We start from the raw sequence: 64909 nt of genomic DNA, 5'->3' as shown, positions 1-64909 counted from the left end.
CAGTAATCTGTCAACAGTGACATTTGTTGATTAAGATAGACCTATACATTTGATACAAGTGATCTTTTAAGGATTAAGGAGTTCCATACGCACAGCAAGTGTCATTCAAACTCGTCTATGATAGAAAAAATATAACTTTGAAATAATTCTTCTAACGTTCCACATTAAACAAATATACTCTCTCAATCAGTCAGATTAAACCCCGTTTATTGGGTTTATGATCATCTGTTACAAAACGATATTCTGTCACACAAATAACTTCATACCTTCCTCATGTAATAAATCATGGTTGAAATCTGTAATCAAATTTGTCAGCACCCCAGTCAATCTTTACAAAGCGCTACGATAACAATAAGACTATATTTGCCCGGTATCATATATCATAATACAAAGTACAAAACACTACAAAAGCAGGATAGGGTTAGACGGGGTTATCTTCAAAAAAGGAAAATGCCTTTTATTTAACCATTAGAAGACACTTCAGTCTCCAGATACCAATTTTTTACCGTTAATTATAACATAGGAACGGGACTTATGTACACAACACCATCAATTTTGAAATACCTTTAGAGAGTTGCTTAATTAGTCTGTTTCATATATGATAGTATCTTTTTAAAACAAGATTATTTTCCTTTAATTATTGTAAGATCTAATTAATCTTCTTCCAGCAAAGATTTTGGTATCAGTTACTCTAGTGGCAATTTTAATTTGCCAGTTACTGGTCGCATTTAATTTAAAATTGAAATAGTAATTAATCTCTGGTTTTACTATTCTGTTTATAGTGTTACCAGCTTTGCTGTTTGTTTGTTTGTTTGGGGTTTAAGTCACATCGACACAGTATAGGTCATATGGCGATGTTCCAGCTTTACTGGTGGAGGAAGACCTCAGGTGCCATTCCGTGCATTATTTCTTGCACGAACGGGCACCTGAGTAGAACCACCGACGTTACTAGCTTTGCGCTGGGTTATCTTTGTTGTTGATTCAAGTAAGACAACATGACTTTGCCCTATCAAAAACTCAAACCAACTTTTCCGGTGCCATTTTTTTTTTCAAAAACTTTCCAGAAATTGAAACGAAGTAGTGTTTTCTCAGAAAAGATAATCAATTGAGTCATAGTTTTTTTTTTAATTAATTGTTTCTATTATTTAAAAAGAAAAAGAAAAAAGACAAAAAGACACATTTTTTAGCATACAATGCATTTGTTTTTCTTTGATTTTCAAAATTACGAAGAACACGTAATATATCAACAGTTCTTAAAAGTACAGGAATTCTGAGTCATTTGGCGACAAGGGTATTTATTGTGATCATTTGAAAGAAAATAAAATCATATAAATTTGTTCATATTTCATTCTTTATATCATTCGTAACCTCAAAAACATCTTTTCCCACAAACAAAAATATGATATGGGGCTAAGTAATAGAGATATATGTAATATAATAAGTCTTAAAACTGTTTTTCTATTTTTAAAAATATATTGCCATTTATATCGAAGCCACTATCGGATGTCCCTATTAAAAGTATTACCAACAAATACACACGTTGTAATTCATCTTATAATTTCAACTCATTGTTATATTTCAAGTTGGCTGGTTTTTGACTTCTCCGTTGCAAATCATAATTGCATTGTCAAAAAAGCCCTGTCTACATACACAATCAAAATCACCCACAATTAGCATGGAAATACCGACAAACAACACCAAACTGTATATAATTACTAATTTGCACGCTTTCGGTATTATGGTGTCGATGTCAAAATCCTATGGGAAAGGATTAAAATAAAATGAAAGTCTATACATCCCTTAAAAAGTATTGTGATTTCGTGTTTTCTACCAGACAGATTGTGATCTTTTTGCCCATGATTTTAAATTTCATATTTGATAACAAACAGAAAATCAAAAAGACCCTGATAAAGCTAACTAGAAAGAAACTTGTATTGCATTCTCTTTCTATAATGGCATGAAACGTATGTTTTGCAGTCTTTTCGGGAAATTTGTTTAATGCTTTTAGTGTATTGCTTTGAGTTTTATTGCTTTTTTTGTATTGATAATTAATTCTCCCCGTTCAGAAAACTCGATAAAAGATATGAGACATTATGTTGTGGGAGTGTATGTGCTAGCTAAAACAAATTTTCTGATACAACAGTTCCTTTAAATGTTTTTGAAGCTATATTTTCCCTTCAGCTAACATGCATTTCGTTTACCAGAAACAAATAGTATGCTAGTGAATCTTTGGACAAATTTTGATATTTGTTATTGGGTAAATAGATTCGTACAAATTAATTATTATTATTACATTTACTTGTGCCAATATGAAAGTAAGTCTTGATCTGATAAATTCTACAATGTCTTAAAATGAATACAAAAGTAATTGTAAACTTAGTAAATAACAGAAAAAAAACCCACAGCATTACATTGATAGAGTAAAGGAATGTTTGCAACTTTCATGAAAATTAAAGCAGTATTTTAAACGTTACCTCTCGCCTAGAAATGTATTTTAGAATAAATATGAACGTTTCAGACATTATAATGAATTCCAAAAATGAATAATACACCTTCTACGTGGTTATAGATGAACGCAAAGGAATTATGTATGTTTCTGTTGACGCGATGTATCTTCCATTTTAATAGAACAAAAATCATTTGATATAATTTTAACAAGTAATACTAGTATATTGAGAGGAACGCAGGTGGATCAAGTATATATTCTAAATAGTCAACTTGATGCATTGTTAACAAAGAATTGATCAGATTATATAAATAAAACATTGTCTGATGCAGAAAAAATGAAGTTTGTTAAACAGAGGAACCTTTTTATTATATTTGTTTGTTGCTTTTGTTTTCAGAAGAAATAGTACAAATAAAGTAAATATAAATATAAACACTTTAAAATGCGATCCTAGACTAAGAAACATTTACTCTTCAAGATTTGAAAGTTTTGATCCATTTCATGTTTGGCCAGCATCTTCGTACCATCACCACAGACAAATGGACAAGTAGAACGCTTGAACAAAATTTCAAACACAATCCTATATTTCATTTGATTGTAATTCAATTCAACACTTTCAAATGTTTACCAATCAAACAATCTTGAAATTTTGCGGTTCGTCATTGTTACAAGATATTACAATACAAAAAAGGCGAATAGACGCTCTCGCGAGAGCTGTCAATGAGGAGACAGTTATACGATACCCTTAATTGATCTTCTTATTTTTTTACATCAGTGGCATACAGGACAAACTAGTTATAAAGTGTATTTTTGGGAAAAAAATATTTGTTTCTTAAAATATAATTTTAAGTAAAGAAATGCGTTGAGAGTAGTGGAAAATGATATTTGAAGTTTCACATTAAATGATATTACGAATGTAAGCAGTGTAACTAATTAAACAATACACACATCAAACGTGTGGAAAACGGTCAAGTGTTCAGATACAAGTTGATCATACGTATACGTAGAACATTGTATTATATTTCAAGCGAACCGTTTTTTCTATCATATCGATAACGATATCATATTGAAATTGTTGTCATAACAACGATTATGAAAATAACATTTTTGTGTGTGTATAAAGATAGGGATTTTTTAAGTATTGTAGGAAGAATAGCAGTTAAACTAAGGTTGTTTGGTATGAAGTAATGTTTGAAAATTGCATTACATATCAAGCGTAAAGTAGCATTCGAAGGTTCGAAGATGTTATAATTACTAAAGTTCCATTATTTTTTCTGACAAAAGTACAATGGTTTATTACACGCATCCAATTTGATTGATAATAAAATTGCAACAAATGAGAAAAGGTAATATGGGAACTTTAAAGGTCGTGCAACATTGCAAAACTGAAATTATTGCCCAGCAGCGACAAAGTATGGAAAACATTTTTAAAAAATGTGTATAAACAGTATGAAACCCCAAGGAGAACCAGGTTGCCAAGTCATTTTAGGTACCATTGTACTATTTGTTTTATTTCATTATATAATTATTTATACTAAAATGTGTTAAACTGACATTAATTTGAAATTCCTTTGTAATAAAGGTCTTAATATCATAATTAGTTATTCAATTTTGAATTCTTACACAAATAGGCAATTAAGCAAATACGTTGACTCTATGAATGAAAGATCGACCCTGAAAACCAAATGATTTTTGACTTGCATTATAGCACCCATAAACATCGTATTTGTCAAGGTATATTAGTGACAAGCATAATTATAGCTTTTGGTATAGGAAAACATTTTTATTGGTCACAGATCGAAACTTGGCTAATTATCTCAAACGAGCGGCGTTCTTTTCTATATATTTTGTAACCACCCATTTTAACTCTTCAATAATGTTTCAAATATACTTGAACATTTTGTCATCTCTTTGAATATTTACATAATTCTGTGTACGGGTATCAACCATCTGTTTGCTAAGATGCACGGCAAATAATTTTAAAAAGCTTCAAAAGAATGTGTGAAGAAGTTTCAACTTTTTACAAAGTATAATTGAAATACCTGACACACGTAATTCAGAAAATATCCATCGAACAAGTTTTAACTTTAGTATATTTTGATATTTTGAATCTTAACATTTTTTAGGATTATTGTACTTGATATTTATTCTCTAATCATTGTGGAAAATATGGATACTTAATAAGTTGTAGGACAATTTGTGCAGTCAACATTATACTTTAAGTGAGTAAGTATAAATATAAAAACTTTTTTTGCTGTGAAGTAGTAGCACATACATCCGACTAAATAGCCTTATATCAAATAAAAAAATTCTGTTATAAAACGTATTTGTTATAAGTACATTTGTACTTTTGTCATCATTTAAATCATACATAACAGAATTTCATTTACATTACCATGGCAATTTAAAAACTTTAACATGTTTTAGATATAGTTTTTCCAAGGGATCGAATAAGCTCGATAACAATATGTCAATTGTACATTTTATGTTTAATTAAGTCTGTTTAAAGGCTGCTATGGTAAATATTCGATGCGATCGTCTGCATCGCCATTACATATAATAACAATGATATAACGGAATGGGCGATTTTTACAATCGCAACACAACACTTAATAAATACATAAAGGATCCTTAAAATGATATGACAACATTGCTGACAAGAATTGTGACAATTGCATACTTGGCCTTAAAGATCATTTAAGGAAAAATGAAAATTGAAAGAAATTGAAAGAAATTATACCCATACTAGCCAGATTACATGTTATATGATAATAGTTGAATTATATCTCAATTATATATAAGCGCGCATTGATAAAAAAGTGTGATTTTAAAACTTGGTAAGTTTCCTTACTTTCGATCCCTTTCAAAAAAAATCCATTTTTATTTTAGTTCCGTCCATTGTTTCTCCTTAATGGCAAAATACTTTAGGAAGCACGAAAGTGACACATAGAATGTTCCATGATCATCGCTGAAGACGTATACATACATTTGCTGATGCTTCCAAAATTTTAATAGCATACTATTTATATTTTCTAAATTTAACCCTTGCATTGCTGGGACCAAAAGCGTATGAGCATTTGTCACCAGTATAGAGTCAGGCCAGCCTGCACATCTACATATTTTGTAGTGTGTGTATTTTATCCTTCTCGTCAATCAAATTCATAATTACGTGTATATTATGCATGGCATAATGTGCATAATATTCAAATATGTAACACGCACAATACGAGTCAAAGTTAAGCGGGTGGGTGATGTAAAACTTATTGTGGGTTGTGAAAAAGGCACAGTACTACAGATTGTTTGAATTTGACATACGCGAGAATTTCTTATACTCTAACTGGCCAATGGTCACATGATAATCAAATAATGTTATCACAGAATATTTACACAAATCTTTGCTATAGAATTATGAATCTGGCATATGAATACACGTATATTCGAAATGCATATGATTTGAAAAGTAGTGTTACTTTTATTCAGTGAAAAAGATAATACATGTTTTTGATATCTAGGAAACTGATTGTTATTTATTGCACTTTAAGAGGTTTTCCTGACCTAAAAGAAATTGCAAAGTGTTTCAGAAATGATACTTTTGCTTCTTACTCAAATTTTGTTGTTTGTATGGATTTACATTACGTTCTGTAAAAGATTTGTATCATTGCACTGGAAAGAATAATGGATCTGCTGTAAAACGATAAATATTTACATACATTTATAAACAGGCATTACTTTTAGGAATGAAACTTGGGTTTTACATTGCTGAATTTAATGAAATTGCTCCATACATACTTATATGGCTTGATATATTGTTAATCTGCCCTGCCAGTCATATAAAACCTATATTCTTAAATGAATACTGAATGTTAAATTATGCTCATTTTTTCATTGTCAAGTTCAATTGAACTGGCTGCTTATTTCTAAAGATTGTTTGTCATCATGGTGATTGACCAACAGTTGAAATTGGAAAATGTTTTGGATAAAGTATAAATCTGCCTAAAATATAAAAAAGACTGTCCCACTATTTTTATAAACTGAACGATACAGGTATTTACAGAAGAATTGTTAGGCAATGTGAGTTATTTATCTTTCGTGTGAAGTAAATTATAACATTGAAAGACATTATGGCAAAATGTTACCCTATTTTGACTTTCACTTGGTCTCTTACTATATAGCCTTTGATGGATATAATCTCACTTTAATTAGTGATAACATTAGAGACTTGGATCTAAGACTTGAAACCGTGGTGAATATAGATCAAGTTGAAAAGTTTAATGAAAATAAGTTTCGGGTTAAATAAGATCACGTGTTGTTTTTAATAAAAGCACATGATGAGTTCGATGCAACACTATATATAGCGACAGAGTGAAAGTAAGTACACGTGCCTGCCTCAAAATGTGACAGTGGTTTCTTGTTCCAAAAAGTTTAGTGTTAGTTCACTGACATATAACACTGTTGACATATTGGCATGTTAACCTAAGTCATAATATAATGAATATATGGACACCAAACTTTGATGCCGAGGAATTGTTTCTTGTAATGATTTTTAGTCCTATTTTTTATTCCTATTGGTTTGTTTGTTTAGGCGGCTTAACGGCGACACTGACACATTACTGGTAACATGAGTAGGTACAAGTGAGTTAGTTAATAAAAAACAAGTGTACTTCCTATAAGAAATCGATCAGGGTGTTGGATGGATTCGAAACAAAAAGTTCTCCAAGTGAATTGACTTTCTATAGTGCACAATCTGACTAAAGTACTTCTTACATGTTATGTTATTTAGGAGCTGATTCTAATCAGATTGTTAAGTGCAACACTTCTTTTTGTGGTTCATCTCCATTTACATTTTTACTGCAGTACTATACATGGCAGAGGTACATTAAAAGTACAGACTGATGATATTAATAACTTTTTAATATGTAAATAAACAAGAGGAATGTCTAAAATTAGTCTTCTAGATGGACAAAAAGAAATAACAAACAGATATACCAATAACAGAAGTTAGATTGTTTGCTGAATAAAGTTTGAATCATGTTTGTTTACAAATGTATGTTAATACGTCAAATGTTACGTTTGTTTTAGTGAGTGTGAAATCGTGGATTAATTATAGCTGATTTTAGGAAAATCCTAGAGTAATTACCAAAGACTTTCATAACGTTATTAAAAATTAGTGATTTATGGTAACTTTATAATTGTATGCCAGTTCCTTACACAAGGTCCAAAACAATCGAAATTCTGATTGTATGCAAGTTACTTTGATGACGTTAAAAACGGTGCGTGTTCTGTTTCCAAGCTTGCCTGGTTGCATGCTTTTTTGACTATAATTTCACTTAGAAAGGATGTTCAGTTTTCTTGGTTCGCGTTTGCTACTGCTGCAAGTGACTGCAAAGCCTTAACTACCACTTGATGGTCTATTTTATGCGTGTGTCATTTTAGACAGGAAGCTTCTGTGGAGTACCTCACATTTCATGGGCTGTATTTCCCCTACTCGTCCTCGTTCTCCTTCATCTTCACCCACCATGATTGTTCTTCGTCTTCTTCTTCAGGTATGTGCATGTGCGTCACTCACAATGGCTGTTCCGTATTTTCTTCAGATATGCATGATCGTATGCCGGTAAATTCTATGACGTCATTAACATTTGATGTACTCTATTTCAGGTATGCCTGATTGTATGCCGGTAACTTCTATGACATCACTCACCCTGGAGGCTATAGCAGGAAGAGAAGAAGACGCAGTTGTCGTCGATTATATTCTTAAAGGTAACAGTGAACAACAGCCTAATACATAACATGACTGTAATATAGAGCTATATGTTTTGGAAGAGCGAACTCTCTTCATTTTATCATCACTTTATAAATATTTTGTTCGTTAAAAGGACAACATAAGATAAATTAAAAAAGACGCAACTTATGTGGATGGCTGATTTGATGGCATCTTTGGTATATATTGTACTTTTATATTATTTGGTAAATATGTCAAATAAGATAAATAATGAGATAATGTATCAATCAATGCTTTGGTGAGAAATTATTAACCTATACCGCTGCTGAAGTAACAAGTCTTTGCCACCAGTATAGATCCAGGGCTGTATTCTGCGTCTTTGCCTTACGCAGAATGCACATGCGAGAAATGCAACATCCGTTACAATGTAAAATTGTATTATAAAAGGTCTATATTTTGTTATATTGGCTGATAAATTTCAAATTTTCACTTTTTTCTCGATTTAAAATGGACAGTTCGGAAATATATACTGGACGTGTCCATTTAAGAAAGTTAGCAGGTTTAAGATTATTGAGTTCAAATGAAATACAATTGATAAACTTTTTGGAATAACCGCTGTCACTAACAATATTTGTATTGTTTTGCTGCTGTTTCTTTTGGTTGTTGTTGTTATTATTATTGTTGTTTTTTGCATAAAAGAGTTAGGAATATAATTACTGTCGACCAAACGTTTGGTATTCGTAACAATCTATGGATCATCTAGCATGTATAATGCAGTGAGTAAAAAAAAATGTTTAATTGGCGTTTCATAATGTTTCGAAAAGGTAATTAACGAAATTTTAATAACAGTGACACGAACTGTTGCTTAATCATAATAACGTATTATATAATCATAAAAAAACTGTTACGCGGAAAGTTATAAGAAAATATATGAACATCAAGGAATAATTAAGATCGTCGATACTTGGTATCACTGTCACAATAATAATAATAATATTGATGATGATAATAATGAAAATAATAATAATAATAATAATCTTTTTTAAAGAAGGTATCACATGAAGATACACCATCGTAAAACACAAATTATAACAGATTGAATGTACAGTATAACCTCTACATAGCGACCCTCTTCACGGCAATTACCTCTTCACAACAACAGAAATATGTCTTCCCAAAGTAAACATTTATAATAAATTTAACCTCTCTAGAGCAACCACCTCTCATAAACAAACTAAACCTTTGTCTCTCACAGGATGATGCTATACAGAAATTATACTGTACACGTGCTTCCAAATTATCTAATGTTTGTCCGTATCTTCATAGAAAAGGTTTAAGCAATACTTATGACGACGATGCATATTTTTTTCTCTTTTGTAATTTGTCGTCTGCATGCCCGTGTAATTTGTTATTAATACATATTGGCATATAATAGGGTGCAGCTCGCGTGGTAATATAAGAGATGGTATCTCTGTAATACCAAAGATCTAAATGAGCAGTTTGCATGTTAGTCTAGGTTTTATGCATTAAAAAAAACATAATTACGATTTCACCTTTTCATTTTCTGTTCTTGTAGTTCATTAGAAAATTGAATATTTTCTTCCAGATTTATATGCTAAGCGCGGCCTCTTAACACTTGTATTTATCATAATAAGGCTCCAATCTCCCACGAAGTGACCTCCCTTTACATGATTGGCCGTGGCGTAACCGGTGCGCGGAGTCAAAGGGATCCGGCACAGTGTTGGGATAGTGTAAAAAAGTAATTCTAGAAAAAAAAATAAAACTTTATATATAATATATAGATATATATTATATATACAGTATATATATTTTTAGAATTACCTTTTTACACTATCCCAACACTGTGCTGGGTCCCTGTGCGCGGAGTCTGTCAAGTAAAAAGCCCATAATGGTCACAAGTTCGATCTCCTACCCCACGAGTTTAGATTTACATGGTCTAAATAAATGTACTCCGAACGATTTCTTTACAACACAAAACTTTTCAAACTTGTAGATATCTATAGAATAAAAATCTATGCGTTCTACTCCGTCCATGAGGCCATAACATATACTTCTTTAGAATTATTTATTTGTGAACATTTTTTTTTTAAATAACAACATATTTTTGAAAACCCTGAGAGTGTTTCTTGTATAGCGAATGTTACTGAGGACACGTATATTGCCCAGTGCCGAGGAGGGCTGGATATATTTTCTCTTATTGTATCTATAGATAATTGTCTAGAATTAATCATTAGAAATTAGGTGTTTTATGTATTTGGTAGGAAGTTAGATTATGGACTATTTTTTATTGATTATGATGGTGGTAATTAGGTTTTTAGAGTAAAGAGATATATTGTCGTATGGGCGTTATTAAAGTAACAATCGGTCTTAAAACGTGCAGGCACTAGATTCGAACATTTGTAATTGTACGGCTAATTTCCGATGAGACATATCTTTCAGAATACTGAATCCATTTAATTTGCGATTTGTATTTTTTTCACAAAGAATAATTATGATTGATCTAACTTCAGGTCGCACGGGTGGTTATCTATTTTTATCAAGATCTGACATATAACTTGATTTTATATAGAAGTGTAAAGTATCTAAATTTTATGACATTATCTTTAATCAAAAACAAATTACAGTACTTAGGTATCACTTACTAAAATATGACCACAAAAAAAAATATTTAGAATTTTTTGTAAGTGATTGTCATAAAACGGAAGGAAAAACGGTACTGTCGTGTCGTTATTAGTGAACGTGTCCGTATTTGATATCGATATAGAAAGGATAGCTTATATATGTAATTTCTGTAATAAAGTAATTACAAGTGAAAAATTATGTTCGAATTCAAATTTAAAAAGTATATCTCAGAATTTCTTAACATTTTCGCATTCGCTAGCGATAGAGTATGAAGCAATTCAATCGTTCAGAATTCTACCTGGTACACTCATCATGTATTTCTACCTCGTACACTCAGCTTGTATTTCTACCTGGTACACTCAGCATGTATTTCTACCTTGTACACTCAGCATGTATTTCTACCTCGTATACTCAGCATGTATTTCTACCTCGTACACTCAGCATGTATTTCTACCTCGTACACTCAGCATGTATTTCTACCTCGTATACTCAGCATGTATTTCTACCTCGTATACTCAGCATGTATTTCTACCTCGTACACTCAGCATGTATTTCTACCTCGTACACTCAGCATGTATTTCTACCCTCGTATACTCAGCATGTATTTCTACCTCGTACACTCAGCATGTATTTCTACCTCGTACACTCAGCATGTATTTCTACCTCGTATACTCAGCATGTATTTCTACCTCGTATACTCAGCATGTATTTCTTCCTCGTACACTCAGCATGTATTTCTACCTCGTACACTCAGCATGTATTTCTACCTAGGATACACACTCAGCATGTATTTAACCCATAACCCAAATGATGAGCCCATGTCACGAGAACACAACCAGCCCGCATTTCCGTGCATTCTGACTCACTAAGCACTAAACTGCTGGTAGCACATCTTTTTATCCCTTTAACTTTGAATGGACTGTTCCAAATTCTGAGCAGAGAAATTAAAGCACATTTAAGAAATTGACTCCAACAATGTAGGATTCGAATATCTTAGTCCCAGACGCTCCCGAACTCGCGACCCAGACAGATTTAAAGGTTCAAGCGTTCTCCCTAGTCCGCATTGAATTTCTTTATACAAATAATAATTTATTTAAAAGTAATGATGATGATAATAATAATAATAATAATAATAATAATAATAATAATAATAATAATAATAATAATAATAATAATAATAAATTAATAATAATAATTTCATCTTTCTGTATTAACGTGGTATTAAAAATATAAGGTGTATTTACTACATGTATGATAGCGCACTTTCGGAAACGACAAATTATCCTTTCGATTAATGTTTTATTTGTTATGCGCATGCGTACTAAGCAACCGAGAAAAATAAACATGGCGGAGGGTTCGGATGTGTACGAAATTTCAGAATTAGTGTGAAAAAAATTGAGATACACCTTAATATAGACAATAATTTAAGAAGGAAAACAATGATTCAGAACCCAAATGAAGTAGAAACCACAATTTTAACTGTGATGAACGAGGAAAACGAGCCATCTGAGCTGTCAATTCCACCCGGTGGAGATAATCAAGACGCTACTGGTGAAGGTATGGTGGTTGCAAATTTTTAGATTGTCAACCATTTTATTAACGAAAATTTGCCTCGTCAATAAGGTTTTTGCATTCATGTATAGTTTATCTACACTGGGAATTATATTGATGTCGCATTGCAATGGTATTATCCATGCATTTCAATATAGTTTGCAAATGTTATGCATGTGGAATTTTTGCAGCATTGCTTGCAAATGGTAGATCAAGGGAAATAAATCTGTGTTATATTTTTAAAGTGTAAACAAATAATTGAAATCAGCAGTTAATACGACATTTTGGTTTGTTTAAGAAAGGAATGTAGATACTGTAATGTGAAATAATGTAAACTTGAGATTTCTTTGACCACATCTGTCTTAGGTGAGTTTGTTTTCATCTGACTGTTTTGATTTTTCAATCCATCAGGAATAAAACCTATCTAAGCCTAAGGGAAAATTTTACATTGTTAACAAAAACAATTAAATTTACCCTCCCAAAAGAAAACAATAAAACTAACAAACCCCTTGAAAATATTCTCTTTTATTCAGATGCCATGATAATAAAAATGTAAAAAGCACTGTGATTTTTCTGCAAAAGTCATAAATTATTTGTGTAGCCATCCACTATTACTCAAGGGAAGATGTGCTGCTCATAGGTTAAGAGCTTGAATGTGGCCGTGAAAATAGAGGCGGGCTCTCAGAAAATATTTATTATCATGATTTCATATAATAGAAAGTCGGGCTTGCATCATGTTAATCTTCAATAAGAGTGCAAATACAACACTATGATAAATGACACAAAATCATTAACGGCAAAATGTAAAATAACAAGAATGTGATCAATTCAGACATCCATATTTACTGAGACTCTCTGAAAATATTTATTATCATGGCTGGCAAGTGTGCATTTAGTGCAGATAATAAATGAATAAATGATTAGTGAAAAGATGACTGGATGAAATATAAGAAAAGGGATGGAAGTATGGGACTTCACAAGATATGTACAGTAACAACTATGTACAACAGAAGTTACATGTACAAAAAATAACCAGCAGCATACATACATTGACAAACAACTTACAATGTATAACATTAACACATTGATATGACCCTGTGACTTTAATATGCTCAAAAAATTGAATTGGTTTGAATAAATCTTCCCAGTTTAGTAAATGTTAAAGATTTTTTTATCAGTTAAAAATTGCTTTTAATGATTTGTCTTATGGAATCAGTAGGTAATTGCCATCTTAGATCCTTAGATTAAGCCTACTAGTAGGAGTCGTCAAACACTCAGCTACATCACAATTTATATTTGATTTTATATGCATACTATGTATATGCATACTGATAAACAGTTAGTAAACAGAATGCATAAATATCCATGGTCTTCCTCTGTGTCTGCAATTAGATAATATAACTGCATTGATAAACAGGATTAGAGCAGAGTGACCTTTTTTGTGAATTTGAATTAAGTCAGTCCTTATGTCATGACCACTTTGGGTTTCCCATTTTCTTTTCTTACACATATTTCTAGGCAGCAGATAAATTCTTTATTTTTTCTAGTTTTTGAAATTGTAGTGATAGTTTTTATAGGTTTGCCTTTTCAAAATAAATCCAAATATAACTTAATTCATACGGGCGAGCGATGGCCAAGTGGTTAAGGTGTCTGCTTCTCAACCCAGAGATCATGGGTTAGAGCCCTACTCGGGTCACGACCATGTTTCTCTATATGACACCAGTACTAGTTGGTTCCAGGAAGCGGACTCTATATGTTTAAACCAATTCATACGGCCCTCAAAGAACAGCAGCAATGAATAGTTTGGTGGCAATATTTTGTATAAGATTACGTAAATGTTCTGAATCCTGTGCATTTTTTTTTTTCCGTGTATCTCGAAGTATTATAGAAAAAAATTGGAACAAATTTTATGAACAGTTTGACTTGAACGTAAGAAAAAGAATAACTAAAACAAATCAATAGGAAAGTACAGGGAATTGCTGCTTCACTTTGTTAAAGCAGACATTCAAATGAGGCCTTTAAAAGGGTTAGTCATTTATTAGAAAGACTGTTGATATTGCTAAATATATCTTTATAGTGTAGGATTCTCAATAAGAACAAGTCACAAGTAAACTTTACCAGTTACCAGCTAAATTAATTTATTATAAGCACCACTGTTACTTTCATTTGTCATTGTTATTAGCTGAAGTGAAGTACAAAGTAGCCTTTTCTTGTATTCATATGAAAAAATCTTCTTTTGTACATTAGTGACTTCTCAATAGTTCTGTTAATGCACACCAAAGAACCATAAAAATATCTGAAGGTTAAAGGCAAAAAACTCCTGATGAATGAATTTACATGGTCTTACAAAACAGAATATGTTCTAAACTTCTAAGATGTGATGAATGATATAACTTGTTGCATACATTATTTTTTGGAAGATAAGAAATTTTGTACAGGTGCAATGAATTGTATATACAGTTACATTATCATGCAAAGTGACATGAATTAAAAGGGAATCGATGCCCGAGTTGTTTCTGTCATTCAACCCAAGGTCTTTGGTTCGAGCCATACCAGGGTCATGATTATGTTTCATCCCATTGCAGCACGACTGGTTAGCTCCAGGAAAACATTGCTTTTGTTTTTTGCTCACAATACATAATTATCACAATACATATAATTATATGTTTTGTTGTTGTTTTTTGTTAACAATGCAAACTTTATGATGCAAATTAATTGTGGTGCATATTAAACAATTTATGTGGAAATGCAATACTGCATTAGGCAATATTGATACCAGAAAAAAATTTATGTAAAAACTACAACATTGATTCAAACTATATAAACTATCATTGTGCAAGTAAAAACAAATGCGTTTTCACTCGAGCTTATTATTATATATATATATGAATATGTTTTGCATGATACATTCATGAACCATTACATCTCTACTTGAGAGTGTTCAAAAAAGCTTCCAAGCATTCATCACATTTAGCTAATATGTTTTAATTTTTGACTACACTAAACAAATTATATATACAACTGGGGAGCTTTTTTTGCATATAATGTAATATAGATACAATTTCATATGATTTGAATGAAATGCATAATAAATACTACATGCACTTGAAATAAATTATGAATACAGATTTATACTGATGTAGTATCATAATAATATCATTGATGAATAATATTTATATATTGTTTAAGAAATAATTTATCCCAAACTGTGATTTTATTGCTCAATAACATCACTGTTTGGAGTTCGGATGCGGGGAATTATATCACGAGGGCGTAGCCCGAGTGATATAATGATGCGCATCCGAACGACAAGCAGTGATGTTATCAAGCAATAAAATCACCGATTTGGATATATTATTTCGATTCTAACACGACATCAACAAATAAATGCTGCCGTACATGATAATTAGCTAAATTGCGCCTGATTTGTTTCCGTACTTATTGTCAGCGCGTCACATTTTTAGTGGTTACGTCACGTGTATAATGATTACGTCACATGTCTAAATATAGAACGTCAAACAGTGATTTTATAGCATAATAACACACACTTTCGGTTCTTCTTTGTTCAATAGGGAAAAATGCGGGTCGTGTTAGAATAATATATATAAATAATATAATTACTGTATAAACACTGTAGTTGTGAAAAGAATCAACACTGCTTCATATATTAAAATGAACTTTTACAGATAAATTAATCATTGTGAAATGCAGATTTACATTGATTAATTAAGTTATATGCAGATTTATACTGATTAATATACATGACATATTTTAGTAAAATGCAGATTTATACAGATTTGTATGTTGTAAAGTGCAGATCTGATTCATATATTAAAATGTAGATTTATACTGATTCATAAAGAGAAATGCACATGTATATTGATTTATATAAGTCATGCAGATTTATACTGATTAATATAGTAAATTGCAGATTTATACCGATTCATGAAGAGAAATGCAGATGTATATTGATTCATACAAGTCATGCAGATTTATACTGATTTATGTAAATCATGCAGATTTATACTGATTCATATAAATCATGCAGATTTATACTGATTGATTAATATAGTAAAATGCAGATTTATACTGATTTTCATAAAAGTGTAATTCATATTCTGATTCATATGGTATGCAGCTTTATACATGGAAATATTTACATCTTGTATTAATTTCCTGCAGTATAGTGTGTTGTCATTAAGACGCATTCAGATTGGAGACCAAAATGACTGTCTCAAGTGTATTTTGGGCTGTCTCAAGTGTATTTTGGGCCACCTGTAAACAAAGAAAACACTACATGTATTGTTGCATGTGATAAATAAACCCTATTGAAATGACCTCAAAACAAACTGTCCTAGAAAAGCTTTATTGACATTGTAACCCTGATCTATTGTTCTTTTGGCCATTTATAATAAAGAAAAATCAAAGCACAGAAGGCGCTGAATTTGTTTGGGTCTCAGAATGTCAGAAAGGTGAAGGTTGTGAGATTATAAACCAATTTGTTTTTGTAAAGTGCCACCAATGCTTTCCAGTGTTATAATTGTAGTAAATTGGCTAATTTAAACACTGATATTCAATCCAATGTTTATTTGACTTTAACATTAGAAGAAAAAAATTGAGTTGCCTTAACTGGGATTTGGACTCCAGATCTCTGGCTTCCTAAGCGAGCGCGCAAACCCATCGGCTACGGTGAAGTTATAAGTTAACAGTCTGAAGAAAACTATATTATTCTATATTAGGGTTTGTAACGACGCTAACTGTTATTTAACACAGATGTAAATAATCATGGAGCTTACTATAAGCATAAGCATATAAAGAATAAAACAATATTAGAAATCTTCGACCATTTGGGAATTATTTTGCTTGAAAGTTAATGGGCCTGTTATTTGACCATATTTACGCAGTGATCTCCCCTGAATTTTTCGGCGTTAGTTTACATATAAAGGGAACTTCAAAAAAGCGGACTACTTTCTGCACTTGCAATTAACAGCATTAGAGTCTGAAATTTCGCTACCATTATTTGTTTAGTCTGACAACTCAAAAAAACTAAAAAACTGAAACAAACCTGACATTAAAGACATTTATCAAATATTGGGGAGTCTCTTTGTTAAACTTAATTATTACTTTTCATAGTCATTTTGTGCTATTTTTAGAAATAGAGTACAAGAAAAAGAAATAGTGATGTACCATGTCTGAAAAATAGCACTCATAAAATAAACTTCTGACCCTGTAATAACTTCTAATACTGTATAATTAATATGACTGTACATTTAAGAAATTCACATAAATTTTTCACTGTGATAACGTTAGACAGACATGTACGAAATATTGTTTGTTTTATGGCCCAGTCACTGACCTCTCTCTTAATATATATGTATATATAACCATTGGTAATAGACCTTTCTCCCCCCAAATTTATCTCTTTCACATTCAATAAGAAGGTCAGTAACCTGCCTTTTTCACTTGATGTCTGAGCTTTTATATATTTTTTTCAATGTTTCCTGATCTGATTGGTTTACCTGTTTAGTGTCAAGATCTTCTTCATTTATTTTATTCATCTCATTTTTTTTGTTAAAGAGAAACATTTGGATCTTTTTAAAACTAATGGAGATTAGATTTGTTTAAAAATTTTAACAGATTTTCAAAGTTATGAAACTGAGGTTTTTGTTTTCTTGAATACTTTTACTTTTACCATTTGACTAAGTTCTTGGATGTTAACATGAAATATAAACTTTATTTGAATAATTTCTTGAGAGGTAAGTGTGGTATAAAGGTAATTTTCTTGTTGAACAGCAATACTAGATAGTAAAGAACAGGGTCATAGTAATGTTTGTAGTCAAACGTATTTTGCAGAACTACATATTTGTGTAATTTTGTTTCATTATTTGGCAACATAAGCTAATTGAGATAAATGTGTTATGAATATTAATTTGTCATATAAAATTGTAGTCATAAAATCTTAAACACTTACACTTCAAGCTTAACTTATGATGGCTAAAGCTTATGACTTCATTTCCAGGGAATAGATTAAATTTATTTTTATCAAGTATGAGAAACTATATTATATAATCAGTGATTTGAAGTGCATTTTTTCTATACATATAGATATATTTAATGTAAAGAAATCACTTCTTAGTATAATAGTATATATATATATAACCAGGGTTTTTTTTTACTAACAAATTGACACCGATAGTTGGTGTCTTCCCCTCGGTAAATAGCCAAGTTTTTTCCCCCAAAAAATTCTATTTTTACTTTAAACTAAATCAGATTTAATATTTACATGATTTAAAATATTAATTTTATCCAGGATAAACCAACAATTGTAGACCAAAATAACCAAAAACATTGCAGGAAACTTCAAGTTATTTAATAACTGTCTCAACATGGAGGCAGCCATTTTTTTTCTTGGCTATATCCCATACTGAACTGTACTATTTATATAAATGAGTTGCTATCAAAATATTGTCATTTTCTTGGTTATTTTTAGTAAAGTAATATATTTTGTATTTCTTATTATGAAAATGACTTGTATGGAGCTAAAGTGTGTCACAGATACACTATTATACCTATACTGTATTAAATTTCATACAAAAATGGAAGTATAAAAACCATTCACCACCATACATATTAAGAAAATATGTTATACTGCAAAGAATATTTTGCATGATGATAAAGTTTTTAAGGGGAAAAAGATATAGTTGTAACTCTCTACTATGTAGTTAAGTATATACATTTAGTATAAATAACGTCATAATAAATTTTCCCCAAATTGATTTTTTTCGTATATTTTTCCCCCTCCCTACCAGCGTCCAGCGTCTTCCCCTTTTCTTAAAAAAAACCCCTGATAACAGCTGCTGCAATCAGCTTTAGAAGATTTCATTAAGTCTTATAGCACCCTGAGTTTGACATTAGGAAAGCAATACCCATGCCACCACTTTTCTTTAACCTTGGTCTGCACTGGCGGCCAGTGCAGACCAAGGTCAGTGAATTCACTGTGCCATCTGATCATGATCTACACAGTTGGCTATACTGTTGGTATTTATTTTTTTGAAATTTTTTGAAATTTTCCCAGATAAGATGAATGGTTTTGTGTAGATCAAAAATTTGACAACAAGGTTGAATAAACTGTGCACTTGTTCAACCTGGTCTTTCAAAGTCCCCTTGTGCAGACTTTAATAATTATATAATAACTATGATTATCTCTATAATAACTTAGTAATAACTCTATAAATTTTGTTGTCATGTATCTGTTAAGTGTCTCTTGCATAATTTTCTGGAATTTATAGAAAGTTTCCAACATGCTTTCAGAAAATGATGAAGTATAAATTGTTAACTTTGTACAATTTCAGCAGGTGCCGAACAGAACCAAAAAAAATCTACTTTTGTACTTCTATAATTAATTTAGTAGTAAATGGAACAAAAACATTTGTACTTCTGTCAATTTCCTAAAAAACTTATCGTGAGATATTGCAAGACTTCACTTGTCATGAAGATATGTTCTTAGAAAATATTTTCATGATATATTGCAAGACTTCTCATGTCATGGAGATATGTTCTTGGAACATCTGTTCCAGAACATAACCTTGAATAATCAAAAAATAGTTATCTTGCTTCTGTTATGTAATATGTTATGTAAATAATCTGTTTTTTTTTTTCACAGAACAGAAAACATCAAAATGTTGTCACAATTTTGCAATTTTTTAATATATTTTTATTACATCTCTTTCATTGCTAAATGTGTGCTATGAATTTGTCTTGTTTTGAATTTGAAACTGTCAGAAACATTTGATATGAGCACCCATCATTATGCATGTAGAATCTCGTATAATTACTGTACTTGGAGCCTTTAGAGACTAAGAGAGCCCGTCTGTAAAAATTGGTGGAAAATAAAGCAGTATTTTTGTAAAATTGGGAAGAAAAAAATTTGATTTCACTTAGGGGAATACTAAATCGTTTTAAATAATTACCTTTGGGAAGAGGGTTTGCAGAGGTAGGAAGCACTGATATTTAGGCTGGCCTTTGCTCTATAACGGTGGCATATAAGTCAAAGAAGTAAATCTTTTTTCTTTTCTTTTTTTTTTGGGGGGGGGGGATTTTTTCGATGTTGTAAGCATGAAATTAGAATGTTTACTTTTGTATATGGCTTTATAAGACCAAATACACTCTAAATAGTTATGAATTTGTAAAATAGTCTCTGCAGTCAAACCACAGTGATTTATAAGGCCCTTTCCCAATTGAAATTTTGTAGAAAATAGTGCAGTTTCCCCAGATATCTGAACTTACACCAATAATTTTTCTGAAATAAGGACTCATTTAGGCCTCTCCCCAAATAAATAAGAAAAACCAGGGAACCAAACTAGGCTGTTTATTATTAGCATTTTGATGTCAGAAAGCAAATTCATTCAGAGCAGGAGTATGATTTTAAATTTAGCATGTGTGATTACATCAAGTGTTCAAAGAAAAATATGTTCATACATCTGTGAATTTAATAGTTTATAATGCACAGATGATGGTGACAGAAGTTCAGACCATATTGTGTAAGGTCAATAAAAAGTGCATGAGACAGACTGTTGTGTCATTTGTATATTGTAATAATAGCAATATTTAAAGATCAGGTTTTGATGTTTTTGCTACCTGATAAAAAAAAAATTGAGCAGCATATAGTTGTCACTTTATCCTTTAGCGTTTCTATTATTCTGCAGCACTTTCCTACTGTTTATACTAGTAACTTCATTTATTGACCATAGAAATAGTTGTATTAGTACATATACTTATGGGGCGTCCGTGGCCGAGTGGTTAAGGTCGTTGACTTCAAACCACTTGCCCCTCACCGCTGTGGATTCGAATCCCGACAGGGACTTTAGATTCTTTTATGTGAGGAAGCTATCCAGCTAGCTTACGGAACGTCAGTGGTTCTACTCAGGTACCCGTTCATGCCTGAAATAATGCACGGAAGGGCACCTGAGGTCTTCCTCCACCAGTAAAGCTGGAACATCGCGATATGACCTATACTGTGTCGATGTGACTTAAAACCCAAAACAAACAAACATATACTTTGGGGAAGTACCCTTGGGGAATTAAGGGTCACTAGGTTCAAGGTCAGGTTACGGATGTTAAAAAGATCTTTACACATTTGCTCATACAGCCTTTATTCAATGACCAGTGTCTTTGGTAGTCTCATACAGGCACCTTGGGTGGTTCTTTAAAATTTTGGTTGGACTTTTGGATCACTAGGGTAAAGGTCAAGATCACTAGGGCTAAAAATAGATTTTTACACTTGTACAGCCTTCATTCTTTGACCAAATTTTGTTTTGTATTAGTTAGGTTAATACTTCAGTGTCTTTCTTAAATCAAAAGGCCCAGGCCCTTTCACAATTTACTGACTGTCATTCATTATTTTTCAAGGTAACTAGTAAATGCTTCTGAATTACAAGTTTGCCCATAGCCCTTTTTCCTAATGTGACATTTTTTGCGGATTCAAAATTCCCACTATTCTCAAAATAGTAGTTTTGCTATACCCAACTTAGAGAAATTAATGGCTCTGTTATCTCAAATTTTATGTTTTTCATGTTTTTCATAAAGAAAAAGACTTTGTTAGAATTGTGTTGTTTTATAGTTTTATGCACTGATAGGGATTTGTTGAAATAATAATAAGTCAATATTGCTGTCATCACATCTAAGTCTATCCTTTTTCACAGGCACTTGTAGGTGAAATATGTGTTAATGTCTCAGATACTTGATAAATTTAAGCACATTTCTCAGAAGTCATTAGATCCAATTCCTTTATGATATGCCACTTTGGTTTTGATATTACAGTACACTTTCTCATTGTGGATTTTTATAAATGATGAAAACAAATTTTGTATAAAGTTTTGAGAAGTCATTATAGCCACTTTGTTTCATTTGTGATTGTAGTTATTTAAGAATATACATTGTCACCTTAGTGCAATAATGGGTTAACTCCTATTGAATTTTATAAGGATTTAGCCTGTTACTGCACTAAGGTGATAAGAAACACATTGTTAGTACTGTATAAGGTGCTAATAAGTTGCTGCTTTGTTTATATTTGTAATATGAAGCTTCTGTTATGATAAGGCTTTCTTTCCACAGATAGGGCAAGCGGTCCTAGCCCTAAATCGACAGCAAAATGACAAATTTTGCGAAAGGGGAAGAAAGAGCTTGGTGGTACATGTAATTGAATTTAAGGGCAAAACTTGATGAGTTGCAAGAGCTTGATGGTAATTAAATTTCAGGGCAAAACATAAGAGCTTTGCTTCAATTCCTTCTTTGTTTCAATGTGTATTGCACATGCTCTGCATTGAATTAAGAGCTGTCAGTATTTGAATTAAGAGCTGTCAGTATAGTAAAAATGGGTTTCAACAAAAAATATGAAAGAATTGAGCAGTCATCAGTATATAGTTTAGTCAGTCTGGATGAAGGGATATACTGGCTGGCAAGGCATCTAGGCATCCTGGTGCCATAGACCCATCAATGTTGCCACTGGCATTATGTGATATCTTATCAACTTATGTGATATCTATTTTTAGCCTCGTCTTCAGCGGGGGACGTACAGGGCACAGATTTGAAGTATGGCTTTGATGAATTGTGTCCAGTATGTGGAGACAAGGTGTCCGGATATCACTACGGTCTACTTACCTGTGAAAGCTGTAAAGGTAGGTAATACATTTTCTTAAGAATTACAGAGGAATCATATAATAAAAAGTGTAAGAATTTTAGGGAAAATTTTTGGCTGAAATTCAGCCATATTACTTTCTCCAAAAAGTATATAATCTAAGCATATTTCTATAAAAAAATATCTCCTAAGAGTTGGGCAGAGAGGACCATTTCAACATAATGCATGATATTGTGTCACAATTTTACAATGAATGAAGTCTTATCCATTTTCAAGAATAGTATGTTGTTATTTTACTATTTGCATAAATTCAAAAAATATATCATGTATAGGCTAACTTTTTTATGCTCCCCGAAAAAATTTCGGGGGAGCATATAGTCGCCGCCTTGTCCGTCCGACCGTCTTTCCGTCCGTCCGTCCCCTTTTCTTGTCCGGGACATAACTTTGAAACAACAAGAGGTATCAACATGAAACTTTGTAGGTAGATAGATCTCATTGAGTAGGTGTGCAGTGCACAAGAACCGTAACTCTGCCTTGCCTAATTTTTGAATTATTCCCCTTTGTTTATTTTTACACTTTGAACTTTGTCCAGGACATAACTCTAAAAGTATAAGAGGTATCAACATGAAACTTTGTAGGTAGATAGATCTCATTGAGTAGAAGTGCAGTGCACAAGAACCGTAACTCTGCCTTGCCTAATTTTTGAATTATCCCCCTTTGTTTATTTTACACTTTGAACTTTGTCCGGGACATAACTCTAAAAGTATAAGAGGTATCAACATGAAACTTTGTAGGTAGATAGATCTCATTGAGTAGGTGTGCAGTGCATAAGAACCGTAACTCTGCCTTGCCTAATTTTTGAATTACCCCCCTTTGTTTATTTTACACTTTGAAATTTGTCCGGGACATAACTCTAAAAGTATAAGAGGTATCAACATGAAACTTTGTAGGTAGATAGATCTCATTGAGTAGAAGTGCAGTGCACAAGAACCGTAACTCTGCCTTGCCTAATTTTTGAATTATTCCCCTTTGTTTATTTTACACTTTGAACTTTGTCCGGGACATAACTCTAAAAGTATAAGAGGTATCAACATGAAACTTTGTAGGTAGATAGTTCTCATTGAGTAGGTGTGCAGTGCACAAGAACCGTAACTCTGCCTTGTCTAATTTTTGAATTATCACCCTTTGTTTATTTTACACTTTGAACTTTGTCCGGGACATAACTCTAAAAGTATAAGAGGTATCAACATGAAACTTTGTAGGTAGATAGATCTCATTGAGTAGGTGTGCAGTGAACAAGAACCTTAACTCTGCCTTGCCTAATTTTTGAATTATCCCCCTTTGTTTATTTTTACACTTTGAACTTTGTCTGGGACATATTTCTTAATGTATAAGAGATATCAACATGAAACTTTGTAGGTAGATAGATCTCATTGAGTAAGTTTGCAGTGCACAAGAACTGTAACACTGTCTTGCCTACTTTTGTAGTTATTGCCCTTTGTTCATTTTGACACTTTGAACTTTGTCTGGGACATTACTCTAAAATTATAAGAGATATCAACATGAAACTTTGTAGATAGATAGGTCTCATTGGGTGGAAGTGCAGTGCTTAAGAATCATTACTCTGCCTTGCCTTATTTTGAAGAAATTGCCCTTTGTTTATTTTTACTTTTTGACTTTTGTCCTGGACATTACTTTAAAACTATTAGAGATATCAACATGAAACTTTGTAGGTAGCTAGATATAATTGGATAGAACTGCAACGCTTCAAGAACCTAAACAAAGCCTGGTCTAATTTTGGAGTTATTGCCCTTTGTTCATTTTTTTTATACTTTCCTGTGTCCAGAACCTTCTCGGGGAGCATCACCCGGTTCAACCGGTTCTTGTTTTATTATTTTTCATTTAAAAGGTTTGGTCCCTACTACATGAAGCATTCTTAGTGTTCACTTTAAACTCTAATATTTATCATGTATATATTTGACAGGTTTTTTCAAGCGCACAGTACAGAACAAGAAGGTGTATTCGTGTGTAGATAACAGAAGTTGTCATATTGATAAGAGTCAGAGAAAAAGGTGTCCATATTGTAGATTTCAGAAATGTCTCAATGTTGGAATGAAACTAGAAGGTAAATATATCTCTAGTAGGCCTAAGTGTATCTACTTTTGTTGTTTAAAGGCACATTAATAAGCCCCATAATAGTATCTCAGAAGAAATCACAAACCTGGGTTTTATAATTAAATGATTTGATAATGGATTGAGAGCATGTTAGATGATATATCATGGAAAAAGAAGTGTTGAAAGAGAAATATGTCGTCATAAAGGTAATACAATGTGTATAGTAACAAAAGTTATATTTTGTCTTCCATTTAGAATAATAAATCATATACATGTAATTATAGCTTTACTATTTGTCAAATTCAGGTATATGGCCAAAGAGTACCTGAAAGACACTAAAAAAAAAAGCTTTTAAGAAATAGTAAAGATTGCTTTTTTAGGGCTTAATGGTTAAGGAATAACATTAAAAAAAAATTCAGGACATGTAATCAATACATTAAAGCTTTGAATGAAAGCTTTCCTATTTTGTAATATTATATTGTGACGTTAAGACAGAGCTCACCAGGCTGTCAGCACCCAGCATTTAAGATGTCTAGCTTTCAGTTCCTAGCCAGTTGAACCAGACTGTGTTCTTTTCACAGACAATTTTCCAAATTTCCCATAATTGATAATGAACAGTTAAAAATGGAAGAAGACAAATTACAAGACCTTTTAAGAAACTCAGCAGCCAGATTAAATTTGATTCTTGATGTGTATTTGGCCATATCAGTTGTTATGCCATCTTGGTCATATAATGTCTCTAACAGGGAATGTTACTCAGCATCATGATAAGAAAGTTTTTAGAGTGACAACTTGATTTTTCTCCGTTTGAATTTATCGAACTATCCATATAACGCAACATGTTTCAGTTACATAATATATTCCATTCTTTTATAGCTGTAAGAACGGATCGCATGAGAGGAGGACGTAACAAATTTGGACCCATGTATAAAAGAGACCGAGCTCTCAAACAACAAGCCCTTCGACAACAACAGCAAATGTTGGCAACCTGCCAAATGAGACTAGCTAATGGAATAGACCCATTCTCTGTGACGAGCGGTGCAGAACCACCGGACATAAAACCAGACCCAGCATTTCTCATGTCGGTGGCAAATAGTCTTGGTTACGGCATGAATAATAACCTCAGTCAACCCCATACGCCTACGACATCACCAACCGGTTCGGGAATTCCGTCACCGACGGTGTCTGATAACTCACCGCACGATTTACGCCTGTCTGCCCCTGCATCTACTTTATCACATTCACAAGGACATATTAATACAAACTCTCAGGGAATGTATACAAACACAGGGAACTATTTCCCGTCCACGGGTAATATGGCTCCCACAGGAGGTTACCAATCGTATTATCACGCAGTACCACATCCCTCAAACATGCCTTTATTACCCCAGTTGGTAGTGGATTTAAAAGCTAGTGCGTTAGATGAACGAGAAATGAAAAATAAACTATTGTCATTTGTGGACTCAGAGTTCGGTACAAATGATATCACCAGTGAAAATTACCAGTCTAAATTACTTCAGTTGTTGTGTAGACTGTCAGATCAACTGTTGTTTCTTATGGTTGAATGGGCGAGGACATCTGTATTCTTTAGAGAACTTAAGGTTAGTATGATAATTGTGTTAATAATACACATACATTTGTATAATATTTTTAATGACTTACGCCTAGACGAACGTAAAATTTTAGGATACTTCTAAAAAATTGATAAAACAGTTTAAATCACTATTGTAGAAAGTCTTGCTGCTGAGAATTTCATCCAAGTCACATTGTTTCATAGGCTACAGGACACTAAGTTTTTACGGTTTGTGTCCTTAGCTTTGCTTTCAGGTACCAAAAGAGGCCTTTTGCTTTTGTTCAAGTACATAAATGGGCCCTTTGCTTTGTTTTCAGTTACAAAAAGAGACCCTTAAGGAAACAATTACACTTTTAAGAAGAAGCATTTAATGAGTTATAACATTTTTTGATAAAAATATATCTGGTCTGCAGTCTGAGTCATCTGATAAATTCTTTTACAAAAATGTTAAGTATAGTCACTATATGTGAGATATTATTTGTTGCAGTTCACAATGATATTGAATTAACTAAGATATTTGTATTTGGATTACTCTCTTCAAAAAGAGGAACGAGAAATACGGTGTATTATATTCAGAATGTTATTAATATCATTAATGGCACTTGTTTTTAAAGTCACCTGGGTCCCTCAAGTACTAAAAGGGCCCTTTAATATTTGAATCTGACTTACTTGTAATAGGCTGAAAGAAATGTGTATGTGTCATATTTAGCAGGTGTCAGGAAAATTCACTAGGACTGTTTAACAAATTGGTACTATGTGAGTTTATTCTGAGCAAAATGAATAAAATAGTAGGTTTCAGCGTTTGTAGTATATTGGGGGGACAGTCTGTTTTATATTTGAGGAGGTTATTTTTAATTTTATTGCAAAAAGAGTGATTTCTTGGTTATGAGGTGGCCTGAAATACATTTGAGACAGCCATTTTGGCCAACAGGCGCCTCTTGATGACAACCTTATGGTTGATTTTGTATTTTTGGCCAGGTTGCACTGGTGCAAACCTGGGTTATAGTATGATGAATGTTGGGCGGCAGGTGGGCGGCGGGCGGGGAAAAACTTTGTAACAGTTTTCTCAGCAACTACTTATCACAGCCTTTTGATATTTGGTATACAGCATCAACACATGGTCCCATACTGTGGGATTCGATTTCACGTCTGTCGCTCATCTACTTCCTGTTTGCCGACTTAGTTAAATTTTCAACATTAATGGTCAGACAGTGGTAGAAAATTTAAGTAACATCACAGCCTCATGATATTTTGTATACATATGCAACCCGGCCTTTTCTGTCTTTGACCCATTTTTTATAGTGAAAATTAGTAAAATTGTTATACTTAAATGTGTATTTAAATGATTCAGTCTTGTAACATTCTGAACATGAAGTCCAGAATCAATGTGAGTGCTTACCTGCACTTCAAAGAAATCAATACTTAACAGTTAAATAAGTATCTGATTAAAGTAACTGTTGTACTAAGCCTAGGTAACACAAGCTGTGTTCCAGCTGTGATTCTGTAGATAACTGATGTTTTTAGCTTGAAACTCGTGGCTAAAATATAGGACTTTACCAATTTGATGACACTTATGAAAGTTGCACGATTAAGTCTAGAAAATTAATTCACAAAAGGTTGTTGCAATTTCTCCCAACTAGCTCAGGTTTTAGGGCATATATGGTTTATGAAATAATACCATTTATTTATTCCTGCTGGAACTGAAGATGATAAGAGAGCAAGGCCAGTCATAAAATTTGTACAGTCTGACCAGACTCTATATATTACCGCTAGCTGATTTAACTTAAAATTTTCATCTTGACATCCCCCAAAATTGATAATGGACAGTTCCAAAATGGAAGCTCGACAAGTCCATTTAAGAAGTTCAGTAGGGTAAGGGTGAACAGTCGGGGAAACAAGTGCACAATTCAGAATATGCTAGCTCAGATGATTAAGATATCAAGTAAAGATAAGAATAGACTGGCTGAAACGTCAGACCATGCAATATAGGGTCTTAATTTTTTGTTTGCAAAGTATTGCATATAGGGAAATATTATAACTGCAGATATGAAATTTCATACTTTTCTTTTGAAAATGCATGCATGCATTGTGTATCAAATGTTGTTAAGAGTAAAGCATATCATTGCACAAACTTATATGCAAATACTAGCTGCTGATTGCAGCATAGAAATTTCTCTTTAAGGTATTAAGTTACATATATTAAGTTGTGTCATAATTTTCCTTTAACCCTTCTCTACCCTGTTTGAACTGAAAATTATTGGTCTTAGCCACGAGTATAGAGCCAGGCCAGCGTACACATCTGTGCAGTCTGATCAGGAAATATATTGTTGGTTGATTAACTTAAAATTCTGATATTGAATTCCCCAAAATTGATAATGAACAGTTTTAACTTCCCAAGCTGGGAAAACTAATGTAGGGGCAGGTTAAGGGTTAAAACTATGACTTGTTTAATCCAAACAAGATACTTTTGATTTTTTTGTTGTTGTGAAGTTCACTTTTCAAGGAATCAACTGAAATGGTATATTTGTAAAAGGAGAGAAACAAAGGACTGCTGCCATTATAGCGTTTATCAAAGTCAGTCCCTTCTAGATGTTACAGGTTACAGCATTTTTCAGTAGTTATTTTATTAAATTATTTCATCTCAGTGAAAACGTCATGATTGTTATTATCATGATTGTTATTGTTATAATTGTTATCAACATATCTTTTATCATCATAATTGTTATTGTCATAATTGTTATTGTCATGGCTGTTATCATCATAATTGTTATTATCATGATTGTTATCATCATAATTGTTATTATCATGATTGCTATCATCATAATTGTTATTATCATGATTGTTATCGTTATAATTGTTATCAACATATCTTTTATCATCATAATTGTTATTGTCATAATTGTTATTGTCATGGCTGTTATCATCATAATTGTTATTATCATGATTGTTATCATCATAATTGTTATCATCATAATTGTTATCATCACAATTATTATCGTCATCTTTGTAACTACAGGTTGAAGACCAGATGAAGTTATTACAGAATTGCTGGAGTGAAATATTAATTCTGGATCTTGCTCATCGTCTACTCAGACAAACGTGGTCCGGAGAACTGATATTGGTATGTGAATAACTTACTTCTTATCACATTGATAAATCTGCATTTATAAAGGATCTTATATTTGGTGTCATTGCGATAAAGCTTCATGCCTCCAGATAAGAAAAAATTAAACTCCTGAGAAAAAAGATAGAAGATTTTAAGAAAAGTAAAAACATGTAGTAATGATTTACATGTTATATGCAATGAATGACTAAAATGGCAGTATTCATTTAATTTACCTTATTTCTACTGCATGACTAACACAGTAAGGGCTAGTTTTGCATATTTTGACCTTTGTTAGAGAATTTACTTGGACTGAACGCACCATTAGCAATCTGTAAGTTACTTCCTTTGTTTTCTTGACAATATTTGCTTTAAGACTTGCGTAAAATGAATTTGATGAAACATTGGATAAGTTTGATATATTGGTATTTCACATTGCAAGCTGGCAGAAAATCTGAAATGGTATGTATAATGAAGAATCTATTGTTATGTTGATAGGAAAAGAGTCGTAGATTTAACGATCAGATATTGAAATATTGTCACGTAATTTCAGGCAAATGGACACAGGCTTAGCTTAGATTGTCTTGAGGACTTGGGTATACCCGATATAAAGGATCGCATACTGGATATAGTACGGAAAATGAAGGAACTCAAAATTGATGACAACGAATACACGTGCCTCAAGTTTCTTATACTATTGAATCCAGGTAAATTAGTAACCATTATATTTTGGAGTAATTTATCAAGTTTACTGTGTACACAAAAAATTAATTTTTGAGTATTAAAGATGTTGCCATGATAACTTGAAAATACAGATAAATAAATAATGCCATATTTTACACAGGATAACATTGAACAACTTTTGAAAGTCTGCTTTATGAAATTCTAAATGTTTTCACTTTGAAGGAATATACATGGCTTATAGAAATCCAGGAGTCCCTGGTTCCATCCACAGTTGAGGGGAAATTTTCCCCAAACATTGAATCTTATGGTCATTTGTCTCTCACTTGCTTACTTTGTCACTTGCGGAAAATTGGTGATTACTGGTTAGTTGTCCAAGAAATATGATAAGATGAGTTGACCGCTGAGATATAACCTTAAAATGTGTCTTTCAGTTAGAAGCTGAAATTCTCCATACAATTATGTGATTCTATACTTGCCTAACATTCTTTAAGTGTTATATTTGATTTTTCAGACGTGTCTAACATCGACTGTCAGGAGTTTGTAGAGAGTTGTCAGGAGAAGGTTCAGGCCGTCCTTATGGAATATTGTGTCAATTTTTACCCGAATGTCAAGGACAAGTTTAGTCAAGTGTTGCTACGACTACCGGATATCAAATTAGCAAGCATGTGTGGGGAAGAGTTCCTATATAGTAAACATTTATCAGGGGAGCTCCCTGAACACACCTTACTAATGGAAATGCTTCACTCGAAGAAGAAATAGTTCAAATTTTATATAAATATATAGATGGTGATGTTAACTTAAAAGTTTAGAGGGCTGAAGGGAACACTGTTGAAACCTGATGGTGTTTTTTTCTGTGCTTTTTGAAGAGGTACGGCAGGTTTCTGTTCAGCTCTGCTGTTGGTTCATATATATTTTGATAAATTAACATGAGCCGCGTCACGACAAAACCAACATAATGGGTTTGCGACCAGCCTGCGCATCTGCACAGTCTGATCAGGATCCATGCTGTTCACTATCAGTTTCTTTACTTGTTATAGGGTCTGTAAGCGAACAGCATGGATCCTGATCAGACTGTGCGAATGTGCAGGCTGGTCTGGATCCATGTTGGTTGCAAACGCATTACGTTGGTTTTGTCATGGAGCGGCTCAAGTCATATATATACATGAGTAAAAGTGCTATGTAAAAGTGCTAATAAAGTTTTTTAACCATTTACTTGAATCAAGTAGCTTAACTTTATTCACAGATGGTACGATATGTAAAGGTATTGAGAAAAAAACTGAAAAAAACTTGAATTTTACCACTTTTGTGGAAGGATCGATGTTTTGGTCTATAATTTAATATGTTAATAGTTATACTTGTACACTGATCGAAGTTGCTCATGCCGAGTCCTTAAAACCTTATAGATTATTTTTACAGTCTGTCGTGATTTTTTTCTTGCATAAAGAAGAAAACCAAATATAGGCTCTTTCCTAATTTATGAAACTTAAATTCTCTCAAAATTATGAAGATTTCCCTGAACCAGCTCAACATTTTAAGCATAGATACGTGTTTAGCTTTTGTTTTATATTTATATATATAAAATTCATATATTAATATCATGGATATTCTTTTTATGCCCACCACATAAGGGGAGTGGTGATATAGATTTGCCTCATCTTTCTGTCATGCTATCTGTCTATAGACAGACAAAATGCTGAACTAGTGGTATATGTGTCCTATGGACATTTTTCTAGTTCACAAAATGAAAACTTAATTTTCCCAGTTTTCTTCCTACTTATACTGTAAAATTTCCCATTTTAATATGTATTGGTTGTTGCATTAAAGAGTCCCTGATAGTAAAGATAGTTATTTCAGCAAAAGTTACCCTTTTGTAAGTGAATTAAAATAATTTTCTTTTTAATTTCATTTATTGAATCTGTGATAATGATGTTTTTGACTGTCAATTTTATGTATAAAATTTTAAGCTGTATGCCTCTAGATGAGCCAAAATATTGCAAACTTTGGAAAAAATGTATTTAGATTATAAAAAAAGTAAAACTATTTACTATCCAAGAAATAATGTACATGTTATATGCAATTGATGACTGAATTTGCAGTATTTATCACCAAATTTCCACTGCATGACTAATGCAATAAGGGCTATTCTGCATTAATTTTTCATACAGCAATGTGTTAATTTCTGTCTTTGCTCACTTGACAATATTTTTACTTTCTGAAACATTTTTAAAACTTAAATGAAAATTAGCATGAATCAGGAGGCTTTAAAGTTTCAATACAGTATTTAATTACCCATTCCATGGTAAATTTGTATAATGGCTTTGTCATGCCTAGGCTTTTAAAGTCTTGTGTCTATAAGAATTGTAAACAATTTTGATTACGAGGTATGAGTAGCTAAAATTAGTTAATTAAACCTGGTTGTAAACTAAAGTTGTGAACAAACCAGACTGGTGTACTTCTGGATAGAATGGACTGGCACTATACAGGTTAGCACAAGCAAGACATTATTTTTTGACTTCCATTATTTTTTTGGGCAAAGTATTGAAAGTCAAACTTCTTTAGAATTAATATAACTTTGATCTCTGGTAATACTTTTTTTTATATCTCCTTTTCAACTCACAAATTACAACTATTTCCTTCTGATGTGGATGTAGGATACACATATTAAATTCAAATTAAGACAACCATACTGCCTGCAAAAATAAAGGGGCTAAATTTGGAAATTTACTAGAACATTGATTTGAATGAAATCTGCTTATTTTTCAGTTCGGTCAGAGACTTAGCTTCTGCTCGCATGAGTGACTTGGTCAGTGGTAGAATGTTATAGTTTGTTATTTTAAGAAAGTACATGCAATGTATCGGGTCAAACTTCTCATCCAACCAAATATTTGTGTTGTAGTGAATACAGTTCTGTAAGTTAACACCAAATATACATAAATCTGCTTGCTGTTCTACTCTGTAAATTACAAAACCCTTTCTTCAGATCTGTCTTATGAATGATTTGCAATTCATTAAATTTGGAACATGACTGTAATATTGAAAGGAATTCTGATTTGAGAATGCTAAAATGCTAAAAGTAGTCCACAGTAACGCATCAGGCCTCAAGGTTATAAAAATTTTTTTTTCCTGAGATCTGTCTTGAATCTCGGGATTTCATTGGTCAGTGCTGGTCTTTGCTGGTTTCTGACCAATCAAATACATGAGATTTGAGTCTGAGCTTGAAAAATTTATTTTAAAGCATGGGGATCTGGTCAGAGAGCACAAAGATGCCGGCTGGATTTCAAAAATCAATATTGTTACAGTCATTTCAAGATTGAACAACTCTTGTTGACTTGAATGAAGAATTACACACTGATAGGTTTGGTTAATTCCCTTTGATATCTTTCCTAAGCACTTGGGTGGTGTAAGTTGACTTTTGTTTTTATAATGTAGGGGATAAACTGTAAACGTTTGAGGAAACATTTCTGTATGCATGAATGATATAAAGCTTACCTAATTGCTGCCACAGGGATTGTGGTGGAAAAGAATGGTGAAACTTGCAGTATTTTAAAGTGATGATCAATGGAGTTTTGGTTGAGAATTTTATTTTTTAACAAAGGGGTTGGTTGTTAACCAGTTACTAAATTTTCTATATATAAATGACTTATTTGATTAGATGCATGTTTTATTAAATTATGTAAAACCTGGGAAAGGATATTTAACGAAATTCTGCAAAAAATGAGAAGATATTTCATGAAATTCTGTTAAACTTTGGATAGAGTATTTTAATGAAATTCTGTAAAACATGGGATAGAATACTTTTAAAAAGGTTCTGTCAAACTTTGGAAAGATTATTTAATGAAATTCTGTCCGTTTTCTGATAGAATGTTTAATGAAATGCTGTCAAACATGTAGTAGGCTATGTAAGGAAATAAACAAAAACATTCTAAGATGGGATAGGATATTTATCAAATTTTTGTCATACAATGGATATAGGCTATTTAACAAAATTGACATATAATAAAATTCTAACATTGGATAGGAAATTTTATCAAAATTCTGTCAAACATAGGAAAAAGGATATTTAACAAAGTTTTGCTCATATGTAAGCTTTTATGGTTGCTTTGATGATGCTATAACTGATGACTGGCGGAGGTTTGACCTATACTGCTGTATTGTGTAACTAAATAGGGCTCACATGCATTACAATCATGTTATATACATGTGTTATATACATCGTTATATATCATTTTGTTGTGAGCCGCGTCACGACAAAACCAACATAGTGGGTTTGCTACCAGCATGGATCCAGACCAGCCTGCGCATCTGCGCAGTCTGATCAGGATCCATGCTGTTCCCTATCAGTTTCTCTACTCGTAATAGGGTTTGTAAGCGAACATCATGGATCCTGATCAGACTGCGCGGATGCGCAGGCTGGTCTAGATCCATGCTGGTCGCAAACGCATTACGTTGGTTTTGTCATGACGCGGCTCAAATATCATTTTACGACTGTATCGTTTTAAGATTTGTTCGCACTAGCTTCATGAAATTTGTCTATTACAAACATGTTGTGAAGTGTTGTTATCTGATATATGGCATTGTTATAGCAGAACTATATCTTTTCCTGTTAAGGGATTTATTTGTTTGTAAAACTGAATGTATTTTTAAATGGTAATTAAGACTGAATTTAAAGTGAAAGCAGACTATTCGCTTATAAGATTTTAATCTTGTTATTGTGTGAAAAAAAGATTTTTGATCAGCTGATTGGGAGAAAGTTCTAGGCATATACGCCATGATGTGATTTTTTTTCCTATGAATTTCCCGAAGTTAATAACTAGAGAAAAAGATATGTTGTTAATTATGTTTTTTTAGGCATTTTGTTTATCCATTTTTCTTAGCATATTTATATACTGGTTGGAGAGATAACTCCAACACTAAATCACATGTATTTTGCAATATCTTAATTATCTTCCTGTATATTTTAAATATTGAACCACCTAAACAAAGTTCACTACAAAAATTATGTATGAAAATGGAATCTGGTACTTCCTTAAGGTCCTGAATGTGGTCTTTCTACCCCACACATTAGGTAAAGTTGACACTTTAAAAATCTTTCCCAAGTCAGTGTTGTTGGGTCAATACAATTATAACTACCTTATTGTAATTTATAAAAAGAAGTTTTGAAGCAGTAAATGTTGAAATATATGGAAACAAATTTTGGCTTTCTTAATTATTTTATGTGTTAAAATATTTTTCCCCCTTTTGTGTTATCTGGTGTAAAGCTATTTGTGCTGTCAGTAATTTGGTGGTATATTTGTTTGTATCTTGGTGAAAATCATACCAAAGCACCTAAACTGAATAAATAAAGCATGAGGTGTGTGCATGATATCATAGCTAAACCAACAAAAGTTGGAGCAGTTAAAATTTGGCTTGTTTTGTAAGGGAATGTTTTATACTGATTTGTTACACATTTCTTTTCTGATACAAGACAGATACACTTTTTTCAAACTTTCTCCAGATAGGGCTATATACAAGAATGTGAAAACGATGTGATTGAGCAAAGTTTTTGACATGTTTTTTGTATATTTGCATGAGTCATAGCTATATGTCCTTAAGTTCCCCCCAGTACGTTTTCGTCATGAACTATTTAGTACAAATACAACAACATACAAAGTTTCTCATATATATTATATTAAATTTTTTGAATGGGATGAAAAAACATTATGTGAAAAAGTTTTCGTATCGAATTTATGTGCCATAGGACATCCGTCTTCTTCCATACATTGATATACAAACTGTATAAATTGCATGAATTAGTTAGACTCCAGTCTTCTTCCATACTTTGTTGTATAAACCATATTTTTTTCGCAATTTGGTAAAAATATAACACCAAAAGCTATTGAGTACATTATATTGCGAAGTATTCAAATGAAAGAGAAAAATATTTTGAACCATATGATTGAACTACATAAAAAACTGAGATTATGCAGGATAAAATGAGCCTGATTAGGGATAATGTCTGAGCGATGGACCTTAGGTTTGTCAGCTGAAGTGGAGGGCCAATCAACTTGTTTCCATGACGATTTGTTAGGCAATTATATATCTTTGTCATTTGTACCCCCCACCACTTTTTCTAATGAATTAGTGGAGAAGTTGTTGTTTTCTTGTGGAAAGAAAGAAGGTTAACACCATTGAGGAATCAAGCAGGTATATAACAGGTATATTATTTTTTCCTGGCAACAAAAAATTAAAATGTATATTTGTATCATGTTAGTGTCATCATCACAACTTCACCACATCTTGTCAAAAGAGAAAGGAATATATTGTCACAGAAATGTGAATCATTTGAATTGTTTCCACCCCGCTTTTTATCCTTCTAGAAAATTTTAATGTTTTTCCTCATTTTTTTTCCGTATTTTCATTTAAAGCTATAGTTGCAGGCTTAACTAAAGCTCTTTTCATTGACCATATGAAATTACTTTTAAACTACCTTCTATTATGTTATTGCTCATTTTTTAAAAAAAATACTAGTTAGGAAATGTTTTGACATTTCAGTAATGTATATTGTGATATTTTTAATGAAAAGTGCTGTTGTTTTTAGCTCACCTGTCACAAAGTGACAGGGTGAGCTTTTGTGATCGCTTTTCGTCCGGCGTCCGTCCGTCGTCCGTCCGTCCGTCCGTCCGTAAACTTTTACTTTAAATGACATCTCCTCATAAACCACTAAGCCAATTTCATCCAAACTTCACAGTAATGTTCCTTTGGTGGTCACCTTTAAAAATTGTTCAAAGAATTTAATTCCATGCAGAACTCTGGTTGCCATGGCAACCGAAAGAAAAAACTTTAAATATCTTCTTTTAAAAAACCATAAGAGCTAGAGCTTAGATATTTGGCATGAAACATCTTCTAGTGAGTGTCTCTACCAAGTTTGTTCAAATAAAAGCCCTGGGGTCAAAATTGGCCCCGCCCCGGGGGGTCATTGATTTTCCCTATATGCATATAGTAAAAACTTAAAAAATCTTCTTTTAAAGAACCCAAAGAGCTAGAGCTAAGATATTAGCATGAAACATGTTCTAATGGGTGTCTACCAAGTTTGTTCAAATAAAAGCCCTGGGGTCAAAATTGGCCCCGCCCCGGGGGGTCATTAATTTTCCCTATATGCATATAGTAAAAACTTAAAAAATCTTCTTTTAAAGAACTCAAAGAGCTATGGCTAAGATATTGAGCATCAAACATGTTCTAATAGGTGTCTACCAAGTTTGTTCAAATAAAAGCGTGGGGTCAAAATTGGCCCCGCCCAGGGGGTCATTGATTTTCCCTATATGCATATAGTAAAAAATCTTCTTTTAAAGAACCCAAAGAGTTAGAGCTATGATATTTGGCATGAAACATGTTATAATAAGTGTCTACCAAGTTTGTTCAAATAAAGGCCCTGATGTCAAAATTGGCCCCGCCCCAGGGGTGTCATTGTTTTTAACTATATGTGTATAGTAAAAACTTTAAAAAAATCTTCTTTTAAAAAGCCCAATGAGCTAGAGCTTAGATGTTTAGCATGAAACATCTTCTTATTGGTGTCTACCAAGTTTGTGCAAATAAAAGCCCTTGGGTTAAAATTGGCCCTGCAACGTTGTGGGGGGGGGGGTGGGGGCCTATATACAGGTGAGCGACCTCAGGGCCATCATGGCCCTCTTGTTTGTTTTTTTACCTTAATTTCTTTCCCTTTTTATTAGCTTACTTTTTGAGCACAGAGGGCTCAGAAGTGACCTCTTGTGATCACATGATGTTTGTCTTCAATAGTCTGTCCTTAATGTACAATTTCTTAATTAAAGTAAAAACATCCTAACTTTAACAAGCTAAGGATCATTCTATGGTGAGTGATTTAGGGCCATGATGAGCCTCTTGTCATGTTTATTTGGTAAAAATGTTATGTTGATGTATGTTCATATATCATGTTGATTCTGCTATATTTGTTTAACATGTTTATCTTGTTCATAAGTTAAACTATCATATTGATGTAAAACTCACCTGATCTTAATGTGCTATGTTTAATTTTGTGATTTTATTATGTGAAAAAGATTTGTATAAAGAAACCCCACTGTCTTGACGTTTCAGCCAATCTGATCAGGCAGTAGTTGTCCATTTTAAGCCCATGACCTCTTCTGGACATTTGAATGAAACTCATAAGCAGCGCCACTGAGGAGTTTTGTTTTTTTTACATGAAAGAACTTAAAATACTTCAAGATTTTTTCAAAATCTGCCAAGGTTAACAAAGAAATATAATAAAAATTCAATAAAACATTGATTTCTTGTGCAATTCTTAGCCAGATGTGATTGAAAGTTTTGCCAAGCTTTTCATTTTACACAATAAAAATATTATTCTGGAAAATGGGGTAAGGGAATGAGCTGAAAATTTGCACACAAGTTATTGGTCGAGACCTTCATCAGCTGGTACATAAATCACGAACCTGGCAGGTCAATAAACCTCAATGAGTCCCTTTAACGAGCCTAAAATAGGCAAAGTTTCCCATTGTCTGCATTATATTGCTTGCATATTAGTGAAAATTACAGAACTAAAATTATGAAACTGAATTAATTGGTAAGTGATTAAGGGTGTTTGAAATTGGCACCTAGAAGAGCTATTTATTAAAATGGAAAAAGGATTATGAAAGGCTCATTATACCTCAGAAATCCATACTTCTTAATTCTTTAAAAAAATCTCAAACATGTGCTTAATATTGTTTAAATAATGAATTTACAGCATGTTAGAAGTTTAACAACTGAAGAAAGTAGCGCTGGATGTGCAGTAATGTGTTGTTAAGGTAGCAATATGTAAACAAAGTAGTATTTTGACCTTCATACAAAATACTTATTCACTATATTAATACCAATTGCAAACAGTCCAAAAGAATCAAAAGTTACTATAGTTCATCCATGCGGCAAATGAGTACTTTTTTGGAAACTGTAACAAATTACATAAAGTAAAAGTTTTAGAGAAATTAAATTGAAAGCATTACTGTGGCATAATGGGCCTTTGAGCCTTACATATATTGATACAATTATTTGCCTAAAATTCTTCTTATTTTTCTATTTTAGATATAAACTACATAGGAATTTTTGTTTAAGATATCATTTTCAACTATTTGTTTTTTCAATGTGTTAGGTATTAATTTTTATGAAATTTTTGTGTTTAATGCAAAAAAGTATGATATATTTTTGTGTGTATGGTAATTTTTTAAAACCTTTTTTTACTAGCTCACCTGTCACAAAGTGACAGGGTGAGCTTTTGTGATCGCTTTTCGTCCGGCGTCCGTCGTCCGTAAACTTTTACTTTAAATGACATCTCCTCATAAACCACAAGGCCAATTTCATCCAAACTTCACAGGAATGTTCCTTTGGTGGTCACCTTTAAAAATTGTTCAAAGAATTTAATTCCATGCAGAACTCTGGTTGCCATGGCAACCGAAAGAAAAAACTTTAAATATCTTCTTTAAAAAAACCATAAGAGCTAGAGCTTAGATATTTGGCATGAAACATCTTCTAGTGAGTGTCTACCAAGTTTGTTCAAATAAAAGCCCTGGGGTCAAAATTGGCCCCGCCCCGGGGGGTCATTGATTTTCCCTATATGCATATAGTAAAAACTTAAAAAATCTTCTTTTAAAGAACTCAAAGAGCTATGGCTAAGATATTGAGCATCAAACATGTTCTAATAGGTGTCTACCAAGTTTGTTCAAATAAAAGCCCTGGGGTCAAAATTGGCCCCGTCCCAGGGGGTCATTGATTTTCCCTATATGCATATAGTAAAAACTTAAAAAAATCTTCTTTTAAAGAACCAAAAGAGTTAGAGCAAAGATATTTAGCATTAAACATGTTCTAATAAGTGTCTACCAAGTTTGTTCAAATAAAAGCCCTTGGGTCAAAATTGACCCCGCCGCGGGGGGTCATTGATTTTCCCTATATATGCATATAGTAAAAACTTAAAAAATCTTCTTTTAAAGAACTCAAAGAGCTATGGTTAAGATATTTAGCATCAAACATGTTCTAATAGGTGTCTACCAAGTTTGTTCAAATAAAAGCCCTGGGGTCAAAATTGGCCCCGCCCCGGGGGTCATTGATTTTCCTTATATGTGTATAGCAAAAACTTAAAAATTTTTTTTTGAAAAAACCCAAATAGCTAGAGTTAAGATATTAAGCATGAAACATCTTTTAGTGAGTGTCTACAAAGTTTGTTCAAATAAAAGACCTGGGGTCAAAATTGACCCCGCCCCGGGGTCATTGATTTTCCTTATATGTGTATAGCAAAAACTTAAAATCTTCTTTGAAAAAACCCAAATAGCTAGAGTTAAGATATTAAGCATGAGACATATTCTAGTAAGTGTCTACAAAGTTTGTTCAAATAAAAACCCTGGGGTCATAACTGGCCCAGCCCCAGGGGTGTCATTGTTTTTAACTATATGTGTATAGTAAAAACTTAAAAAAAATCTTCTTTTAAATAGCCCAATGAGCTAGAGCTTAGATGTTAAGCATGAAACATCTTCTTATGGGTGTCTACCAAGTTTGTGCAAATAAAAGCCCTTTGGTTAAATTGGCCCTGCAACGTTTGGGGGGGGGGGGGGGGGTTTGGGGAGGCCTATATACAGGTGAGCGACCTCAGGGCCATCATGGCCCTCTTGTTACAAATATATAAAGTTGAAAGATAAATGAAATAAATTTTTATTGTATTTTATGTTGACTTTCTGTTTTAAATAAAGAGTTTTTTGTATGTTTGATACTTTATTTTAACGTACAATGTAAATGCTTTTATTAGGTACTTTTTAATCAACTTCTTATGTGCAATTTCATAAAATATGTAATTAATATTTTTAGTGATACCATTTTAACATGGTTATGATTTACATTTTAAATAGACCCCTCCACTGTGCTTCATAATTTTATTTCTATATTCAAATGTGTACATTATTTTGTGAAAAAAATCATAATTTTATTTTATTTATCTTTTATGGTTTATTTATGAATATTTGTTTTAAAATATTTTCAATTTTCACAGTCTTTAAATATACTGAAATTTGTATTGCTTTACTGGAAAGTATTCATTTTATTTTTTAAACACTATAAAGTTCACAAGGTCAAGGTCATACAGTGTTACATTTTCTCACAATTTTTTTAAACCCTTCACCTGCTAAATTTCTTAAATGGACTCATCTAGCTTCCATTTTCAGAGCAGTCCATTATCCATTTTTATTGAGACGAATATTTGATGTTTGTTTTAACATAAATCTGAACTTGAAAGGATCACACATTTTATCATAAGTTATCCCCCTATGAAGTGTACAAGTTTGTCATAAGAAATGATTTCATAAGTTGATGTATAATAGAAAAACTGTCACCAATATATGTATGGAAAAATCTTCTTCTATCATATGTTAATCATTAGAGATATAGATATTCTGTGTAAATGTGAAGCAGATGTTAGAATGTGATTTTTGAAAATTAAGCATAATGCTATGTGATAATGTAAAATAATACAAAATTCTGTTATGCCATATAAATGGAAAAATTACCTACATAAGAAAATTATCAATTATTTTGCTATTTGCTAAGAAAAAATGATCATGCTATTTGATAATTAGGAAAAAAACAAAACATTTTGCAATTTGATAGTTAAATTATCACTGTGTTTAATGATAATGGAAATATTATCTTTGTGTTACACGCTAATGAGAAAATTATCATTTTCTTTTGATAATGTATTTATCATTATGTTACTTGAAAATAAGAAGCTAATCATTGTTCTGTCTGATAATGTGAAATTATCACTTTGGTTTATGATAATTAGAAAGTTATCACTGCTATTTAGTGATGAAGAAGGTTCTCATTTTGATAATAAAAAAATCATTGTACTGTTTGATAATAAGAAAATATCATTGTACTGTTTTGATAATAAGAAAATTATCATTGTACTGTTTTGATAATAAGAAAATTATCATTGTTCTACTAGTAATTTGATTATAAGAAAATTCTTATTGAACTGTTTTGATAATAAGAAAATTATGATTGTACTGTTTTAATAATAAGAAAATTATCATTGTACTGTTTTGATAATAAGAAAATTATCATGTACTGTTTCATACTAAGATAATTTTCCCTGTGCATTGTGATAAATGAGAATTAATTTGTATATTTGTGTGTATTATTTCCCAGTGCTTTCTTATTTGTAGAAATTTTGCTAAAAGAACTTTTCAATTCATATTTTGGTTTTCAATAAACAAGATTTAGGACAAACTGGACTTTCAGTCGGTAACTTAAGATACTGACCTTGATGTCTAGGCAACCTTTATAAAGTTTGTTTAAAACTTTGCTGAAAATAAAAATCAGTCTCAACCATTACACACACACGGACCTAAACGGTAAATTATAGAAATTATTGGAGAAAGAAAATTCTTGAAAGTGAATTTTAAGGGGAAAACTAATGTATGAATTGTTAAAGTTTTTTATATACAACAACCAGAAGTAGGATTGTTAAGTAATTGTGATTGTCTGACATTATTATATGATATCATGATTTGTTGTTTATGTATATATTGATATGATGATAATTGTACAAAGATAATACTAAATAAAATCTACTAAAAGTGATACTTTTGTGCTGCTTTTGCCAACTTTCAAAGCTTTACTATAGTTATACAGTCTTTGACTGACAAGCGCCTCAGTTCTTTTGATTTAAGTCCTGGAAAGAAAGCTGAATGATTCTGTATCAGGAAGCTATGTGTACTCCTACCTTTATGCCATTTAAATGCAATAAGAACTCACAATTTTTCTGGACCTTTTTAAGTACATAAGACAATAGTAAGTATCAATTTCTGTGGAAAGTGAAGTACAATTGTGTTTGGTTTTTTTTGCACCAGGCTAATGCTCCAAATCAAATGTCTGCCATTGCTATGGCTGCCATAAGTAATTCAACATCCTTGCTTGCATGATAGCTTGTGCCACCAGACCTTTCTTTATTATATCTCCTGGGAGGGGCTATTCTGGAATCAGATTGTTACATCACCATTATCCCAGCCACTCCTTACTTATTTACCCATTGAAGGATTTTCTCTGAACTTGGCTCAAGTGTTCACCTTAACAAGATGGTGTGTAGTACTCCTGCTAGTTGTGCTGTATCAAGGTCAACCTTGAAGGTCAAATATCAGACATATTTGTGTCCTCCCCTTGTAACTCCTTTATCCCTTGAAGGATTTTCTTTAAGACTGGCTCAAATGTTCACTTTAACTAGGTGATGTGCAGAATGAATCTCTGTTGCTGCCATACCTGCTCAAGGTCAAGGTCATCCTTGGAGGTCAAATGCCAGGCAATTTTGTATTGGCTATTACTCCTATGTCTGTACAGAATGCATGCCATTCTTGTGCCTGGTCAAGTGTAGGTCAAATGTCGACAATTTTGTGTCCACAATATTTAATAGTTATTGGAGGACTTTCTTTAAATTTAGTTTAAAAATGTTCACCTTTGAAAATATTGATAACTGGACCTATATAAAAGTATGTATCATGGAAATAATGGGGGTATTGGTTACTCACCTTTGACAGCTCTAGTTCTAAATGTTAAAAAAGATAAAATAAGATAAAATTAAACTGATATTCAGTCAAATAAAATGATAATACATGCAGTGGTACAAATCTGACTTTCTGGACAGAAAGAAAGGGGTGCTTTGAAGAAGACTACATGTATGATCGAGGCTCTGCAATGTTGCTGGCAAAAGCTGTTGATTTAGGTTGATTTTGCTATTAAACAGTGCAAAACTGGAGAAAATTCAAGTCATATGACACCAATGAGACTATTTAACAAATATAAGATTATTTTATACTTTTTTAATATTTTCTGAAAAGACTAACCATGGAGCTAAATATACATGTATATATGCGAACTAACCTATCTTCTTCAAAGATATTTTGATGAAGCCCTCTGGCAGAAGTATTAAAAATGAGTACTTCTAATCCAATTTACTTTGTTATGTTTATGAATACATGTACTTGTTTAGTTTATGCATAGAACTTTGGATGGTGTAGGAGTTACCTTTATAAGCTTATTAGACACCCCTGAAGTCTGTTCCTGGAACCTGGGAAGACATAAATGTATTCCAAGCTGGAACCAACCAGTAATGAGCAGAGTGTAATATTTCTTGTTGTCTTGACTTAACACTAACAGCGTTAGAACCAATGCCGCTAGTGATCTTAGATTACTATCCTGACTGTTAACCACTTGGCCATGCCGACAATTCAATACTTCTTTTCACAGAATCACATATATCTATATATTGTTTCTCAATTGCAATTTTTATTGTATTCTTAATCGTTATGATAGTATCACAATAGTAAATCAATCATTTCACCAGTGAGTGTATATATGATAAAGAAACAATTCGATTTTAGATTCAATACGGACCGGATTTTTATGGTACGGAACGGTACGGAAATTAATTGGATACAAATTGTAAACTTCCGGTGAAATAATCATTAAAATTATCATTTAAATTGCTATTTGTCGCGACTTTGAGATGTGATCGCAAGAGTTGTGAATTTTAATATGATGGCAGAAGCAACTACATCATCCTCAAGCTCAACACAAGTTGTAGAAGTTGAGGTATTCAAAAAGTTTAATGAAAATTGCTCAATTGCGTGTTAAAGTGGGTGGGGTATCTCTTTAATACTTGATTTTCTATATTATAATATAATTTGATCACATTTATATGCGCAATACAAAAAAAAATCATTCATTTCGAATAAACTGCCGTTTAGTCGGGTAATTTTAACAACTCTTTAAACATCTGTACAGCCTTTAGCAACTATTAGAGTCTAACTTACTCTGTGAAACATGATATCATAGCTCCCAAAGACACATCTCTTTAATACTTGACTTTCTAGACCTGTTTTCTTATTTTAACGTAAAGCAGCATTCTAGTCAAAATACTTTTGATGGGCCATGGCTAGATTCTGAGATGTTTGTTTTGGGTCGGTCAGAATCTCAAAATAAAGTTAGCTTTGTAACTGTTACTAAAAAAACAACAACCTAAAAATGAGTTAAATATGGCAAAATAAAAAATAAAGAAAAAAACATATAAAAGAAACTAAAATTATGATTGGTACCAGAACCTTTTTTACACAACATTGTGGTCTAATCATGTTTTGCTTTGTGTGCTATTCAGTCGGAATGCGGGTCAGCTCGGCCCTAAAACGTACTTGGCCCCCGAGTCAGCTCTGCCCCATTCCAACTCGGCACGGGTCAACTCGGCCCACTTTTTAATTATTAATATTAAGGTTTGTGTTAACACTTTTTATTGTTATTATGAAATTATTTATAAAACACGGATTGACAGTTTCAGAACAAGCAGCAGACAGGCTTTTCTTATCAGTAGAATTGCGAGTAAAAATTATCGATTGCAGTGTATTTCTGACTCATGGTAGGTTTAACCGTAAATTTAAATACATTCAGTGTCGAACAATGTGTTGAAATATATACTGAGAGGAAGCTAAGATCACCAGCTTTTAATTGGTGAAACAAATTTTAAAATCATGCTTTACATTTAATCGCCCCAAACTAGCGATTTAAACACGGCTAAATTTGCATTCTTTTGCAAGCGAAGGGAAACTAAGGATAACAACTCTTGCTTTTTCACTCAATATACCTCGGTTATTTACGTAGTTCAACAGAGAGAGTTTATTAATATAAGACAAATAAATAACAATTTTTTCTTCTAAATACTTTATTTCGGCAGAACTACAATGTATAACTATATAATAATAAGATATTTCTTATTATTCATTTACTGTAACAACATGCAAAGCAATGTTAATACGTTATTTATATATTTTAAAGTGGGCCGAGTTGACCCGTGCCGAGTTGGTATAGGGCCGAGTTGACTCTTTTCCATTCAGTTGGTATATATTTAGAAATTTCCCCTAAAATTGATAAATGGTTTTATGGGAATCTACATTGAAAGATGACAAGTGATGACTTTTTAAAATACAATTTTGTTTTATGATTTCAGAGGACAACAAGTCCAACATTACAACTGAAGTTACGTAAACCAAAGAATGACAAGAAGGTGAAATGGTCAAATGAAACAGTGGATAATGAACATTTGAATAAAAAGAAATCAAAATGTGAGTATGGTAGCCTTAAGTCTGCTATCTATGTCATAGGGTATATATATTTATTACATTGTACTGGCGAATGTTTATTCACCTATACTTAACCTACACTTCCAATAAACTATCCTAGATTATATCATTTTTAAATACACACACATACACGCACATAGCAAATTTTATCAGTTTGAAATGGTACTCTTACAGGGTGTCATATGTAGTTGTTGGTATTAAAAACTCTTTTTCGTTGAATTCGATTTAATTTTGCACAGGTCAATAACCAGTCATAACTCCTTCCGCTTTTCTCTGCCATTATGTACCCTGCAGACATTTTCACAAAAAATCTTACGATTTATCTTAAGTTTTTCACTAACGATAATCGTAAGTTAAATCTTAAGTCATTTTCACAAAGCCACTCGTAAGTTAAAATTTTATCTTAAGATAAAAAATTCACTTACGATAAATCTTACGACAAAACATCCCTAGCAACGTTCATTTGATAGTGATGTGCATGCTCTATATTTGATTCCCGTTTTAAAATCAAGTAATCAAGAGCTTGAAATATCTATTGAACACAATCAAATTTCAATAAGAACAAAAAATGATTCAAACTGATATAATTTATATCTTGATTGAAGATAACTATATATATCTAAAAGATTCAGAAAGAAGGTCTACTATGTTATTAATAAATAAAAAGGGTACCACTAGTACATGCTGGCAATGAAATCGAACTCACCAATTGTACAAATTATAAGTTTTCAATAATACTAGTCTACAGTATAGTTCACATTATTTTAAACTATTCATAACCCTCTCCATCGTGACGTCATCAAGTCATGACGTCACAAATGTATATGTTGAAAAATAATTATACCTCAATTTGTGTTATTTATAGCATACTGTTTGCTTAATATTTAGTTGTCCACCAACTTTTTGTTTGTTTTTATTCAGTTTAGGTAAGAGATACATGATATTTTACCCTTAAGAGAGAAAAAATTACACTTACAAACAGGGAAGACCTATCGTAAAGTTACGACAGATTTTGCACTTAAGATTTTCTTAAGATTTTTTGTGAAAAGGAGATTTATCGTAAGATTTCTCTTACGACAAAAAATTGTCGTAAGATTTTTTGTGGAAATGTCTGCTGAATTGCATGTTTATATAATTACAGGATCGTATCTTTTGTTGCGTAAAACCAATTTCCAATTGATACTGCCTACATGGTTGAGCTGACCCATGACATCTAGTACCCATGTGACCAGTGCAAACCATAAATATTTGGCACATCTATTTATCGCCATTTGATTATAGTCAGAAGTCTACATGCAATATTTGTTATTCAATGATGAATCATGCATATTTTTTTTCAGTTTTCCCCATAAAAAATTGATTGTTTTATCCAGATTGAAAAATGGACATGACCATTGAGCTGTGTTTGTTAAGTTAAGTATATGATGGTATCCTTGAAAAATTCGCTTTTTATTTTTCAGGTTGTTGTATATATGAAAAGCCAAGGATGTTTGGAGAGTCCTCAGATGAAGATGATGATTGCACAGGTCACTGTAGAGGTCATAAAGGCAAATGTTATAAAGGTGATGGGCCAGCTGATGATGGTAGGTAGATGATATAGAAACAACTGTGAAACAAGCATGTCATAAAACTAGCTTAAAGGTTTAAAACTACTATAGATATTGTATAATAATTGAATATTCTTAAAATGATATAATCACTACATTCTATCCTATATATTCTTAGAACTATATACAAATGAATCATATCAAACAAAATTTGGCCTGAAATCTTTATTATTGATGTGATACATGTATTTAGTTCTCAGAACGACAGGATTTTGATATTTTGAAAAAAAGTCCATACTTGAAATAATCAGCTCATGGCAGTGTGTGATCTCATAACTGCATTTCTTAAAATAATGAGCTCATAACTGCATTATTTGAAATAATGAGTTATGGCTGTATCACTTGAAATATTGAGTTCATTGCTGTATTACTTGAAATAATGAGTTCATAACTGTATTACTAAAAATAATGAGCTCATAGCTGTGTTACTTGAAGAAATGAGCTCATAACTGTAGTACTTGAAATAATGAGTTTATGACCTAGTTTCTTTAATAATGAGTTCATGGCTGTGTTACTTGAAATAATGAGCTCATGCCCTACTACTTGAAATAATGAGTTCATGGCTAATGAGGTCATGACCATCAGTGTTAGCGATTTTCCCTAACTTTACTGAGTACCTGGGACTCAGTGCTAATAGATCTGTTACGTCCCAATTCAAATGGAACGAGTCCTCAATTACAAAAATGTCAATGTTTGCATAACTTCATAATACAATCAAATTTGTGACTGTTGATGTTCGCGGATACCATTGATAGGTTGGCCCAAAACGAGGCCGAGCATTTGCTCCTAGTCTACATTTGGGATATAAATCTGCATTGCTAATGAGAAAGGAACAAATGAAAATGAGGTGAAAGTCAAGTTCTTATAATACAATTTATTTAAAGTGAATAGAAAATCATTTTCAAGCAGAGCAAAAAAACTTAAGAGAGAATTGACCAATTATCGGGGAAAAAGTGTTTCATCCCAGGGACTCAACAGCCCTTTTTTTCTTTCCTCCCTGGCAATTTTAGAGAGTAAATTGATATGTTTACTCAGTAAACGCGAACACTGACCATGTTACTTAAAATAATGAGTTCATGGCTGTGTTACTTCAAATAATGAGCTCATGCCGTGTTACTTGAAATAATGAGTTTATGGCTGTGTTACTTGAAACAAGCTCATGAATTAAGTCTGTAAAGCATTTTAAACAAGTTGATGTGAAATATTCTGGTGTTTTGTTTACACACTCTAAACAATAATGGTCAGCTTGTGTAAAAATTGTTTTGGCAATACAAAACAATGTAGTTATATAGGTAAGAGAAATTCTTGTGCTGTCAAAGGTGACAGAATTGAAAATTTAAAGTAAAAATATGATTAGTTTCAATCTGAGTGTGTGTTGTTATGCACAACTTAGAGGTGTATTTGTAGTGAAACACTGTTTAACATGACACTTTTACAGTGCTATACATGATATTCAGTAATGACCTCTAGTTCACCAGTATAGAGCCAGGTTAGCCTTGACCTGTGACCAGCGTAACCAAACTATACTGTTGACTGACCAATTACAATACTTAAATGTGTTGAGATAATAAAAACGGTCTATGAGTCATGAAGCAAAGTTTAATTTTGATGTCCTTATGTATTTTAGGGGGAGCATCTGGAGGCGGAAGCGATCAAGCGGGTCCAAGTGGATTGTGATATTTGTTTTTTTTCCAATAAATATAGTAAATGTGATATATGAAGTGTATTACGCTAGGAAAATTAAGTCTTCTGAATAAGCGTCATTTTTCACTACTTTGAATGGACTACACGAAGGATTTTGATACAAAACTGTTCATACTCATCGTGATGAAGATGTGCGATGAGATGATGTGTATCAACTCACATTGTAGTATTAAAAGTAGTATATATTGTGTGTAAACACGTTGCTATGAGTACACATTGTATTTTTGTTATGGGGCATATTTTTGTTCAGCTCTAGTTTTTTCTGTCAGCATCTTAACATAGTGTAGAAAATAATGCCATGTTTTGAATACAGTTTGTATGCACTTGTATGTTGCTAAGATTCTGAAGCGTTCCTGGATGTTAAGAAATTGTAGTTTTATGCTCCCCTCGTCCCCTACCCCGATATTTTATGAAGCTCTCAATTTGTCCTTTCTTCCATCTTGTCACACTTACTTGCCCAATCTTATGGCACCTTCATTTATTGACTGATATTTGATGTATTGGTATCACTCATTGGCTGGGTGTTAGGTTGATTAGGTCCGGGAAGCACACAGTGGCGTGTCTGATATTCTTGTTTTATTCAGGTTCTTTATTTTACAGGTAGAAAAACATTCCTATTTTAAAACATACTGGATTTGGACCACTTGCCGGCAAGGATCACTTACAGGCGATTTTATTTTTTACTCTTGACAAAATATCTTTGGTGTTTTAAGCATTTTAACACACCCACTTGTGCTTTTGAACTAATCTCAACATTGGTAGGTACATAATTAATTATGTTCTATTTGTTCCAACATATTCATAAGTTTCATGGCTTCGTTTCTGTAGGCACCCCAGTTGTTTGCTACGACAAAATAATTAGATTTTTGCCCAGCAAGTGGCCCAGATCCAGTATACATCATGTATTTGATTTAATTATGTTCACAGATACAAATGTAAGGTAGCTAGGTGAACATTAGGTACAGTGGGTATAACATTTTGGAATAATAAATTGTGGAAAAAGAAAACTCAACATTTCTGCAGTAACACTTACATGTTATTATTTGTGCCTAGTCAGATTTATGGCATTATGTAATATTGTTGTGACAAACCTGACTGTTTTTATAAAGCTAAATTTTGTGGCTACGTGTATGTTTTAGGGTCTTATATTTTATAATTTTTTTGTACTTTTTGAAAAATTCAAATTTATGGCTAAGGTCAATTTTGTGCCAAGCTAAAGGTTTCTGCAAAGCTCCATTTTGTGGCTAAGGTCAATTTTGTGGTGAAGCTTAAGGTTGCTACAAAGCTCCATTTTGTGGCTAAGGTCAATTTTGTGCAAACCTAAAGGTTTCTGCAAAGCTCCATTTTGTGGCAAAGCTAAAGGTTTCTGTAAAGCTCCATTTTGTGGCTAAGGTCAATTTTGTGGCTAAACTCCATTTTGTGGCAAAGCTAAAGGTTTCTACAAAGCTCCATTTTGTGGCTAAGGTAAAATTTGTGGTTTCACAGAAGATTTCTGCAAGTTTCCATTTTGTGGCTAAGGTCAATTTTGTGGCAAAGCTAAAGGTTTCTACAGACCTTCATGTTGTGGCTAAGGTCAGTTTTGTGGCATAGTTAAAATCTCTGTAAAACTCAATTTTATGGTTAAGATCAATATGGTAGCTTAAAAGTCATTATAAAACTCCATTTTGTAGCTAAGGTTAATTTGTGGCATACCAAAATAGTCACGATTTCCTATGAACAGTAGATTATTACACTTGTTGACTGACATATCTTAACTTATACTGAATAAAACACAACTTCCAAAATAAACACAATTTTGGCGTCTCCCAACTCTTTTGATATAACCGTAGCCAAATAAACTTGTGTTGAAGTAATTATCGATAAAAAAATCAGTATTTTGTTTGTTATGTTCCATTTTTTAGTGTTTGTTTTTATTTAATATTATCACTATTTTTAGCGTGCTTTCTTCGAATAAATTTCTTATTTTGTAAGTATGAAAGTGTCAACTTTTTGTATGATCATATCATTTGTTTAAATTGTTTCTGTTTGAATTTAATGTTAGAATGTCTGAAATATACCATGGTATCATTTAGTACATGTGAGTATTGTTAACCTTTTTACATATTGACTGCTGGATGCAAAAGGGTTGTAAGCTCTTCTTTTTGTCATTAGAGTTACAACCCTTTTGCATCAAACCCTCGAATTATGATCTATCATTTTAGCTTCATGGTGAGAGTTTGGAACAAGAGTAGATGTGTAATTATTTTGTCTTTTTTGTTTTCTAAATGAAAAATATTTCTTTTAGAATCAACACATTTGTTTTAAGTTTGTAAAAATGTTAAGATTTTTGTTACTAGTGCATAATATTTGTTTTTGAATCCTCAATAAGGCTTTGGTTGACTTGTTGTGATAACCATTTCTTATAACACTAGACTAGAGCTTGCTGCAAGGTGAACTTGTTTGGATAGTTCCCCATTTTTACAATATTTACTTCCCTTGCCAAAAGTGGCAGCCATTTTGGGGGTCAATATTCTATGTAATATATAATTGACAAAAGATGAAAACATCAATATAAACAACTAATTTTGATGAGTTGTCAAATTCTTTAATACATATGAAAGAAAATAGTTATATACATGTAGCACCAATGTGTAAAAGATTTTTATCAGTTTTCACAAAGATGATAGAATTATATACATGCCATATTTCCAGCCACCCAGATAGGGGGATTTGGCTTCAAAAAGCAGGGGATTTGGACCAAAAGTAGGGGGATTTTTAAGCAAGCGCAAACCAGTCTTCATCTTAGAACTATGAAAACATATAATTATATTTCCCCCATTTTATTATGACTATGAGCATTTTTTCAACATCATTTGATATTTTTAAGTTTTAAACAAAAATAAATAACAACTAAAACTTGTATCCGAAATCACCTACTTTTTCATACATGACATTGTTGATTCTTTTAGCAATGTTTTTTATTATACATGAGGAATTAAGTGATTTCTTCAAGTACTTTATATATAATTCAAATGAGCCGTGTCACGACAAAACCAACATAGTGGGTTTGCGACCAGCATGGATCCAAACCAGCATGCGCATCCGCGCAGTCTGATCAGGATCCATGCTGTTCGCTTACAAACCCTATTACATGTAGAGAAACTGATAGCGAACAGCATGGATCCTGATCAGACTGCGCGGATGCGCAGGCTGGTCTGGATCCATGCTGGTCGCAAACCCATTATGTTGGTTTTGTCATGACACGGCTCAAATATTCAATAATGAGAGATTTTTATCTTATCTTAAGCATATGAATTATGATATATTGAGAATGACCCTAAAAATGGCGGCCAGGAGAGGGAACCTGTATGGCATTGCAGTTGAGTTTGACAACACTACATTTTTGAATTTTCTATTTTTATACTGACACCCCTTAAACAATTAATAAACTATCCAGATCTCAGAAAATGTGAATTTTGTCATGTGCTAAACTATTTAAAGTATGATGCTTGTCTGAAAAGAGTGTCTGCGTTTTGTAAATGATAGGGTAATTTTATTTTGGATTATGTTATGATTATGAATTCTTCTGATTTAAAAGATTTTTTGGTAACAAATTGTCTTATTTTACTAGTATGTTTTCGTGGGTCTTTTTTTTAAAAGAGAGGAGCACAGTTTAAGTTAGTCCAATATATCAGACGTAACAGGCTTGTTATAGTTTCTGTCGGTCAAGCCTGACGTCTAAAAGTTATTGCTCATCATAAATTTTTTTTAAAAAATGTCTATTGTCTTGCCTTTCAAGCTTTATTTAAAATCTTATGTTCTTTTCTTTCAATTTCATGCTCAATCATAAACAAAAACTCTCAAACAATGTACTTATCGTACTTATCAATTAAAAATAAACATCAATCTATTTTTGTCTATCGACCATACTGGCTAAGTAAGGCACTTTACAGATTGATTCCAAATTTTTGAACGGAAAATACATGTAAACACACGCTGATGGTGCATGGGCAATTATTTGATTATATAATATTCCGTTACAATTTTCTGACTCAGTCAAATGCTTGCATTTGAATTAGCCAATCAGATTTCCCGCACGGTATGGCAGCAATTTGTTTATCAGCTGTATAAGGAATTTCATTACATGAGAGGATTTAATCATGATTTTTCTGATGTGACAGTTTAATTATTTTCTTTAAAGGTATTTGTTTTTATTTTTTTCATAAATAGGTGAAAATTAAAGTAAACACACGCTGTCTTAATTCTTTTTTCGTTCCGCCTGATTTTCTGGTGGAACGTGCTATGGTTTTTTGAGCAATTTCGATATTGCGTTGCTTTGCCCAGAAGCAAAAATATCTCAAAGCGACGTCATATTTATAGGACTAAGTTTTAAGTAAGCTTTAATAAAAGACACGTTGCTTCATCTGTTTAACTGAACTGGTGGAGAGTTATTAATAGTTGATTGATGTTTAGGTAAAACTATATAATTATTGTATTCCTAGAAAATTATTGTAAGATTCTAAAATTTATGAAATGTAAAACGCTTTTGATTTTCAGTAGAAATGGTTATTTTTCTTACTTATAAATTATTTCGAGAGATTTTAAAATTTCTTACACTTTATAGAAAAAATAGTTATTTTTCTAACCTTTCTAAGAGATTTGGAAATTTCTTCCACTTTAATATACAAGATTTCATTCAGGTTAAGAGAATTTTTCACTAAAATGAGCTATATGATATAATTTGTATTTGATGCATAGCCGCTTTCATGAACGTGTAAGTTAAATTGAGCATTTTGTTCCACACAAGTTTTATTATTACTTTTATATAGGCAAACATAAGTTATTACATTTTTGAATTTACAAATCCTGCTGTAACCTAATGTGATGAGCATTTTCCACCAGTATAGAGCCAGGACAGCCTACTAATTCATGATGTCTGACCAGGCTTTATACTTTCTGTAGCTCAGTTTTTGTACTTTGATTTTGAAATCCTATAAATTCCAAAATAGACTTTTCTGATAAATTCCAAAATAGACTTTTCCGATAAATTCCAAAATAGACTTTTCCGAATTCAAGGCAGAGCAGAACCTGGTACAAAATAAGCATGCAGGTCAAGTGTCAAAGATTAATCTTTGTATATAAATGGTGTCTGTCTGTTTTAATTCAGTCCTCTTTAGCGATAGTGTTGGGTATACAGACCTAAGATTTGTGAGTTTCTGAAATTTCTCAGGTTAAGTCCTGGCAAAGTACTGAGTTTTACTCTGATGATTGATGACAATATGTATAATGGTGTTTGTCAGTGGAGAGTGTTTCAAATGAAGTTGGGAAGTTGTTAGTAACATGTTCTTCTAAGGTAAACTGGTTTATATTGGTTCAGATATATTATTAAGGTAACTGTTGTCAGATACTGGTAAATTATACTTATATATGTACATGTATAGAAGTCATTATAAGAATCAGTCATAGTCTACAATGGTATTTCTAAAAAAAATCTTGAGTCACGATTTTGTGTTTTACTAATTTAGCCAGGCCTGGAAAATGAATTGGTCGTCGTAGTATATATGATTATTTTTTAATTTTTACGAAATTGGTGCTAAAAAATTCTTGATTTCTATCATTTTTTGGCAGTTTTCTCTCCCAAATATACCAAATTGCATGGCCCGCTAATAAAAAGCTGTTTAAAAAAATAAAACTGGGCAAATGTTATAAGTTTTATGGGCTTCTTGTCCAGGGCACAGACATATTGTTATTAGGCTTTATGTGATTCTAGTGCATATGCATTATTGTTTATTATTAAAAAATGTTTAAAACATTTATTATGTTCAGTTATCTTTTTTTCCATGTGCCTCAGAGTTCCCACTTTAAATTTTGAAATGTCTGCATGGCATAAGGAATTAAGTCACTTGAATGGTTGAAGAAACCAAAGATCATGGGTTGACAAATGAGTCGAATGCCTGTGTTCTATATTGGTTGAAAAGAAAGTTAAATGACCATCCCATCCCCAACTTAATTATTTGGTGAACTTAAAATTGTATGAAAGACCCGGATGCCCCTACATATATGTTAAGACACCGAATGTACAGTCCTTTCCTTTGTTAAGAAAAATAAGTGTTATGTTAGCCGGATCTGAGAGGTGACCTTGATCTTGGAGCTAGAGGTATGTCTTGCACATGAAAAAATCATGACAAATCGTCTCCTCAAGCTTAATATATGTGCCAATTTGTGTCAAAATCCCTTGAAACATGACAGAGTTATGTGCGGGACAAGATTTTCTAACTGCTGACCTTTGACCTCAAGTATGACCTTCATCTTAGAGTCAGGGGTATGGGTCCTGCGCATGACACACTGTCTTATCATGCTTAACATTTGTGCCAATTTGTGTAAAAATCCCTTGATGAATGACAAAGTTTTGAGCCGAACAATGTTTTCAAACACATGCACGAACACTGGTAATACTAGATATATATGCCCCCTTTTCATTTGCATGGTGGGACTTAAAACAAAACAAAAACAAAAAATAACCCACTAACAACAGATACTGGTTAAAGTGACATTATGCCCATCTAAAGGTATAAAATGAGTGTAAAAATAAATATTCATTTTGCCATAATTCCTTTTAATTTGATAATTTACGTCATAAAGAAAATAAATAACCCCCGGATCCAAACGATATTTCTGTAAATATCTTTTTAGAATTTACCTTTTTCCAATATCAACTCTTGGTCAAACACCATTTAAACAGTCAATCTTTTGAAATATAAAGTCAATTCAGCTCAACTTTACTATGAAAATATGAGCATAATGTCACAAAGTAATTATATACTTAAATAAAAAGCAAAGGGAAGTAACTAATACATAACCTAGAGGACAAAAGAAGTCAGGTCACTTAAAATTTGAAAATGATGTCAAGCGAACGGTCAATAATAAAAAAATTAAGATTATCCCATATAAAAAGTACAAATGGCGTCAAGGTTCAACCACAAGTTACTCAGCTTACACAATTTAGTCATCTGAATCAATGATCCTAAATAGGAATAACGTGAAAGCGCAGACACTACTAGGTTAATTATTTCGAAATTTAAATCTAACATCTATTTAAATTTTCAAATAATAAACGATAAGGTTCAAACGAATTTGTAAATTTTATTAAAAGAATTGACAAAAGAACATCAAATATTTTATCTCCTTTCAAAAAGAAATTCAACAGGTGGAAATCGTATTTGTAGCACTCCACTATTAACCAAACAAATAGCAAGTTGTTCCATGTATTAAACCTTAAAGCGTTTTATTTAGAACCTATAGTTCTTGTTACACCTGTTCCTAATTAAAACGATGTAAACATATAAATGATCATTGTTCCCTTCTCATAGACGAATTGCAAACATTTCACATACATATGAATACGATATTTAATCAAACTGTGCACCCCCTTCACCATCATCGTCGACAATATCCTCATCGTCATCGTCGTCCATATTTTGTTCGAATTCAGCTTCAAGTTCCTTTTCTTGGAGAGCTGCGCGCACAGCTGCTTCCTCTTCCGGCGTTGGGTCGTCTGCTTCCGTTATTTCCGGTCCACTTGGAAATTCAGTAAGAGGCATTTCGGGTAGTGCAGGCTCAAAAACGACTTCAAGATTCTTTTGGCCCCAACCGATATACAGATTTTCAAAGTATCTAGAGGCAATAAAATAGGTAAAGTTGATATGACTCAAAATACAATTTAGTTGGAGCGAGGTCTGTCATTTTCTAATTTGAAACTTGTCCAAATTTTTAAGCAGTTAATATGTACAATGTATAAAACAACGTCTTACGTTCAAACTTAAATTGCGCAATCGAAAAATCGACGATTATATTGTAAAAAAATAATTTAAAAACCTTTATTCTATACGGCGATCAAAAGACTTTTTCTTATTAAAGTAGTGTGGTACATGGTGGCCGGCATGTTGGTGTTGAATGACGTACTTGAATGTTTATTATATATTAAGCACAAAGCAGCCATGCATGTAACCATCATATATATTCGTGCATAATCAAGCAAAATATATATGTATATGACACATTAAAACTTACTTTCCCTTATCCGCTGCAAATGCTGTTGCACCTACCCATACATTAGAGTGGAGTACAGCAATACCATATTCCGGTACAAATTTAGAACTTGTTCGTGCTAACCAAGCAGGGCTTCTTCCAACACCTAGTGGCAAAGTTAAATGAAACCAGTAAAAGTTAAATTAGCTTGAATTTGTATTATTGAATGTCTTGCCAAATGCGTCTCACAATTCACACATCAGTATAGAAATTATGGAAATCTTGTTGTATTTTTGAATATACAGCTAGAGCTCGGAGATTTAGATTGGAATTCCAGGAACAATTATAATCGGTGAATAATCGTCAAGGGAGATAAAATAAGGACAAAATTAATCAATCTGAAAATTAATACAATTTCTCACTTTCATCTTCAGCAAGAGGAGTTAGTAAAGGTGGTCCAGTTTCCGGTTCGGGTTCGTCTGGTTCATTTCTTTCTTCTTCCTCTTCCTCGTCTTCCTCCTCGTTAAATTCTTCCTTTGGTTGTGCTGGGTTCCACCAAGTCGCTCTTCCCTGAATACGTATCATTCTGAGTTAATTTCTACTTTTAATTGACGTGAATTGACATTTCTGCTGGACTAGCTACAGTACGATTATTATGGAAATAATGAAGGAAGTAAAGGAAGGATGCGATTTTATAAAGCACCAATACTTGGGTATGAATTATTTTCATCCTTATAAACTCTTTAAGAATTGAATTGGTCAAACTATTCATAAGAATAAGTTGCAAGTCGCTTATTACATGTACTTGTAAACTTAAAGCAAAACTGACAAGTACATAAAGAAAACCAATGTTCAATGATATACATGTACATGCCAATTGCCTTTGCTGTTTGTGAGTGCATTTAATATGTCATAATAGTATTAATATACCTGTGGTAATATGGCTTGTGAGTGATGGACCCAGGCCTGTAAACTACCATCGTAAAGGGTCTTTCTTTGGGCACACTTAAAAACTCCGGGTTTCCTTTAAAAATTACTTTCCCCCAACGACCATCACCTTGATTTTAAAAATATAAGTTACTTGTATTAGGAAAATTTAAGATGCTTTTAAGGGAAAAAACATTTAAAAATTGAACATTTAAAAATTTCAAGGGGAAAAAATTAAAAATTTTCTAACTGCTATAGCGAAATTTTTCCTTGAAAGGTATCATAACACGTGTTTTGGGAGTTCACTGAGGGAATGACCAAAAGGGCTTTTTGCTCCAAAAAAATTTACTTTTAAGCTTTGATAAAATCCAAAATCTTTTTAAATTACCCCTTTTTTAATGGGTAACAAAAAGTTTTTTTTTTCCCTTTTCTCTTTTTAGGGAGCGAGCTAGCCTTTGATCCCCCACCCTAAACAAAAACATAAAATAAAGATAATTGGAAGCTTAACATGTTTTTGTACCCTGAAGATGATTTGAGCTTCTTACCCGCCTCTTCAACAGCTTCTTCTTCCTCAGCCTCGTCATCAAACCGGAAGTAACCAAGAGGTGAAATCTGCGTACTAGCACTTATTCGGGCAATCTGCGCGCGCAGGTAATTCCTTTCAATTCCAGGAAATGGCGGATGGGAAACAACCTGGGCATCTAGGTTACCTGTGAAGAACTTTCTTATTTTTCTGGCAACCTGTATCTGAGCTGGTGTTACGTGTGGAAGTCGAATCCACTGCAATCCGGCTGCAACAAAAGAACATAATTTACTATGGTTGCTGAAATAACACAACAGTATTTGCGATTAAAATATAGAATTTGAAAGACCCTGGGGTACTGTAGTGCAGAATTCATTGTTCGTTTCATTTTGGTATCATATACGATACAACATATAACGCATACGTAATGACCCGATAACTGAAAATAGAACTTAGTTTTGTAAGAAGTCATCCCTTTTACTGCAAGTTTACGTATAATTCTTTAAATGAGTAGAACACAATTAGTTGTAGTTAAATGCTTGCAACACATTACATGTCTCATTTGCTACATGTAAGGCTTCCTAACAAAACGATGTTTTCTCAACTCACGTTCTGACGTTACAAAATACACTTTCTTGTTCAACCCAGTTCCGGCTGGCTCACACGGTATTTTCGGCGGGGGCTTATACAACGGCTTCAGGTCATCTGGCAACATCATATCTATAATTATATCATTCATAAACATGTTCATATCTATTAACATCTAAGATAAAAGCAAGTCATCTGAGGCCCCAAAGCCTAAAAAACGTAATTAAAATTCGATCTTTTACATAGATCAGCTAGGGCAATAAAACAAACAAAAAATAATGTAGAATATACTGAGAAATAGATTGAAAGTCGTAATTTTGAGTTATCCTTAATTTTTTTCCGATAGGGTCTATTTAGGTAATCTTTATTTAAAATAATTATCCCGGTAAAAAACGGAGTAAACGAATGACTTTGAACCACTTTTTTATTGATAATTTTGAACTGCAAAACACCTTTCATACTACTCGTGCGTCATTTCTGCTTTTTTTGCTTAATACATGATTAAATGTGACTAGCATAATGTTGCATTGTTTTAGATAAAAGTTGTATTCGTCATATCTAGAAATCGATACATACCGTCATATACACTACTTTCTTCATCCTGAAATTGAAAATACATGTACTTGAAATATACAGAGTAAAAGTTACAGAGAAGATATGAAGGTACTAGGTGTCTTTTCTGGCACCAAGTTTGTAAAGACTCATGTAGTCGTTCGTAATAGCTTGAAGCAGCATGACTCCGGAATCATACTAATTTTCATGAAAATGTTAAAAAAGTAGACTATTAAGGAGTAAAGTATTGTGAAGCGAACAAAGAAAGAATTTTACACTTTGCAAACGGTACTTACAATCGGCGTAAATTCCCCCCAAAAAACACTGTCAAAATGTGCCCAAAATTTTGCACTGACTGCTTTAAAACACGTTTGTAAAAAAGGGTAAAAAAAATATTCAAAAGCAAATCCTCAAATTTCATAAACATTTTTAAAAATGTAATTTTTTTCCGGGAATTTAACCATTTTCTTTTATAAAAACTCAAGTTTGAAAATTTTTTTTTAAAATTTGGGTATTGGGGTCATGCAGCCTTTTAAAGGGTTTTCAACCCCTTTTTCCATTACAAAATTAAAGGGGTTCCCTTTTTTAAAAAAGGAAAAAATTTTTTTTACATAAAAACACCCCCATTATTCGTAAGCCCTTAAAGCAAAAATGTGGGGGTGTTTTGGGGGTTTCGACTTCTCCTCACCGCCGTGGGTTCTAACTCCAAAGGCTTTGATATCAATCATAAGAGGAAGCCACTCAGCACTCTCACGGAATACCGGTGGCTCTACACAGATGCTTGCCAATCGCGCCTGAAATAATGCACGGATTGGTCTGGGTAGCCCCTATAAATAAGTTAGTTTTTTCGTAATTGTCACCTTCCATACGGCCAGTGTCGGTGCAACTTAAAATCCATCAACACATAATGCGCTAATTTGAAAAGTACGCACCCGCAGACCGCTCGGCAATTCATCGGTTTCATGTTCAGTGTCATTCGTTATACTAGCGTCATCTTCGTAATCTTCTTCGCCAAATTCCGTTTCAGCTAAGTAGTAATTCCGTGTAATTCCGATAATTTTCCCCCAGAAACGGATACTCTGAAACGTGTCATAAGACATTATTAACATTTAAAGAAGTTGTAAAAAGTATGTAGAGTTCAGATAAATATATATATATATACATGTATATAAACCAAAATTGTTATTAAAACGGCTTTCTGATTTACTTTGCAATTAACTTGATCTGATGTCTATTTATAACTTTAAGCCTCAGAAATTAACGACTTCTGTTGTAAGGGTAAACATTTTACCCTTCAGAACAACACTGAATATCACGTTAAATGTGTTAAATCATTTCTACTTGAATGGACCTTTAAGTAAAATAATTCAATATTGAATTATTAGATTTTGCCTCGAATTGTTAAGAAGCAGGTTGTTCCAGGCATTTTTTAATGTTACCAACCTTAGGTTGCTTATGCGTAAATCATAAAAAATCATATACCAGCAGTACGATTTACAATTACTGAATGCGGACATTCAGATTTATAAATAGTTAACTAATATTTAAGCTTGTATCCGTGATGAAAATGAATATTGTTTGAAATCAACTAAAATATTCGAAAGAACAGTACAAAACATTGAGGAAATTTGATTGAAGTTGATTTATTTTCACATTTCTTTTTAAAATTCGAAAAAAGATACCTTTATGAAGGGGCATTGCGTGATTAACTCTGTTAATGCTAAAGAAATTCTAACTATCTCCTCTCGGGGAAGTCCGATTCCGGCTAACTCGAAGAACGCTGCTTGTCGAAGAATGTCCGGAACACTTTTAAACCCATTACCTTCTTCAAAATGATTGTCAAGATCGTCCTGCACACAGTCTGGTACTTTCTAAACAAGGCAATGGTCTTATATGGCATAACAAAGAAATGCATTTATATGGCATAACAAAGAAATACAAGTGTACATGGTGATTATCCATTGGACGTTGATTTGAAATATTTTATGTTGGATTTTAAGTCACATCTACACTGTTGATATACGGCGTCTTTGCACCTTAATTGGTGAACAAAAGACCTCGAATGCCCCTCCGTTCATAATTTCATGCAGCAGACACCCGAGTAGAACCAACAACCTTCCGTAAGGGAGATGGAAAGCTTACTCGCGTGAGATAATCCAAAGTCCGTTGCGAAATTTGAACCCATATTTAGTGAAAAGGGTAGAGTGTCCATTAATGGTTACATGGATGGCCGTTAAATAGAGTATGAAATAAGCTCAGATCTTTGAACATGTTTACTATGAAACCTTCAAATAATTTTGTAACGTGCTTACAGGTATATTATAGGATTTTGTTTAAAAAATAAGTTTTATTTTCATATAATAACCAATGTAACCTTGAACAGTTCCCACTGTGCTTTTGCTAATCTTTCTGTGTATGACTTGTCAGGCTCATCTCGGATAGGAGCAGATGGAACCTCGATACGCTCTCTTTTCATAGTTTCGCTAATATCTTCAAGCTGGGCCAAACCATTTTCAGTTTCACCGTCTAAAAGCGTGGCTATAAGACTTGAAAGATGGTCATACCTAGGTAAATAAGTAAAGAATGTAATAGTAATGCAGTTGGTGGTCAATTACAGATTGTGCATTACACATAGTCATTACACATTGTGTATTGTACATTACACATTGCGCACTACACATTGCATACGGATTGTTATAACGGAAAGAAGATCATAAGAGTCCAAAGCAAAATATTTCATGAGCTGCGACGGTATTGAATAAATAGTCAATCTAGGAAGAATACAGATTGAAACATTTTTCAAAGTCTGATTTACAGTTTGTTTAAAATTATATTATTTATTTGAACTCGATTGTGAAACAAGTTCTTGCATGACAACAGTTAGGCAAATCAACCGTCGGGACAACAGTAAGGCAAATCTGTCTTTAAGACAACAGTAAGGTAAATCTGTCTTTAGGACAACAGTTAGGCAAGTCTGTCTTTGGGACTACAGTTAGACAAATCTGTAAGGTAGGTTAGGTGAGATCGGGATTGAATTTCTTTCTATGTTTTTATTATGCATTCGTCATAATGGCGAAGCATAGTTTTATTTCATGATTATCACATTGTCTGGTTTTTAGAAACAAATAATGTTTAGGCCTTATATCAATCACTTTCGAGTTTTCTTCCATGAACAAACCAGCACTGGTGCTATAAAAATATAGGCCTCTAACAAACGAGTTCCTGAACTGAGTGCAGACACCTAAACCATTAGGCAACCATTTAAAGCTTAACACTGAGTTGTACGGGATTTTGGTTTTCTGTTATTCTTATACAAAAAATCAGTGAGTGTAAATTGTCTCATAATGCGAAATAACTACATATACATGATGCAAGAAAATGGATTTTTGTAGCTTTTGGTCCAGTTATACTTTCTGTGACAAATATAAGTACATGTAAGCTTTCTAATTACCAAATTAACATATATAGAAAATACATGTGAAAATAATGATATCAAAATCCATCTTTAAAATAGGAAATAAGAAAGGAATACACTTTTGTTTAGTTAAGCTACAAATTATTCAAAAGTGATTTCTATTGCATGTTAACAATGCATAAAGATATTTTAAAAAGTAGATAAAATATATCTAAAATCACTTACAGACTAAGCGAATCCTCATTCTTCTGCGTCATCAAAAACATTTTAGCATTTAAACATTCCCTGTCCTCGGGGGTCAGGCTGGGTAACGAACCATCGTCCGAACCCGACGAGCTCCCCGCGCCCCTTGTTGGCAAGTCTCGGCGACCTCGAATGCTTTGTTTTTCACCAATCATTGCATAATAAATATTAGAAACTACTACGATTATAAATGCAATATTTATCCTCAGAAAAATACTAATTTCCTATGAAATTATTCTAACCATTTACAAAATCTAAATTTTATAAAAAAATGAAGAATGAAGAAAAAAAAATCCTTTGGTTAAAATATGGACTAATCCGAATGAATAGAAACAAACAAACAAGAAGCTCGGCGGATTTCTTTAGCAACGCAAGCAATCAATTAACAATGTATTAAAGATATCGTAAAATAACAAAACTCATTTCAATACTGACGTATCTCCTGATTAAAAGCTTTAAAGATATATTGATTTAACGTTGTGCACGTTATCCCCATGTATAATGTTAGCTGATAAATTAAACATTAATGAAAGTAATCATTAAATAAACTATACAGTTTTTAACGCTGTGCTCCAATGAATTTTGTAACAAACGTATCAGTGTATTATTTCCGCCGTCCGTAGATAAATTGTAAACCCACTATTTGTTATGTTCACATTGTCGAGTTTTATTTTAAAGTGTAAATAAATAAATAGATAAATAAATTATAAATAAAAATGAAA

At 32.5% G+C, this 64909-nt stretch overlaps 3 protein-coding genes across 6 annotated transcripts; 2 read left to right on the top strand and 1 right to left on the bottom strand.

Moving 5' to 3' along the window:
* The first annotated feature begins 4372 nt into the window (after positions 1-4372).
* Positions 4373-31439, top strand: LOC132749875 (nuclear receptor subfamily 5 group A member 2-like). Of its 3 annotated transcripts, none has more exons than XM_060739787.1 (8): positions 4373-4668; positions 8102-8203; positions 22910-23035; positions 24980-25120; positions 25987-26711; positions 29700-29804; positions 30340-30493; positions 30982-31439. In XM_060739787.1, exons 2-8 carry the CDS (start codon positions 8104-8106, stop codon positions 31227-31229), a joined length of 1599 nt encoding a protein of 532 aa, XP_060595770.1. In that variant the 5' UTR covers positions 4373-4668; positions 8102-8103; the 3' UTR covers positions 31230-31439. The 3 variants fall into 3 exon arrangements, with proteins under 3 accessions (XP_060595770.1, XP_060595769.1, XP_060595768.1); XM_060739786.1 differs by having other exon boundaries at positions 4373-4672; XM_060739785.1 differs by lacking the exons at positions 4373-4668; positions 8102-8203 and adding an exon at positions 12130-12365.
* A 13468-nt stretch (positions 31440-44907) lies between these two features.
* LOC132749874 (E3 ubiquitin-protein ligase PPP1R11-like) lies at positions 44908-55725 on the top strand. 2 transcript variants are annotated; one of them, XR_009628475.1, is made up of 5 exons: positions 44908-45083; positions 46489-46603; positions 48082-48204; positions 49856-51128; positions 51451-55725. XR_009628475.1 is itself a non-coding variant. In XM_060739784.1 (4 exons), the coding sequence occupies exons 1-4, from the start codon at positions 45027-45029 to the stop codon at positions 49903-49905; spliced, it is 345 nt and encodes a 114-aa protein (XP_060595767.1). In that variant the 5' UTR covers positions 44908-45026; the 3' UTR covers positions 49906-55725. The 2 variants fall into 2 exon arrangements, 1 of the variants encoding a protein (XP_060595767.1); XM_060739784.1 differs by having other exon boundaries at positions 49856-55725.
* Positions 55726-57034: 1309 nt separating this feature from the next.
* On the bottom strand, positions 57035-64457 carry LOC132749872 (radial spoke head protein 6 homolog A-like). The gene is made up of 11 exons (XM_060739783.1): positions 64170-64457; positions 62904-63093; positions 62212-62400; positions 61462-61608; positions 60554-60578; positions 59999-60109; positions 59375-59657; positions 58870-58933; positions 58362-58509; positions 57982-58105; positions 57035-57585 (listed from the first exon to the last, which is right to left on the bottom strand). Exons 1-11 carry the CDS (start codon positions 64340-64342, stop codon positions 57321-57323), a joined length of 1719 nt encoding a protein of 572 aa, XP_060595766.1. The 5' UTR covers positions 64343-64457; the 3' UTR covers positions 57035-57320.
* Between the last annotated feature and the right edge of the window lie 452 nt (positions 64458-64909).

This window comes from Ruditapes philippinarum, unplaced genomic scaffold (assembly GCF_026571515.1).
Source record: "Ruditapes philippinarum isolate M1 unplaced genomic scaffold, ASM2657151v2 ctg447_1_1_1_1, whole genome shotgun sequence".
Taxonomy (NCBI): Eukaryota; Metazoa; Mollusca; class Bivalvia; order Venerida; family Veneridae; genus Ruditapes; species Ruditapes philippinarum.
Note: the sequence above shows the minus strand (reverse complement) of the source record. Positions and strands in the feature narration are given on the sequence as shown.

Coding starts and splice junctions, on each gene's coding strand:
- LOC132749875 (XM_060739785.1), top strand. CDS start 12,248: ATGATTCAGAACCCAAATGAAGTAGAAACCACAATTTTAACTGTGATG. Junction 23,036..24,979: donor TACCTGTGAAAGCTGTAAAG/GTAGGTAATACA, acceptor TATATTTGACAG/GTTTTTTCAAGCGCACAGTA. Junction 30,494..30,981: donor TCTTATACTATTGAATCCAG/GTAAATTAGTAA, acceptor TTGATTTTTCAG/ACGTGTCTAACATCGACTGT.
- LOC132749874 (XM_060739784.1), top strand. CDS start 45,027: ATGATGGCAGAAGCAACTACATCATCCTCAAGCTCAACACAAGTTGTA. Junction 45,084..46,488: donor CACAAGTTGTAGAAGTTGAG/GTATTCAAAAAG, acceptor TTATGATTTCAG/AGGACAACAAGTCCAACATT. Junction 46,604..48,081: donor GAATAAAAAGAAATCAAAAT/GTGAGTATGGTA, acceptor TTTATTTTTCAG/GTTGTTGTATATATGAAAAG.
- LOC132749872 (XM_060739783.1), bottom strand. CDS start 64,342: ATGATTGGTGAAAAACAAAGCATTCGAGGTCGCCGAGACTTGCCAACA. Junction 59,658..59,998: donor GTATTTTGTAACGTCAGAAC/GTGAGTTGAGAA, acceptor CTTTTGTTGCAG/CCGGATTGCAGTGGATTCGA. Junction 58,510..58,869: donor CACAAGCCATATTACCACAG/GTATATTAATAC, acceptor ATACGTATTCAG/GGAAGAGCGACTTGGTGGAA.